This window comes from Sorex fumeus, unplaced genomic scaffold, assembly GCF_029834395.1.
Source record: "Sorex fumeus unplaced genomic scaffold, SorFum_2.1 ptg000007l, whole genome shotgun sequence".
Lineage (NCBI taxonomy): Eukaryota > Metazoa > Chordata > Mammalia > Eulipotyphla > Soricidae > Sorex > Sorex fumeus.
In genome coordinates, this window is record NW_026606064.1 from 37,009,214 (window position 1) to 37,075,386 (window position 66,173).

The 66,173-nt window shown below is 41.5% G+C and overlaps 1 protein-coding gene across 1 annotated transcript; it reads left to right on the plus strand.

Annotated features, from left to right (window-relative positions):
• The first annotated feature begins 10,763 nt into the window (after positions 1 to 10,763).
• LOC130016192 (mas-related G-protein coupled receptor member X1-like) lies at positions 10,764 to 40,285 on the plus strand. The gene is made up of 2 exons (XM_056106869.1): positions 10,764 to 10,991; positions 39,290 to 40,285. The coding sequence occupies exons 1-2, from the start codon at positions 10,764 to 10,766 to the stop codon at positions 40,283 to 40,285; spliced, it is 1,224 nt and encodes a 407-aa protein (XP_055962844.1).
• The last annotated feature ends 25,888 nt before the right edge of the window (positions 40,286 to 66,173 follow it).

The window sequence follows — 66,173 nt, forward strand, 5'->3', positions numbered from 1 at the left end:
CAGCCCTGTTCAAGGCAAATGCCCTGCCCACTGTACTAATGCTCTGGCTTCTTACTTCCAAGTTTTTTCTTGTCATGTTTTATTTGTTTTTTATATATTATGCTAGGATTAGCGTGATTGATTGTAAATTTAAAGAGTATATGGGACTTTTTTTCATGATTTCCTCAGAGTTTTTGTATCATGAGATCTAGACTCTGTCTTTTCTGTTAATAATACGTAAGTCTGTTAATAAGAAGCAAGTCAAAAGTGGCATATTTTAGTGGGTATGATAGTCATTTTAAACTTCAAGAAAAAACTCCAAGGCTTTCTTTGTCCTATTTTAGACAGTTATTAAACTTTGTGTCTTTTGCGTAAGCAAAAATTGCTTATTGCTTTGTTGAGTCACAATTGAGTTGGAAGATTCCTAAATGTCCCGTCCTGCGGGACTAGTCAACGTGGGTAACAGGGAGAGAGTGTGAGAGTGAAAGAAAGAGACAGACAGCAGGATTAGAGTATAGTGAGTAAAAGCTGAAGCTGCTTTATTATAAATTCAACAGCACTTATATACGTTGAGCTTAAGCTTTGTTTCTCATAGCTTTGGGGCAGAGGCAAATAAGGGTAGTCATGGGACAGATGAGGAAGATAACAAGTTATCAAGGGCTTTTCAGAAGGCTACTCATTAAACCATAGACTGACACCAAGAATGTCAATACTGTTTTTTAGTTCCTCTTGGTCAACCATCCTGTTCTCGTAAAATGCCTTTCTTAACCCTGTAAATATTCTATAGGCAATGTCTTGCAAAAGCTATGCACCCAAGAGCCCACTCACTACACCCAAATTGATTAATGGGTCTATGAAGAAGCTAGAGATCTCTATATCTAAAGTTTCTAGTGATAAAATATTAAAGGAACTTTAAGTTAAATAAATAATGTGACTGGATGCTGAAAGGAGGTAAAGTGATATGCATGATACAATAACTGTATTATAAACTACCCCGCTTAATGGGGAGGGGGAGAATGCCTGGCACAAAGGCAGGCTGGGGGACAAGGAGAAAACTGGGGACATTAGTAAAGGGAAACGGATGTTATTGAAATGATGAGTATTGGAATATTGCATACCTGAAACTCAACCATAACTTTATAATTCATGGTGATTTAATAAAAAAAAAAAAAGAAAAGAAAACGAGGATAAAAGAAATAATTTAAGAATCTCATGGTCAGTCAAGTGACTTTTTTAAACCTAAGATAGCACAGCGGGTAGGGCATTTGCCTTGCACACAGCCAATGTGGCCCACCTGAGCGACCCAGTTTTGATTCTTCCGCCCCTCTTGTAGAGCCCGGCAAGCTATCGAGAGTATCTCACTGGCACAGCAAAGCCTGAGAAGCTCCCCATGACGTATTTGATATGCCAAACACAGTAGCAACAAGTCTCACAATGGAGATGTTACTAGGCCCACTCGAGCAAATCAATGAACAACGAATGACTGACTGACTGACTGACTGACTGAAGATCATATGACAACAAATATTTTCACTGTCACTGTTACTGTCCTCCTATTGTTCATCGATTTGCTCGAGCGGGCCCAGTAACATCTCTATTGTGAGACTTGTTACTGTGTTTGGCATATCGAATACACCACGGATAGCTTGCCAGGTTTTGCCATGCAGGCGGGATACTCTCAGTAGCTTGCCCGGCTCTCCAAGGGGGGCGGAGGAATCTATCGTGGTTCGGCTAGGCTGGCTGCGTGCAAAGCCAGTAACAAAGAAATTTTTTGTCATACCAAAGTTACCACTAAGGTTTTAATGACCAATAGCGACTCTCTTGCCTTTCTAAAATGTTTGTATGCTAAATTCAAAAGCATGGACTTAAAGTGAAAAAAAAATAAGAGATGAGCTGATTAGAGTCTATAAACAACAGAAAATAAGCAAGTAGCTAGGACTATTTTAAAACTAAATCAAAAAGAGTTCTTGTGTGTTTATAAACATCGGAAATTCAAATATTTTCTTTAAACCAGTATAGGGATCTGAAATTTTAATGGAAACTAAGAAATTTTTTGTGTGTCTTAATATGTGTTTGAATATTTCTTTCACTTGTTAGAATCTCTGACCTAAAATTCTTATGATCTGAAATTATTTTGGTAAACAAAAACTTTTTTAAGTTTGTCTAGTTTGAAATGTGCACCTCTCTACCATCATAGCACGGTAGCACTGTAACACTGTCCTCCTGTGGTTCATCGATTTACTTGAGCGGGCCCAGTAATATCTTCATTGTAGACTTGTTGTTACTGTGTTTTGGCATATTGAATATGACATGGGGAGCTTGCCAGGCTTTGCCGTGTGGGCAAGATACTCTCGGTAGCTTGACTCTCCAAGAGGGGTGGAGGAATTGAACCTGGGTTGGCTATGTGCGAGGCAAAGGTCCTACCACTGTGCAATCACTCTAGCCCTCTAACATCATAAAAATAAATATAAAATTTTTGCCTAACCTATATTCATAAATTAGAATTATAATTCTAATAGTAATAATGTATTAGTATGTGTATCTAATTCCAATAATAGTGTGTTTCTAATTAGTATGCATATCCCACCTGCACGGCAGAGCCTGGCAAGCTACCCATGGTATATTCGATATGCCAAAAACAGTAACAATAACAGGTCTCATTCTCCTGACCCTGAAAGAGCCTCCAATACTGCAGCGTTGGGAAAGATGAGTAAGGAAAGGCTGCTAAAATCTCAGGGCTGGGACTAATGGAGACATTACTGGCACCTGCTTGAGTAAATCGATAACGAGATGACAGTGGCACAGTGATACAGTGATTTGTATCTAAATAGGTTATCATAAGTCTTTTTTAAAATATTTCCCCCTAAGATCAGTTGTCTCCTACTTTATTTTTATTTATTTATTTTATATTTGCTTTTTAGGTCACACCCAGCGATGCACAGGGGCTACTCCTGGCTTATGCACTCAGGAATGACTCCTGGCAGTGCTCGGGGGACCATATGGGATGCTGGGAATTGAACCCGGGTCAGTCACATGCAAAGCAAACCCCCTATCCGCTGTGCTATCTCTCCAGCCCCATCATAAGTCTTTTTAATAAAATTTACAAGTCAGATATACTAGCTTAAAAGAAAAAAATTAAACCAAGTGGCAGAAATCCCTAGCAGAGATTTTTATTGACTTGAAATTTTAAATCTGTGTTAACAGAGTAAAAAAAGGAGTAATGGAGATATTCTTTTGTTGAGGGAAAATCTGGAATTTAACCTTAAAGTACAAACTGGTGACTGATGAAACGTAGAGAAAGGTATTATACAGAATATGAACATAAAAGAATATGTAAAGGGTTTGTAAGAAATAAATCTTAAGGGAGAAAACTTTGTTGATCATCAAATCTGAGTTTGATAAACAATTCACTGAGTTAAATCTAGTGAATTGTATAAGGATTTCAAAATTAAGTTTTAATGTCTACAACATATTGAATGACATTAGATTTAAACTTTTCTGTGCTAAAAGGACAAAAATATTCCTAAGACTGTGGTCAGCTTTTTCAGACTGTAAAAAGCTGAAGTGGTGGGGCTGACGCATTAGTACAGCAAATAGAACGTTTGCCTTGCACACGACCAACCCATGTTCAATCCCCAGCATCCCATAAAGTCCCCTGAGCACTGCCGGGAGTAATTCCTGAGTGTGAAGCCTTGGAGTAACCCCTGTGCGCTGCAAGGTGTGACCCAAAAAGAAAAAAAAAAAGGTTAAAGTGGTCAGCTAGGAAATGAAAATATATGTTATTTAAAAATAACTTTTTTATCTTTAAATCTAGGCTTGATCTTTATTTGAAGGAGAATGTGATGGTGATTTGGGAGTTGTTTTGGTTTGGGGAATACATTCAATAGGACTCTGGGGCTATTGTCATCTCTTATTTATCAGAAGGGATTGAATCTGGGTTGGCACAATGCAAGGCAAATGTTTTACCCTGTACTATTGCTCCAGTCCCAAATTTCTTACACTGTAAATGCTTTATAAATAGAATGTGTGAAGTTTTTAAATTTTTAAACGCATTTGTAGGTATTTTTGTTGTCATCATTGTTATAACTTTATCATCATTACATTATGCTGAAATGATAATATATTTTAAGCATTGACTTTTGGGAAAGAAAATGAATGTGAGTTGATTTTCTTTTAAACTTGATTTATTTTGCTTCTCTTAAAAAGTCAAGTGCACATGAATGCAAGTACTAATCTCAACATTCATAATCAGTGTTAAGGAAAAATTATATCTGTAAGTTTTAAGTTTCTGATTTTGGTTTTTGAAGGATTGCCAATAAAACTATAACTTTACTGAGATAAAATTCCTAAAACTAAACTCATGAACCAAAGGTAAAGTCACCTTTTCTTATCCAATTAGCTGTACCCCATTAGGAAAGATGTGACTTCATACTTCAAGGTCCTATGTGGCCTCCAGGACACATCAGTATCCAGTCCCAGGTGAGGGAAAAAGACAAAGCCTGAGGAATGAGCGCTTTGCTGTGCTTAGCTTAGATTGACAGGATTCAATTACAAGATACCATCAAACGTCAATTAAAGTTAGATTAACAATAATCTTTTTTTAAACCATAAGAACAATAACTTTTGAGCAAAGAAAAATGGATACTGTGAGGAACTAACATGCCTACAATCTCTGATCTTCCCATCCATTCTTTATTCAATATTTTCAAGACTTCATAGTTCACTCTTGTGCCCCTCACAGATATTAGGCACTGGAAACACACTAAAAACCAAGAGGAATAAACTTGCTGTTCTCAGACACATTGGACCATTTCTAACTAAATAGACATGGCATGCACACAAGTGTCATAACAAAGGTCGTACTCCATTTATGACATAAGTTACGTTTATTTTATCTTCTTACTGGTTGGAAGATGTTCAGTCACTAAGGAGCTATGTGTCCTGTCTGTGGCTTCTGAGTTCCTGACTTTCAGAGTAAATCTCAATACCAGAGCAGAAGAAAGGCTGGAATCTGTATGACTGACCCACAAGCCTTTCCAGACTTCTCTTCTCCAACCTCAGAAAACATGATGTAATCTAGGAAAGTGGGTAGAAATGTCAGGACAATGAAGTAATCTCATTCATAGAAGGTTGTGTTTTGGTACAGAACCCAGGATTTGTTATCAGGAGCAGAATTATGTGATATATGTATAAGACCCCAAATTTGTGATCTTCAAAAAAGCTTTTAATCTCTACAAGTCTTTGTTTCCTTCTTCTGTAATATGGGAACAATTGGCAGCTAATATTGTAACTATGGCAATCAATGATCAGTCTTTTTCATGTTCCCAGGAACTCCCGTGGAGAATTTGTGAACATGGATCCAACTGTCCCAACCCAGGAGACCAATATTACAACAAAAAATGGAAGTTGTCAAATCTTTTATCCAACAATCAACTTGGAGATCTTGATACCAGACTTATTAATAGTCATCTTTGCCCTAGTTGGGTTGGTAGGAAATGGTATTGTGATCTGGCTCCTGTGTTTCCAGATGCAAAGGAATGCTTTCTCAGTCTACATCCTCAACTTGGCAGCCTCTGATTTTCTTTTCCTCTTTGTCCAGTTTATCTATCACCTGGGGAGACTCATCAGTAGCTTTGATGCAATGGCTGCCTCCATCAACAGATTTGTTATCTTCATGAGAAATTCGGCCTACATTACAGGTCTGAGCATTCTTAGTGCCATTAGCACCGAGAGATGCCTGTCAGTCCTGCGACCCATCTGGTACCACAACCAATGCCCAAAACACATCTCAGCTATTTTGTGTGCCATGCTCTGGGCTTTTTCCCTGCTGTTGACCACACTTAATGAGAAATACTGTGGCATCCTATTTGGAAATTATGATAGAAATTTGTGGCGGCAGATTAATATCATCATAGCTGTTTGATTTTTTCATGTGCGCTTCTCTCTGGGTCCAGCCTGGTCTTGTTGATCAAATTGTTGTGTGGTTCTCGGCAGATAAAGCTGACCAGGCTGTATATGACCATTGGACTTACAGTGCTGGTCTTCCTCCTCTGCGGCCTGCCGTGGGGCATCCACTGGTTCCTTTTATACTGGTTTCTAGAAAAGCTTGATATGTTCTCCTACACACTTAATCGAGCTATGTATGTACTAGTCTGGATCAACAGCTGTGCCAACCCTATCATTTACTTCTTTGTTGGCTCTTATAGGCAGAAGCAACTGAAACAAAGATGCTCTCTTAAGTTTATTCTGCAGAGGGCTTTTCAGGATGTCCCTATTGTGGATAAAAATAAAGGTAGCCCTCCTAAAGGAGACCCTGGAGACCTCAGGAAACAGTCACATGTCCTAATTAGGAGTCGCTGACTTGACCATAGTGATGTGATTTTGAGACCAACTTTGTCCCTTCAATTTGGGAGGTTTTCCTTATTTTTCTCAGAATTTGGGATCCTACTCCTAAAACAGTCAAGATAATCCTCCTCCTAAGGATCGTGTGACACAGCTATGACTGTAACATCTGAGGACAGACTCTCAACCTGAATCTTATCATTCACCCCATCTCAAGTGAGTTTTAGTAAACAAATATTTAGTAAGGACTGTCCCACTTTGAAAAATACTCCCACTGCAGAGATTGGAAACAGGGAGAACAATAACTAGATTTATTTATGGTGAGTTTATTTGAGGGGGTAGTCAGAGAATATTAACAGTTTTGACAAAAGTCTTTCATTACATTTCTATAAACTTTAGAGAAAACTAAAAGAAATAAATTCAAGCGAGGATCACAAAGCCTTCCTTGTATCCAGAGGCTTTAGTATATCTCTCTAACTTGATACATGTTGATTGATAAATAACTTGATGAATAATAGAGATTATTTTCTACAAAGAATAAAATAAAATCTTGTGTTAGAGAGATAGTTGCAGATGGCCAACTCGTTTGATCACTGCCATCCCCTAAGGTCCTCCAAGCCCTGCCAGGAGTGATCTCTGACTGAAGAGTCAAGTGTAAGCCCTGAGTACCACCAGTGTGTCCCACACACAAAAAAATAAGTTAAATCATTTACCTTATTTTACTTGAAATAATTTAGCTTGCTACTTTCATCAGTTTCAACTTTTTATGCCTAAAATTAAATTTTATAGCCAGACCAGTAATCTCAAAACATATCAATAATCTTAGGTAGTTGTATTCTTGTGGCCTCTGTTCCCTTGCCTCAAGTTAATTCCAAATTTACCTATTCTGCACCTCTGCCTGCACCCTGATTCTCCCTCTCTAGGTTCTGTAATCCTTCACGACAGGTTTCCAGTGTATTTACTAGACACTATTTTTCTGGAGTAAAATTTTGATTTCGTGTCTGATTTTTTTGGTGTGTTTTACAACACTCAAAACACTCAAAGTGTTTGTCATTAATCTAATTGCATCAAAAGCTTTTGTACCTGTTCACTAAATGATAAATAAATGTAAATACTACATCTTTAATCATAGTTTTTGAAGCATAATTATAAGCATATCTCAATGAATATCAAAACTGTATGTGGTTTGATGTTCATTTCAGCACTATTCACAGTAGCCAGAATTTGGAAACAACCCAAGAGTCTGATGATTGGATAAAGACTAAGGTAAATCTACACAATAGAACACTACACGGCTGTTAAAAAAAAATGAAGTCATGAAATTTGCTTATAAATGGATGGAAATTGAGTCAGGAGAGGGACAGAATGATATCACTCATTTGTGGAGTGTTTAAAAAACAGTATGAGAATAATACCCAAAGAGAGTAGGAGGACTGGTCTATGGTAGTAAGATTATCACTGTTAGGACAGTATCATATCACTTTGACAATGATAGCTAGAAATGATCACTCTAGACAGGAAGAGAGCTGAAAGTAGGTGAAGTGATGTACATAATAAACTTTCAGTAACAGCATTGCAAAGCACAGTGCCTAAATGGAAAAAAAAGAAGAAAGAAGAAAGAAAGAAAGAAAGAAAGAAAGAAAGAAAGAAAGAAAGAAAGAAAGAAAGAAGACAGAGAGAGAAGAATAGTGTCTGTTATAGAGGCAGACTTCAGGGTGGGTAGGAGGGAAACTGAGGACACTGGTGGCAGAATATGTTGAAGACATGGGTATTGGAACATTGTTTTTTTTGGGGGGGAGAGGGCATGTATTGGAGCACTGTATGACTGAAACTCAATCGTAAACAACTTTGTAACTGTGTATCTCACAATGATTCATTAAAAAAGGGACGGGAGACTGCAGCTTGATGTGTTTCGGCAATGACTACACTCAAGTGACTCAAACGCCAACCAAACTGTTCTCAATACCTTTAAGAGATCCTCACCTGTTTGCTTCTTATCATGACCCAGAGTTATTATTGTTCATCTTAATTAGACCAAAAAATTTTGCCTGACATTTCACTTCATATATACTTGTGATCATATTGTTCTTTTTTCTTTCTGCTGCTTCTTTTCACTCAGTAAAATGCTGTGGGGGGTTAACCATGTCATTTAATTTCCTTTATTAGTGTTTTGTCCCTTGTTAAAGCTGAGTCCCATTTTATTGTATGGGGGAAAGTGTATCAGTGAAATAGTTAATTTTCATCTTGAAATGCATAAGGGTAAAATTGCATTTTTCTCTATTGTAAGCAAACCAGTTATGCCATCATATCACATTAAGAATGGATAGTTTTACATTTCAAATTATGTTTGCATTTCTTTTATTTGCCTAGTTGCTCTTATGACATTCAAAATATGTTGAAGAGTTAAAGTGATTGTGTTTCTATCCTGGTTTAGTTCAGGATCTTATGAAATGGCTTACAGTTTTTTTGCTGTTGAATATGATGTTAGCTATGGGTTTGTCAAATATGTCCTTTTTAACATTTGTGCACCATTTGGATCTGTTATGCCAGACGATTTGTTTTGTTTTGCTTTGTAAGTGTAGAACTGGGACTTGGTTCTCAATTTCACACCTCACTTATTTGAAACAATCTACATCTGAACCGCAGCCCTGGCCAATGGTGAAGAGTATACATTTTCCATTAAAAATTTTTAGTTTAGGTAATATGATTACAATAGTGTTTCGTTTCATGATATTTATGTACAGAGTTACAGCAAATCACCACTACCAAAGTACTCATGACCCTCCATGTCACCCCTGGTGCAACCTTGCTTCTCTTTTACCCATCCCCCCATTCTTTGTCAATTGACAGGAATGCTTTTGATGTGTATTGTTCCTTCCCTTAGTATCACCCGTGTCCTCCACTTATGAACTTGTGTACTTCCAGTGAACCTATTTGTTCCTTCCAGCCCCTATTCCCAAATCTACATTTTCAAACTGTATTCCAAGTCTTACTATAAATTGATATTATCAATGCCCTTTATTTGTTTCTTTCTATACCACAGATATTGCAGTGATAAAATCCTGCCTTTGTCCTTCTGTCTCATATCTGGCTTTTATCTCACTCAGCGTATCCTCCAGTTCTATCCAAGTTGCCACAAACTGCATAACAATTTTTTGTGTCACTTCATAGTATTTTCTATTTTGTATGTTGACCACAACTTCCTTCTTCATCAATCCATCCGTTCATTTGTTGTTGGGGACATTTATGTTGCTTCCATATCTTGGGTATTGTACTAAGAGCTGCAATGAAAGTAAGTTGAAAATTTATGTTTCAGTTAACATTTTCTTATTAGTGGTTAGATGCCAAAAAGTGGGCTAGCTGGGTCGAATGTGGAAAATGGGGACTCCATTTCTTTGAAAAATATCCATACAGTTCTCCAAAGAAGCTCGATTAGGCGACATTCCCACAACCAAATGGCAGTGAATAAAGGTTCCTTTTATACTACACCTCTACCAAAACTTGTTTCCAGCTTATTTTGTGTGTGTATGTGTGTTATTTTCACTAGTGTGAGGTGATATCTCATTATCCTTTTTTATTTTTCCCTTAGTATTTTTTGATACTTTGTGATAATGAGCACTTTTTTATGTCTTATTGGCCATCTACTTGTTTTTGTTGAAGTTTCTATTCATCTCTTCTTCTCATTTTTATGGAGTTGCTGGCTTTTTTTTGGTTGTTGATCCTATGGAGTGTTTTATAGATTTTGGATATTAATGCTTTGTCTGAAGTATTATGTAGCATCCAATTCTTTAGTATCATTTTGAGTTTGGGTCCATGGTATGAAATGATGGATCTTTATATCATTCTTTTGCATGTGGCTATCATTTTCCCAATACTTTTTTATTGAAGATACTTCTCAGTTGATAGCACAGTGTTAGGGCACTTGCCTTGCAAGCCGCCAGCCCAGCCAAGCCAGGTTCGATTCCTCCACCCCTCTTGGAGAGCCCGGCAAGTTACCAAGAGTATCTCGCCTGCACGGCAAAGCCTGGGAAGCTACCTATGACATATTCTATATGCCAAACACAGTAACAACAAGTCTCACAATGGAGACATTAATGGGCCTGCTAGAGCAAATCCATGAACAACTGGAAGACAGTGTTTATTTGTCATAAATTATTGAGATTTTGTTTTCTTATCTGGCACTCTGTAGAGTTGACTAGTAAGTTTATGCAATTGATTTTTTTTCCTTTGGGGGAGGCTGAGCCAGGTTGGGCCGCTGGGGTCCAGTTATAACTCCTCCTGATTCAAGCTCACACTAGATGGCATTTCTGCCCAAGGTCACAGCTGGCAGCAAGGACTCCAAAGCAGCAATCATTTGCAGGAAAGAATGGATGGGTGGGGTAGTAAGATTGAGATATGGGGATAAAACTTAACCCAGTACTAAAAGCATACTTTATGATGGCATGCCTCAGAGGATAGCACACTCACAGTTGCCAGCAGATCCTTTGCAGGAAATCAGAAGGGTTGACCAGCATCTTGATAAACCTCTCTCCAGAACCAGGTCTCACCCTCCAATAGAAGGAGGCTCCTCTCTGGGCAAACAACTGTCCTCTGATGCCTGCCAGTTCCAGGAAGTTTTTCTCATCATCACAGGACAACTTGTCACCTGCAGCAAGAAGAATAAAAATCAAGTATGTTTATCAGCTACTTCTTTCTAAGTCTATGATTGGGTTTTCTACTTGAGGATAAAGTGTTCTGGAGTTAAGAAACTCAGATAAAAATAAAGAAGTGAATATAAGCTCCCTATGAGAAACTCTTGAGTGCTTGTATTCCCCAACAGTGGGTTAATGATTCAAGACAGTTCACTTATCACATCCTCTCTTCATTCTTCTTTTCATCACAACCACTCAAAGTGAAATCATGGACAGGCAGGGGCATGGCAGGTGAGTAGCAGGATAACTGGGAACATTGGTGGTGAGAAATGTTACACTGGTTAAGGGATGGGTGTTGGAACATTGAATGACTGAAACCCAACAATGATCAACTTTGTCACTGTGTTTCAGTGATTTAATTAAAGCATAAATTAATTAACCAACAAAAGTGAAATCATGCTCTAGTGTGTTTCTTTAATAATTTAGGGAGAAAAAATAATAAATAATAATAATTTAGGGAGAAAGGTAATTTACATTTAAGTATTCCAAAGCTGAAACACTGTGAATAACCCAGCCTTGTTTTCTTTACTTATTACTTAGGAGCACAGAAGAAAACAGAAGGCCCAAAAAGGGATGACTAGGTACAAGGAGATATACATCACAGCAAAGTTCTCACCTGGGATATGTTAGGTGTTGGGTTTGAAACGAATAACTGCAATTGATTAATTAATTTGATACTGCATTTAACATACAATAGATTTATAAATATCCTTCTGTAATTCTTATATTAGCAATAAGAAAGTTGCATGAGATAGTGACCACTAGCCTCCAAAGAAAGGAATAAGAGTGAGCTTTTATCTCTAAGCCTGAAAGAAAAGGAGAAGGTGAAACTTCTGGAACTCTGGAAGCAGCTGTAGTTGCAGCTGTAGATACAGAAAAGAGTCCTCAAACAAAGGATTTCCAAGACTTGAGTAAGACTGATATAGTCATCTCAATCCTGGCAGGGAGAGCCAGGAAGTTAAAGTCCCTAATGCTCTTCTCTGATCTCCAATTTCCTTTCAGGATCTCCATTTCACTGAATCCCACCAGGAGGAATAGAGAGAGAAAGAAAGAATCCACTTAAGGGGCCATGATCCAGAGACTCATAAATAAATCTCAGAAGAGATCAACAACTTGCATAGATGCCTCTGGACCCCAAAGTCACCATCCATTAAAAATTTAACTCCCTTGGGAGCTGGAGCAATAGCACAGAGGGTAGGGCGTTTGCCTTGCACCCTGGCCGACCCGGGTTCAATTCCTGGCATCCCATGTGGTCCCCTAAGCACTGCCAGGGGTGATTCCTGAGTGCAGAGCCAAGAGTAACCCCTGTGCATCGCCAGGTGTGACCAAAAATTTTTAAAAAATGAACTCCAGCTATATCACCCCATTCAAAATTTTAGAATTCCTGGAGCAATATCTTATACAGTACACTACTGATGTACCGGAAGTAGCACATCACAATGGATGGGATGTAAAGTAGAAGGGAACCAATCTCAATTAAGAAAATAAGCTGGAGCGATAGCACAGCAGGTAGGGCATTTGCCTTGCACTCAGCCGACCGCACCGACCCCTGTTCAATTCCTCCACCCCTCTCAGAGAGCCCGGCAAGCTACCAAGAGTATCTCGCCTGCACGGCAAAGTCTGGCAAGCTACTACCTGTGATGTATTTGATATGCCAAACACAATAACAACAAGTCTCACAATGGAGACATTACTGGGCCTGCTTGAGCAAATCAATGATCAACGGGAGGATTAGCTACAGTGCTAATATTAATTACTACACACAGGTTAACTTGTAACAATGTGCTAGTAATCTCTTATACAAAGGTTTAATAACTCCAGGATGAGATAAAACATTCTGCACACACTTTCTTCTAAGGAAATATTTTTTTATCATTTTTAGCGAATTATTTAAACAGTCCAGAAGGACGTTTGCCTTGCATGTGGCTACCCAGGTTTGATTCTTCTGTTCCTCTTGGAGAGCCCGGCAAGCTACCGAGAATATCTCGCCCACATGGCAGAGCCTGGCAAGCTACCGTGGCATATTCGATATGCCAAAAACAGTAACAATAAGTCTCACAATGGAGATGTTACTGGTGCCACTCGAGCAAATCAATGAACAATGGGACGACAGTTCTACAGTGCTAATTATTGGGGCACACTTGGTGATGGTTGGAAAAATTCAAAATAATAGTGGTGGAAATGTGTAATGGTGGTAGGATTGTTGTTGGAATATTGAATGTAATAAATCATTGTGAACAGCTATAAAAATAAAATTTTTTTTAATTTTTTTCTTTTTGGGTCACACCTGGGGACACACAGGGTTTACTCCTGGCTCTGCACTCAGGAGTTATGCCTGGCGATGCTCAGCGGACCATTTGGGATGCTGGGAATTGAACCCGGGTAGGTACGCCGCATGCAAGGCAAATGCCCCACCAGCTGTGCTATCTCTCCAGCCCCTAAAATAAAATTTTTAAAAATAAATAAATAAAAGCAACTCTGAATCTGGGCGGTTGGTGCACAAGACAGGTAACAAACAGGACTCGAACAAAGACCTGTGGATTCAAAGCAGATTTTTGTGCTTTGATTTTTGTAGCCTGCTTGTTTATTATATAGGTTCACTATTTCTCAGAGGTTTTTTTTTTCCTTTTTTTTGTGTGTGTGTTTTTTTTTAATTTATTTTTTTTTTACAGTTGTAGATTTACAATTTTTTGTGCTTGGGTTTCAATTATACAATGATCAGATACCCATCCCTCCACCAGTGCCCGTTTTTCACCACCATGGATAATATCCCTCCCACCCCCATCCCCCCATCCCCCCCTGTCTCTGTGGCAGGGCAATCCCCTGTGTTCTCTCTCTCCTTTTGGGTGTTGTGGTCTGCAAAAGAGGCATTGAGTGGCAAACATGTTCAGTCCATAGTCTACTTTCGACATGCATCTCCCCTCCTGGGAGGATCCTCCAAACATCCTTTATTTGGTGCTCCCTTCTCTATCTGAACTGCCCTTTCCTCTAGGATACCCGGCTGGCCTCTAAGTTATGGAGTAATCATCCTGGTGCTGATCTCAGCTATTCTTGGGTATTAATCTCATACTTTGTTACTTTATATCCCCCAGATGAATGCAATCTTTCTATGTCTATCCCTCTCTTTCTGACTCATTTCACTTAGCATGATACTTTCCATATTGTACCACTTGTATGTAAATTTCATGACTTCATCTTTTCTAACAGCTACATAGTACTCCATTGTGTAGATGTACCAAAGTTTCTTTAACCAGTCATCTGTTCTTGGGCATTCAGGTTTCTTCCAGTTTCTGGCTATTGTAAAGAGTGCTGCAATGAACAAACAAGTGCAGATGTCACTTCGACTATACATTTTTGCCTCTCTGGGATATATTCCCAGGAGTGGTATTGCTGGGTCAAATGGGAGCTCAATTTCTAATTTTTTGAGAATCGTCCATACTGTTGTCCAGAAGGGCTGAACCAGTGGACATTCCCACCAAAGGTGAAGGAGTGTCCCTTTCTCGCCACATCCACGCCAGCATTGGTTGCTTTTGTTCTTTTGAATGTGGACCAGTCTCTGAGGTGTGAGATGGTATCTCATTGTGGTTTTGATCTGCATCTCTCTGATGATTAATGATGTAGAGCATTTTCTCATGTGCTTTTTTGCCATTTGGATTTCTTCTTTGAGAAAGTTTCTGTTCATTTCATTGCCCCATTTTTGGATGGGGTTGGATGTTTTCTTCTTGTGGAGTTTAACCAGTATTTTGTATATCCTGGATATCAACCCCTTGTCAGATGTGTATTCGGCGAATATCCTTTCCCATTCTGTAGACTGTCTTTGTATTTTGGTCACTGTTTCTTTGGAGGTGCAGAAGCTTCTTAGTTTAAGATAGTCCCATTTATCTATCTCTGTTTTCACTTGCTTGGCCAGTGGCATGGCATCTTTGAAGACACCATTAGCTTCAATATCATGGAGGGTTTTGCCAACTTTATCTTCAATGTACCTTATGGTTTCTGGTCTGATGTTGAGGTCTTTAATCCATTTTGATCTTACTTTTGTACATGGTGTTAGGCAGAGTTCTGAGTCTATTTTTTTGCATGTAGCCGTCCAATGATGCCAACACAATTTATTAAAGAGGCTTTCCTTACACCACTTCACATTACTTGCACCTTTATCAAAGATTAGATGATCATATGATTGAGGGGAGATGTCAGTGTATTCAACCCTGTTCCATTGGTCTGCAGTTCTGCCTTTGTTCCAGTACCATGCTGTTTTAATTATTACTGCTTTGTAGTACAGTTTGAAGTTAGGGAGGTTGATTCCTCACATTTTCTTTTTCCCAAGAATTGCTTTAGCTATTCGTGGGGGCTTATTGTTCCATATAAATTTCAGGAGTGTTTGCTCCATTTCTTTGAAGAATGTCATGGGTATCCTTATAGGGATTGCATTGAATTTATACAATGCTTTTGGTAGTATTGCCATTTTGACAATGTTAAGTCTCCCGACCCATGAGCAGGGAATATCTTTCCATTTCCTCATGTCCTCTTTTATTTCCTGAAGTAGCGTTTTGTAGTTTTCTTTGTACAGGTCCTTTTGTTCCTTAGTTAAGCTGATTCCTAGGTACTTGACTTTCTGGGGCACAATTGTGAACGGGATTGTTTTTTTCATGTTGCTTTCTTCTCTCTCACTGTTTGCGTGTAGGAAAGCCATGTACTTTTGGGTATTGATTTTATAACCTGCAACTTTACTATACTAGTCTATTGTTTCTAGGAGTTTTTTGGTGGAGGTTATTGGGTTCTCTAAGTAGAGTATCATATCATCTGCGAATAGTGAGAGCTTGATTTCTTCCTTTCCTACCTGAATGCCCTTAATATCTTTTTCTTGCCTAATCGCTATTGCAAGTACTTCCAGTACTATATTGAACAGCAGTGGAGAGAGTGGGCATCCCTGTCTCGTCCCTGATCTTAGAGGGAAGGCTCTCAGTTTTTCCCCATTGAGGATGATGCTTGCTGTAGGCTTGTGGTAGATGGCTTTAATTATGTTGAGGAAGGTCCCCTCTATACCCATTTTGGCTAGGGTTTTCATCATAAAGGGGTGCTGGATCTTGTCAAATGCTTTCTCTGCATCTATTGATATAATCATATGCTTTTTATCTTTTCTTTTGTTGATATGATGGATTATGTTGATTGATTTTCGAATGTTAAACCATCCTTGCATCCCTGGGATGAATCCTACTTGGTCATGGTGTATGATCTTTTTGATGAGTAGTTGGATTCTATTTGCTAGTAGTTTGTTGAGGATCTTTGCATCTGTGTTCATCAGGGATATCGGCCTGTAATTCTCTTTCTTTGTGGTATCTCTGTCTGCTTTTGGTATCAGTGTGATATTTGCTTCGTAGAAACTGTTCGGAAGTGTTTTTGATATTTCAATTTCGTGGAAAAGCTTAAAGAGCATTGGGAGTAAGTCCTCTTTAAAGATTTGGAAGAATTCACTAGTGAATCGATCCGGGCCAGGACTTTTGTGCTTGGGGAGACTTTTTATTACCATTTCAATTTCCTTGATGGTGATAGGTCTGTTCAGGTATTCCAGGTCTTCTTGGTTCAGCCTTGGGAGTCTGTAGGAGTCTAGGAATTTATCCATTTCCTCGAGGTTTTGATGTTCCGTGGCATAAAGCTTCTCAAAGTACTCCCTGAGGATCCTCTGAATTTCTGTGATTTCTGTTGTAATGACCCCCTTTTCATTTCTGATTCGGTTTATTAGGGTTTTCTCTCTCCCTTTCTTTGTGAGTTTTGCTAGAGGCTTATCGATCTTGTTAATTTTCTCAAAGAACCAGCTTTTGGTTTCATTGATCTTTCGGATTGTTTTTTGGGTTTCCATCTCGTTAATCTCTGCTCTGAGTTTTATTATTTCCTTTCTCCTGTTCGGGTTATGCTCCTTTTTTTGGTCCTTCTCCAAGCTCTTAAGCTGTGAGGTTAGGTTACTTATGTGTGCTCGTTGCTCCTTCCTGAGGAATGCTTGTAGAGCTATAAACTTTCCTCTTAACACAGCCTTTGCTGTGTCCCATAAGTTTTGGTAACTCGTGTTCTCATTTTCATTCGTTTCTAGGAATCTTTTGATTTCCTCTTTGATTTCCTGTCTAATCCACTCGTTGTTCAATAGTGCACTGTTTAATTTCCAGGTGTTTGATTTAGTTTTCTGCTTTTGTGTGTGATTTACTTCTAATTTCAGCGCATTATGGTCTGAGAAGATTGTTGATACAATCTCTATCTTCTTAATTTTATGGAGGCATGTTTTGTGGCTCAGCATGTGGTCTATCTTGGAGAATGTTCCATGTACGCTTGAGAAGAATGTGTATTCAGCTTTTTGTGGATGAAGTGTCCTGTATATATCTACTAAGTCCCTTTCTTCCATTGTTTCCCTCAAATGAAGTATGTCCTTGCTAAGCTTGAGTCTGGTTGATCTATCAAGAGGTGACAAAGCAGTGTTGAAGTCTCCCACTAGTATTGTGTTGCTATTGATGTCTTTTTCCAAATCTATGAGTAGTTGTTTTAAGTACTTTGCTGGTCTCTCATTAGGTGCATATACATTTATTATAGTAAGTTCTTCCTGTTGTACAGATCCTTTGATCAATAAGAAATGGCCTTCACTGTCTCTTATGACCTTCCTCACTCTGAAATCGATGTGGTCTGATATAAGGATGGCTACCCCAGCTTTTTTATGGGAGCTGTTTGCCTGTAGGATTGTTTTCCAGCCTTTGACTCTGAGTCTGTGTTTGCTTTGACTATTGAGATGCGTTTCTTGCAGGCAGCAGAATGTTGGGTTCAATTTTCTAATCCATCCTGCCATTCTATGTCTTTTAATTGGTGCCCATTCTATGTCTTTTAATTGGTGCCATTAATTTAGCCCATTGACATTGAGAGAGATTATTGTTATGGGATTTTGTCCCATTGTTCTGTTAAACTTTGGTGTATTTGAGGGGCCTTTCTTGCCTTAAAGTAGCCCATTTAGTTGTTCTTGTAACCATGGTTTTGAGTCTATGAAGTTCCTGAGCTGTTGTTTGTCTGTGAAACTGTGTGTTGTTCCTTCTATTATGAATGAGAGTCTCTCAGAGTTTTTTTTATGACATCTTTAGGTATTTCTAAATACTGTACATGACATGTACAATATCACATAATCTCCAACATGATAGTTGAATTTTGCCAGCATTGATACTTTTAATTTCTCTCTCCCTCATATATTTGCTATACCTTCAGTAATGTGTTGAATAATAGTCATCAAAGTGGATATCCTGTTTTCTGTCTGATCTTAGAAAGAGTCTCCAGTTCTCTACCATCAAGGATAATGTTTACTGTGAGTTTATACTTTTCAAAGTGCTGTCATCCTGTCATGTTGAGACTACTTCATGTAGTCTCAACAAGACTATAATGAATATCATCTTGGACATAGGCCTTTTCATAGACAAAAATAGAAAGGACATGATTTGTAGTTTTTCACATATAAATCCTTCCCCTTTTTTGTTGATTCCTATGTCCATGATTCCTTTTGATTCAATTATAATAGGACATTTTTACTTCATTCTCTTCTAGAACATTGTAATTTTAGAAGAAAATTTGAATGTGTGTGGTAGTGGAATTATGTGCATGAGAAGTACTGATTAACAGTATTTCAAACAACAGAAACTCAATTTAAAAATTAATTAAAACAATATATTTGCCTTTACTTTCACATTTCAGTATATTTATTTCAAATAAATATAAATGTATGTTTTTCATATTTGTTACTATGTTAAGAGTTTTTAGAGTGATGATAATGAAAAAGTTAATAATAGTAGTCATCTCTTAAATATACTACTTATTCAAGCAATTGATGTAAATGAAATTGCTAAAACAAAGGGGTGGCAAGAAAGAGAATGTGGGCAATGGGGACATAGAGAGGGTGAATGAAGGAGTTTAGCCAAAGGAAGCAGAGTGGTGAAGCAACAGCTAGGGGAAAAGTAGATCTGGGATGCTATCTTAATTTGGAAGCTATCATGACACATGACACATATCATGGTGCCAGAAATTATTCAGAAGGGAGGAAAACATCGTTGGTGGGAAGAAATTGCTATTATTTGTAAGAGAAAAGTCTGTGAATGTAGGAGGCCACAGGAAGTTGTACAGGAAGAAGGATATTGGGTGGGAACATGTGGAGTTAATTGCCTGAAATGAGAGAAAGAAGAGTAAAATAGGTGAAAGTGGTGTGGCTAGATTCCATGTGGAGAGAGGAAATTTTTCTCTTTTGAATGACACTTTTACTGGGTGCGTTAAGAAGCCAGTTTGTCAGCAGAGAATAATAAGAAAGACACCAGGGAAACTCAAAGAGAGGAATTGTGAAATATTTGCCTGGTTGGAGGAGCAGTGATTTGCAAAGTCATCAGGAAGTACTAATAGCCATTAAGAGGCTTTTGGTCAGAAAATTGAGTGAGCCATTTGTCACAGATGAATGTCATGAGACACATTTAAATGCATAGGTACATCCAAGAAGTAGAGTTAGTTTTATACAGATTAGAGTTTCTTTCCAGTGACAGAAACTGGTAAATAAATATATTGAAAACAAACAAAAAAAATAGCATTTCAGAGAGTCAGCCCTTACTGAATCTCTTTAAATTACTCATACTCTATGATCAAATGGCCAAAGAGACTGTCTCATAACTAAGCTTATAAGCCTCCTGTTATTATTTGTAGTTGTACAAAACTCTTATAGAATTCTAAGGAAATCGATACACTGTCTTGAAGGACAGAAACTGATTGCCACTACAGGAGAAATTCACCAGAGAGAATTTTAAATATGTGTGATAAAAAGCGAACTAACTTCTGTGATAAGAAAGAAGATGGGTGGAAGGAGCAATTCCATCAAAATATAGGAAAAAGAAATGAACAGAAACTTCCTCAGAGAAGAAATACAAATGGCCAAAGGCATATGAAAAAAATGCTCTAAATCACTAATCTTCAGGGAGATGCAAGGAGATATCACCTTACACTTCAGAGACTGGCACACATCAAAAAGAATAAGAATAGCTAGTGCTGGTTCAGATGCAGAGTGAAAAGGACTCTCATTCTGTGTTGGTGGGAATGTCAACTGCTCTAGCCTTTTTGCAAAACAATATGGGCATTTCTCAAAAAAACTAGAAATTGAGCTTCCATATGATCTAGCAATGCCCCTTCTGGAAATATACCCCCAAGGTGCAAAAACACACAGCAGAAGTGACATCTGCACTTGTATGTTCATTGCAGCACTGTTCACAATAGCCAGAATCTGGAAACAACCTAAGTGCCAGAGATCAAACTACTGGTTAAAGAAACTTTGGTGCTTATTCATCAGGTACCCGCCCGGCGGCAGGGCCCCTTCCCAGGCCTGCGTGGCTAACTAGATCCCGTGAGAACGGCCAGTTTTCACCCTTGGTCTGCGAGTGATGGGAATTGAGGCACACGCGCGAAAACAAAGCTGAACCACTCAGGGCACTCTCTCCTCATTCATCAGGTATCCGCCCGGCAACAGGGCCCCTTCCTAGAGCTGTGGCTGCATTAGCCATGTTAGAGTTATTCTCCTACTACATATCCCATCACTTAATCACTTATCACTTAACTTCCCGTTAGTCGTCGATTTGCTCTAGCAGGCACCAGTAACGTGGCCTTCAGGGTCAGGTGAATGAGACCCATTGTAGTTACTGGTTTTGACATATCGAATACACAACAGATAGCTTGCCAGGCTCTTCCGTGCGGGCGGAATACTCTCGGTAGCTTGCCAATCTTTCCGAGAGGAATAGATATCCCATAGGAACCATAAGTTACCCTCTTAGATGGAACTTTCACTAGGTTAGCTTAACCACCAGAAACACATTAGCCAATAATTCATTAAGCCCATCTCAATTCATTCTGCATCTCAAGCAGAATAGTAACAGTAAGTGTGAAGGTCTAAACCACACTGGTCACAATGGTAAAGCAACGCAAAAGGCCACCAAACTTTCTTAGTGAAGAGGCTAGCCCAGAAGACACCAACAATACTGTAGTGTTAGACAACCTCTCTGACAAGGAATTTAGAAGGGAGCTACTGAAGATGCTTAGGGAGCTAAAAGAAACAATGGAAAGCAATGCCAAAAAAAGACAAGAGGATTTGAAGGTAGAAATGAGGAAAATGCAAATAAAATTACAAACAGAAATGTCAGACCTGAAAAACCTGGTAGGCGAATTGAAAAACTCAGTGGAAGGCCTCAGCAGCAGAGTAACAGCTGCTGAGGACAGAATCAGTGAGCTCGAAGATGAAGTCCAGAGACTCTCCAAAAAAGAGCAGAAAATGGAAAAGAGACTCACAATTCGGGAACAGATGGCGAGAAGATCGTGATGAAGCCAAGAGGGCTAACATAAGAATTATTGGAGTCCCAGAGAGACAGGAAGAAAACCCTGATGAAGAAGAAACTGTCAAAGACATCATTGCTACAATGTTTCCAGAGCTGAAGAAAACATGTGACCATATTCAGGAGGCCTGAAGGGTACCAGCTAGAAGAAATCTGAATAAAAATACCTCAAGACACATCCTGATCAAAATGACCAAAACCTTAGATAGAGACAAAATTCTGAAAGTAGCAAGATCAGAGAAAGAAGTTTTCTATAAAGGAGCATCCTTAAGATTCACAGCTGATTTTTCTGATGAAACCCTGATGGCCCAAAAACAGTGGTGGGATATAGTTAAAAAACTGAATGCCTCACCAAAATTACTTTATCCAGCAAGACTCTCATTCGTACCAGAAGGAACAACATATAGTTTCACAGACAAACAACAGCTCAGGAACTTCATAGACTCAAAACCATGGTTACAAGAACAACTAAATGGGCTACTTTAAGACAAGACAGGCTTCTCAAATACACCGAATTTCAACATAAAAACGGGACAAAACTCTATAAAAATCTCACTCCACATCAATGGCCTAAACGCACCAATTAAAAGACACAGAGTGACAGGATGAATTAGAAAATTGAACCCAATATTCTGCTGCCTGCAAGAAACCCATCTCAATAGTCAAAGCAAACACAGGTTCAGAGTCAAAGGCTGGAAAACAATCCTACAGGCAAACAGCTCCCATAAAAAACCTGGGGTAGCCATCCTAATATCAGACCACACTGATTTCAAACTGAAGAAGATCACAAGAGACAGTAAAGGCCATTTCTTATTGATCAAGGGATCTGTACAACAGGCACTGTCTAGCACTGTCCTCCCATTGTTCATGGATTTGCTCCAGCGGGCCCAGTAACATCTCCATTGTGAGACTTGTTGTTACTGTGTTTGGCATATCGAATACGTCACGGGTAGCTTGCCAAGCTGTACCGTGTGAGCAAGATACTCTCAGTAGCTTGCTGGGCTCTCCAAGAGAGGCAGAGGAATCAAACCCAGCTCGGCCGGGCTGGCTGCACACAAGGCAAACGACCTACCGCTGTGCTATCGCTCCAGCCCAAGTAACAACAGGAAGAACTTAAAATACTAAATGTATATGCACCTAATGAGGGACCAGCAAAGTACTTAAAACAACTACTCATTGACTTGGAGAAAGACATTGATAGCAACACAATACTAGTGGGAGACTTCAATACCGTTTTTATCACCTCTTGATATATCAACCGAATTCAAGCTTAGCAAGAACAAACTTCATCTGAGGGGAAAATGGAAGAAAGGGACATAGTAGATATATACAGGACACTTCATCCTCAAAAAGCTGAATACACATTCTTCTCAAGCGTTCATGGAACAATCTCCAAGATTGACCACATGCTGAGTCACAAAACATAACTCCATAAAATTAAAAAGATAGAGACTGTATAAACAATCTTCTCAGACCATAATGCGCTGAAATTAGAAGTAAATCAAGCACACAAACAGAAAACTAAATCAAAACCTGGAAATTAAACAGTTCACTATTGGACAACTAGTGGCTTAGAAAGGAAATCAAAGAGGAAATCAAAAGATTCCTGGAAACGAATGAAAATGAGGACATGAGTTACCAAAACTATGGGACACAGCAAAAGCTGTGTTAACAGGAAAGTTTATAGCTCTACAAGCATTTCTCAGGAAGGAGGAGCTAGCCCACATAAATAACCTAACCTCACAGCTTAAGAGCTTGGAGAAGGACCAACAAAAGGAGCCCAACCAGAACAGGAGGAAGGAAATAATAAAACTCAGAGCAGAGATTAACGAGATGGAAACCCAAAAAACAATCCAAAAGATCAATGAAACCAAGAGCTCAATGGGGAAAAACTGAGAGCCTTCCCTCTAAGATCAGGGACGGGACAGGGATGCCCACTCTCTCCACTGCTGTTCAATACAGTATTGGAAGTATTTGGAATAGCGGTTAGGCAAGAAAAAGATATTAAGGGCATTCAGGTAGGAAAGGAAGAAATCAAGCTCTCACTATTCGCAGATGATATGATACTATACTTAGAGAACCCTATAACCTCTAGCAAGAAACTCCTAGAAACAATAGACTTGTATAGTAAAGTTGCAGGCTATAAAATCAATACCCAAAAGTCCATGGCATTTCTATACGCAAACAGTGAGAGAGAAGAAAGTGACATAAAAAAAACAATCTCTTTCACAATTGTGCCCCAGAAAATCAAGTACCTAGGAATCAGCTTAACTAAGGAAGTAAAGGACCTGTACAAAGAAAACTACAAAATGCTACTTCAGGAAATAAAAGAGGACATGAGAAAATGGAAAGATATCTCCTGCTCATGGATAGGAAGAATTAACATTGTCAAAATGGCAATACTTCCCAAAGCATTGTACAAATTCAATGAGACCCTATAACAATACCCGTGACATTCTTCAAAGAAATGGAACAAACACTCCTGAAATTCATATGGAACAATAAGCCCCCACGAATAGCTAAAGCAATTCTTGGGGAAAAGAAAATGGGAGGAATCAACCTCCCTAACTTCAAACTCTACTACAAAGGAATAATAATTAAAACAGCATGGTACTGGAACAAAGGCAGAGCTGCAGACCAATGGAACAGGGTTGAATATACTGACATCTCCCCTCAAACGTATGATCATCTAATCTTTGATAAAGGAGCAAGTAATGTGAAGTGGAGTTAGGAAAGCCTCTTTAACAAATTCTGCTGGCAAAACTGGATGGCTACATGCAAAAAAAAATGGGCTCAGATCTGTGCCTAACACCATGTACAAAAGTAAGATCAAAATGGATTAAAGGCATCAACATCAGACCGGAATCCATAGAGTATATTGAAAACAAAGTTGGCAAAACCCTCCATAACATTGAAGCTAATGGTATCTTCAAAGATGTCATGCCACTGCCCAAACAAGTGAAAACAGAAATAGACAAATGGGACTATCTTAAACTAAGAAGCTCTGCACCTCAAAAGAAACAGTGACCAAAATACAAAGACAGTCTACAGAATGGGAAAGGATATTCACCCAATACATCCAACAAGGGGTTGATATCAAGGATCTATAAAGTACTGGTTGAACTCCACAAGAAGTAAACATCCAACCCCATAAAAAAGGGGGTGACGAAATGAACAGAAACTTTCTCAAAGAAGAAATCCGAATGGCAAAAAGGCACATGAGAAAATGCTCTACATCATTACTCATCAGGGAGATGCAGATCAAAACCACAATGAGATATCATATCACACCACAGAGGCTGGCCTACATCCAAAAGAACAAAAGCAACTGGTGCTGGAGCAGATGTGGCCAGCACCAGTTGGGGTTGGATGTTTAGTTCTTGTGGAGTTCAACCAGTACTTTATAGATCCTTGGTATCAACCCCTTGTCGGATGTGTATTGGGTGAATATCCTTTCCCATTCTGTAGACTGTCTTTGTATTTTGCTGGCGGGAATGCCAACTGGTTCAGTTCATTCGGAAAACAGTATGAACATTTCTCAAAATATTAGAAACTGAGCTCCCATTTGACCCAGCAATACCATCTCCTGGGAATTTATCCCAAAGAGGCAAAAAAGTATAGTCAAAGTGGCATCTGCACTTGTTTGTTCATTGCAGCACTCTTTACAATAGCCAGAATCTGGAAAAAACCTGAGTGCCCGAGAACAGATGACTGGTTAAAGAAACTTTGGTACATCTACACAATGGAGTACTATGTAGCAGTTAGAAAAGATTAAGTAATAAAATTTACATACAGGTGGTACTACATGGAAAGTATCATGCTAAACGAAATGAGTCAGAAAGAGAGGAACAGACATAGAAAGATTACATTCATCTGGGAAACATGAACTTACAAAAGAGGAGACTAACACCCAAGAATAGCCAAGATAAGTGCCAGGAGGTTTACTCCATGGCTTGGAGGCCAGCCACACATGCTCGGGGAAAAGGTAGCTCAGATAGAGAAGGGAGCACTAAATAAAGGGTGTTGGGAGGATCCTCCCAGAATGGGAGAAGCATGCTGAAAGTAGACCATAGACCTAACATGCTTGCCACTCGATGCTTCTTTTGCAACCCACAGCACCCAAAAGGAGAGAGAGAACAAAAGGGAATGCCCTGCCACAAAGTCATGGTGGGATGCGGGAATTGGGAGTGGGAAGGATACTAGGATCCGTGGTGGTGGAAAATGGGCACTGGTGGAGTGATGGGTACTTGATCATTGTATAATTGAAACCCAACCACAAAAATTTATAAGTCTACAATTGTACCTCATGGTGTTTCACTAATAAAAATTAAAAAAAATAAAAGAAAAAGAAACTTTGGTGTATCTACACAATGGAATACTATGTAGCTGTTAGAAAAGATGAAGTCATGAAATTTGCATGTAAGTGGATCAACATGGAGAGTATCATGCTAAGTGAAATGAGAGACAGAGAGAGACAGACATAGAATGACTGCACTCATTTGTGAAATATAACTTGATCACTTTCACTTGACATCCTGTTACTCATCGATTTGCTCGAGCAGGTGCCAATAACGTCTCCATATGTCTCTATCGCGTGCTAGTGTAGCCCAGTGGTGTCTGTTCATTCTAGGAACACGAAGAACCTTAAACCTATTGTTCAGGGTCTTGACAAAGAGTCTGACCATCTCATAGGTGGGTGGTCATGCGATCTTTTAATGTCCCGTGGAATACAGTCGGTAATAGCTCTAGTCCAGCGGTCGTCTCCAAATCACATTAGGTGTCCAGCCCATCTGATTTTCGACACTTTGGCAAACGAAAGAGCATCCTTGATTCTTGAACGTTAATGGAGGTTGTAACTCTGGATTCATTTTCATTTGAGTGAAGCATTATACTCCAAGCATAGCTCTTTCGATTTCTCTTTGGGAGACCCAAATAGCATTCTCATCCTGTTTTCTTAGGGCCCAGGTCTCTGAGGCATATGTTAATGCAGGAAGAACAGTGGAATCCAAGAGACATTCCCGGAGCAGGAGTTTCTTTGTTCTCTTAGCTATTTCTTCGATGCTCTTGAAGGCATTCCAAGCCACTCTCTTCCTCCTGAGCAACTCAGGTGCCAGGCCATTCGTCGTGTTGACTTCTTTACCTAGGTACACATAACTGTGGCATTCGGAGATGTTTGTTCTGTTGAGAGCAAATGGAACATCAGGAACGAGACTGTTTCTCATAAACATTGTCTTCATGAGATTCAGCTGAAGTCCGACCTTTCCACACTCACAGTCAAAGTCGGACAGCATTTGTGCCACTTGGCTAATGTTTGGTGTTATTAGAACAATGTCATCAGCAAAGCAGAGATGGTGTAGTTGCCCACCATCTATCTTCACTCCCATTCCTTCCCATTCCAGTCATCACATGACGTTCTCGAGGGTGGCACTAAAGAGTTTCAGTGAAATGATATCACCCTGCTGAACCCCTCTCTTGACATGGATGATCACTTCTTTGTAGAATGATAAGATCCTGGTAGTGAATCCATAATACATCTCATGGAGGATCCTGATGTATTGAGTTTTAATGCCCTGTTTAGCTAGGGCTTCGATGACTGCTTCCATCTCAACAAAATCAAAGGCCTTCTTTAAATCAATGAACGTTAGACAGAGCAGCATCTTGAATTCCCGAGAAACCTCGATGAGTTTGGTTATCGTGTGGATATAGTCGATGATGCTGAATCCTTTGTGGAACCCAGCTTGCTTGCATGGTTGTCCTTCATCTAGTGTTCTGCCAATCCTATTCAGGATGACTCGAGTGAACAGCTTGTAGATGACAGACAATAGGCAGATCGGTCGATAGTTCCAGTGTCATGGATGTCTCTCTTCTTGTACAGTAGTACAGTCCTGCTGGTTTTCCACTGGAATGGAACCTTGCATTCAGACAGGCATGTGAAGAGTTGAGCCAGTGTATTGCTGAGTACCAAGGGCAGATTCTTCAGGTGTTTGGGTCTGACCTTGTCAGGATCAGGTGCTGTTCACTTCTTTACTGATGAAATTGCTTGTCGGATTTTGGAAGGGAAAACATTGGGAATGACATATACATCCTGTGGAATTTGATATGTGGGCAGGTCGACGTGGCTATCGAAGAGATCTGAGTAGAAGTCATGGATAATTTTCTCCATTGCCCTTCTGAAAGATGTGATAGATCCATCAGGACATCAGAGGGCAGTCATCTTGGTCTTGTAGTTGGCAAAGGACAGGCGGGCATTGCAAATGGTTTTCCCAGCCTCTGCCGCATCTGCCAGCACTGCTGCTTTTCTCTCTTTGAGGTCTTCCTTTATCGCTTCTCTGCACTGCTTTGCGAGCTCAGATGTGCGCTTGCGCTTGCCTGAGGCTTGCACCAAGCCACGTTAGCGAATAAACTCAAGAGTTTTCGAAAACTGTCATTTTTTTTTTTGTGTGGCTATCTCTCTCAGCGTTCCTCACACAATCATGGAGTGCTGAAAGAGTCTATCTTATTCCTCATCAATGTTGTCAATGATGGCATCTTCCCATGTTGCAGCAATAGTGCCAAAGAGCTCCCAGTTGGTAGTCGTTCTGGGAGTTCTCAAACTTTGCAGCCCTTTCTCCCCACTCTGTGAAGTAGAATTTTGCATGAAGGAGACAGTGGTCCGATCCCATTTGGAATTTTGGGACAAAATGACATCAGTCATGCAAAACCATCGGTTGAATATGATGTGGTCAATTTCATTGTGGAACCGTCCACCAGGAGACTCCCATGTCCAACATTTAGATTTGGCCTTCTGGAACTCTGAGTTACCATGGATGGTCTTGGTCGGCATGATGAACTCATACAGTCTCTCACCCTGTTTGTTCCATTCTAGGCTATGGGTCCCAATGTGGAGTTCTTTGGCTGATCTTCTCAGTCTTATCTTCCATTTGTGGAATATGAAGTAACAAAATGGGAGACTAACACCCAAGGATAATAGAAATAAGGGCCCGGAAGATCGCTCCATGGCTTGGATGCTGGCCTCACATGCTGGGGGAGAAGGCAGCTGGGTTAGAGAAGGGACCACTAAGTAAACGATACTTGGAGGGCTTGCTCGGGATGAGAGATGCGTGCTGAAAGTAGACTGTAGACCAAACATGATGGGTGCTTACTACCTGTACTACAAACACCCAAAAGGAGAGAGAGAAAGAGAGAGAGAGAGAGAGAGAGAGAGAGAGAGAGAGAGAGAGAAGAGGAATGTGCCTGCCGCAGAGGCAGGGGAAGAGGGGAGGAGGTATGGGGTTGGTGTGGCAGGAGGGATACTGCAAACATTGGTGGTTGAGAATGGGCACTGGTGGAGGGACTGGTACTCAATCATTGTATGACTAAAATGTAATCATAAAATTTTGTAAGTCTGTAACTGTATCTCATGGTGATTCTTTAATAAATTAATAAATAAATAAATAAATAAAAGGGGAGACAGATATTGGTACTTTGACAGAGGTTATGGTACAGTTACAGATATATGAAGTATGAAACTGCATTCCTAACACATAAGTATGTGTGATCTAATTTTACCTTGATAAAATATGCAATGAAACATATATTAATGTACTTTATTAAATAAATAATAAAATTCAATACAAAAATTGTAGGAGATTAAAGTATTTTCATGCCTTCATACACAAGACACACATACAATCTATGGATTAAGGGCATTCATTGACTTTCAAGTTTTATAATTTAAGAAATATATTTTTTTAATGGGATCGAGATTATCAAGTAGAGGAAATCAATTAAACACCCCACTCTTCAAGGCAGAAGTCAATAGTAAAAACTTAGTTAAATGCAGAGTTCTGCCTAAATTTTAGTAGAAAAAGTCACTGAATTAATCCAGCCATAACCCTCAGAAGAAGAAATCCATATGAAATCACAAGCAGCAGTAGCAGAGAAACAGAACAACAGCCCAACTAGGTTTGAACCCTGACAGTTTGAGATGTGTTTTCTTTGCAAGATTCTAAACTACTGGGATATACAGTAAAGTTATAATTAATAGCCAAACTTCCCAGATAACCAACTTTATTTTCACATCTATTGAATAAGGAAAAACTAACTGAGAAATGAATATTTGGGTTGAAGTCAGCGCTGGAATTATATACGTATGTGTGTGTATGTTTATATATGTATGTGTGTGTTTATGTGTGTGTGCGCACACGCGCGAGAGTACCGTTAGCCATTAGAATAGATGAAATCTCTCTTTTCAGAAAACCCAACTTGGAAGTCACAGGCATGAGTTATGGGCAATCTCAGTGAGATTTGATATGAGAGAATTACCCACCATGGAGGGGAAAAAATCATAATTTATTGTTATGGTGCCTAGAAATAAACTTAAATGAGGTGCAACATGTACACATCAAAAACTGTAAATCGCTTTTAAAAGTAAGAGAAGACACAGAAAATAAAATAATATTTTAGGCTCATAGAATGGAAGAATAAACATTGCAATTACTGTCCTACTGAAAGCATTATACAGACTCAATGCAATTCCTATCAAATTTCAGTGGTATTCACCATGAACACATAATAAAACCACTACTAGTAATACTTGTATAGAATGATAAAATGTCCTGATTAACAACAAAAGTAAAAAACAGAAAAAAATGGAGAGAAATTTCATTCCCTGATTTTAATTATACTACAGAGCTACAAAAATCAAACAATATAATACTATACTAAAAGAAGACTTTCAGACCAATGTAATAGAATGAAGATCCTAGAAATAAACTCTTAATATATGGACCATGAATTTCTGACAAAGGAGTTTAGTACATAAAATGGAAAAAGAAATCATTTTCAGTATTGGTGCTGGGAAGTCTGGCTAAACACATGCAAAACAAAATTGAAATTAGATCACTACTTCACACCATATATAGAAGTTCATTTAAAATTAGGTAAAAAACGTTGATGTCAGACTGAATCCATAAACACCATTGAGGAAAATGTTGGCAAAAATTCTCATGATAATGACTTTGCTGATGGCGTAAATCTTCAGTGACGTTACAATTTTAGTATCATTCCACAGCTCTTAAAAATAAAATTCCAGGACTGTAGCAATAGCACAGTGGGTAGGGTGTTTGCCCTGCACTCAACCAACTTTTGTTCGATTCCCAGCATCCCATATGGTCCCTTGAACACTGCCTGGAGTAATTCCTGAGTGGAGCCAGGAGTAACCCCTGTCCAATGCTGGGTGTGACCCAAAAAGCATAAATAAATAAGTAAAATTCCATTTTCTTTAGTTTTTTTCTCCTCTTTCTAAATTGCAAAGAAGATCACCAATTCACTTTGTGACCAGTCTAAGGAACTTATAAAATATTTTATGCAATTATTTTATTACACTACTTCTTTTATTTGTATCCATTGTATGTGCATTTAGCCTAATGTGTTTTTCCATAATGTTCACTGGTATTGGAAAATGTATACTGGTGGAGGGATGGGTGTTCGGTCATCGTATGACTTAAACTCAATCATGAATCACTGTATCTCATGGTGATTCAATAAAAAAAATAATAAAATAATGAATAATAAAAACAGATATTTTAATTTCTAAAAATGATGATTCTATTTTATCTCCCATATCCAAGTTTTTTATTTAACTTTACAGACTCAAGCAATAGTACAGCAGATAAAACTTTGGTCTTGCACATAGTGGAGCTTCAATCATCTAGCACCACATAGGGTCATCAAAGTCCCACCAAGAGTAATTCCTGAGTACAGAGCTAGGGGAAAGTTCTGAGAAACATTGGGTATGTCACCAAACACCAAAACATTAATAATTTTAGGCACTGTGGTTTACAAAACTGCAAATGGTAGGGTTTTATGCATTAAAACATTCCAGGATCACACCATCCACCAGTGTCTGCTTCCCTCCACCACAGAACTAGTATCCACCTCCCAGTCCCCTCCCACATGGTAAGCTTCCTATAACATGGACCAGTTCTCAATTTATGTTGCCTTTGGGCATTTGTTATTTCTCTGCTCTTTCTGTATACCCCACATATAAAAGAGATGATTCTGTATCTGCCCCTCTCCTTCTTACTAATTTCAATCAGCAAGATACTCTCCAAATCCATCCACGTAATAGCAAATTGTATGATTTCTCTTTTCTTAAGGCTGAGTAGTGTACATGTACATGTATATGTACATACATATTCCACTGAGTATACATGCTACAGATTCTTTATCCAGTTGTCTGTTTGTAGACACTTTGTTTCCAGATTTTAGCTATTGTCATATCCTAGACCCTTAATGTCTTTTATGGGAAGTCACTGTCACTGTCGCTGTCCTCCCATTGTTTATCGATTTGCTCGAGCGGGCACCAGTAATGTCTGACAACAAATTGTGAGACTTGTTGTTACTGTTTTCGGCATATTGAATACATCATGGGGAGCTTGTCAGGCTTTGCCATGCAGGTGAGACACTCTCGGTATCTTACTGGGCTCTCTGAGAGGGGTGGAGGACTCGAACCTGAGTTGGCCACTTGCAAGGCAGATGCCCTACCCGCTGTGCTATTGCTCCAGCCCTTATGGGAAGTATACTATATTAATAATGATAAATCTATATCTTTAAAACTCATGATCATAACTAAACAAAGAATTTATAAAAATTGAAGCAAGCAGTTGCTTTAGGAGAATCACTTAACTTCCCGTTAGTCATCGATTTGCTCGAGCGGGCGCCAGTAACGTCTCCATTTGTCCCTGTCGCGTGCTAGTGTAGCCCAATGGCATCTGTTCGCTCCGGGAACATGAAGGGCCTCAAACCAATCGTTCATGATCTTGACGAAGAAGTCTGACCATCTGGTAGGTGGGCGGCCACGCGGTCTCTTGACATCCCGTGGAATCCAATCAGTAACAGCTCTAGTCCAACGGTCGTCTTTAAATCTCATTACGTGACCAGCCCATCTGATTTTCGACACCTTGGCAAATGAGACAGCGTCCCTGATCCTTGATCGTCGAAGGTTGTCAGAACTCCGGATTCGTTCTCTCATTTGAGTGAAACGTGATATTCCAAGCATAGCTCTTTCTATTCTTCTTTGGGAGACCTGAATGGCATTCTCATCTTGTTTGCGTAGGGCCCAGGTCTCTGAGGCATATGTTAATGCAGGAAGAACAGTGGAATCAAAGAGATGTGCCTGGAGCCGGAGGTTCTTCCTCCTCTTAGCTATTTCTTCGACGTTCTTGAAGGCGTTCCAAGCCGCTCTCTTCCTCCTGCACAGCTCGGGTGCCAGGTCATTTGTCATGTTGACCTCTCGACCTAGGTAGACATAGCTGTTGCATTAAGAGATGGTCGTTCCATTGAGAGCGAATGGGGCGTCAGGAACAAGGCTGTTTCTCATAAACATTGTCTTCATAAGATTCAGCTGTAGTCCTACCTTTCCACACTCACGGTCAAAGTCAGCCAGCTTTTGTGCCGCTTGGCTGATGTTTGGTGTTATTAAAACAATGTCATCAGCAAAGCGGAGGTGGTGTAGTTGCCGACCATCTATCTTCACTCCCATTCCTTCCCATTCCAGTCGTCACATGATGTTCTCGAGGGTGGCACTGAAGAGTTTCGGTGAAATAGTATCACCCTGCCGTACCCCTCTCTTGACATCAACGATCACTTCTTTGTAGAATGGTGAGATCCTGGTAGTGAATCCGCAATACAGCTCACGGAGGATCCTGATGTATTGGGCTTGAATGCCCTGATTGGCTAGGGCTTCAATGACCGCTTCCGTCTCAACAGAATCAAAGGCCTTCTTTAAATCAATGAACGTTAAGCAGAGCGGCATCTTGAACTCCCGAGAAACCTCAATGAGCTTGGTTATCGTGTGGATATGGTCAATGGTGCTGAATCCTTTGCGGAACCCTGCTTGCTCGCATGGTTGTCCTTCATCTAATGTTCTGCCAATCCTATTCAGGATGACTCGAGTGAACAACTTGTAGATGACAGACAATAGGCAGATCGGGCGATAGTTGCCAATGTCATGGATGTCTCCCTTCTTGAACAGTAGTACGGTCCTGCTGGTTTTCCATTGGGACGGAACCTTGCATTCAGACAGGTAGCGAGTGAATAGCCGAGCCATTGTATTGATGAGTACTGACGGCAGGTTCTTCAGGTGTTCAGGTCTGACCTTGTCTGGGCCAGGTGCTGTTTGTTTCTTTACCGACGAAATGGCGTGTCGGATTTCGGTGGGGAGAACGTTGGGAACAACATACCCATCCTGTGGAATTTGGTATGTTGGCAAGTGGACATGGCTATCGAAGAGATTTGAGTAGAAGTCTTGGATAATCTTCTCCATTGCCGTTCTGGAGGATGTGATGGATCCATCAGGACGTCGGAGGGCAGTCATCTTGGTCTTATAGTTGGCGAAGGACAGGCGGGCCTTACGAATACTTTTCCCGGCTTCTGCCGCATCTACCAGTACTTCTGCTCTTCTCTCTTTGAGGTCTTCCTTGATCGCATCTCTGCACTGCTTTGCAAGCTCGGATGTTAGCTTGCGGTTGCCTGAGGCATGTGCCAAACCACGCTGGCGAATTAGCTCAAGAGTTTTCGAAGATAGGCGACTTTTTGTGGCTATCTCTCTCTTGGCGTTCCTCGCACATTCATGGAGGTGCTGAACCAGTCAATCGTATTCCTCGTCAATGTTGTCAACAATGGCATCTTCCCATGTTGCCGCAATAGTACCAAAGAGTTCCCAGTTGGTGGTCATTCTGGGAGTTCTCTTTTTGAACTTTGTAGCCCTTTCTCCCCGCTCTGTGAAGTAGAATTTTGCACGAAGGAGACAGTGGTCCGATCCCGTTCGAAATTTTGGGAGAACAGCGACATCAGTCAGGCAAAACCGTCGATTGAATATGATGTGGTCTATTTCGTTGTGATCAAGTACGACATCATTGGTCTGACCGAGACAAGAAGGCACGAACCTCACCATGCCATTTTCGACACTGGAGAAGAATTGTTCCTCGGAACATGCGATAAAAGAGGTGTTGGAGGCGTCGGTGTCCTTGTCAACACAAACTTGGCCAAGAGCATTGATTCATTCGAATGCCTAACAACCCGAATCGGACGTTTACATTTGAATAGATGTGGCTCACTGCCTGCAGTTTCTATCTTCGTTGTCTACGCACCAACATCTCATTATGATGAAAGAGAAATCGAGAAGTTCTACATGGAGCTAGAGAAGTTCTATAAAGAAGACCACACCTTCTACAAGATCATTGTGGGTGATTTTAATGCCAAGATAGGACCGAGAAGATCAGCTGAAGAACTTCACATCGGGACCCATGGCCTAGAATGGAACGAACAGGGTAAGAGACTGTCTGAGTTCATCATGTCGACCAAGACCATCCATGGTAACTCACAGTTCCAGAAGACAGAATCTAAACGATGGACATGGGAGTCTCCTGGTGGACGATTCCACAACGAAATAGACCTTTAGGAGAATAGTATTTTTTAATTGAAAAACCATACAGTTAGCAAGTTTTCTGTCATACAATGTTCCAGCACCCATCCCTCCACTAGTGTACATTTCCCACCACCAATGTTCCTAGTTTCCCACACTACCCTCAACCTGTCTCTATGGCAGACACATTTCTCTCCTCTCTCTCTCTCTCTCTCTCTCTCTCTCTCTCTCTCTCTCTCTCTTTCTCTCTCTCTCTTTTTCTCCCTCCTCCCCCCCTGCCTTCTCTCATTTTGGAAGACTTCTACCACTTCATTGTTACATGAAAATGTAAGTCTATATGAGTTACATTTAACTTCTTTTACTGAAACCAAGAAACCAAGAAAAAGAGTGGTTCAAGCCACAGAGGGTCTGGACAAGTAAAGATGATGTGGAAAAGGGTGGTATTCTTACTTAAAATACTTCCTAGCACTGTTTTCTAAATTACAGTGCCTCCCACTACAGGTTCATATTGGCTTTGATGGATACCCAGGCATAGCATAGGAAGAATCCCCAACAATAATTCATGACCAGAAGGGATCTGGGTGGACAGAGATTGAGAGATAAGAGCAGAATCAGATTAAATCTTGAGAAACATCTCATGACAGTTCACTGCCCAATTGATTGCATGCTCCCATTTGCCAGCAGAGAAACACAGTACAGGAAATGACAGTGGATTGACAGCTTGATAAGCCTCACTTCTGCAACCCTCCCTTTCCTGCAGGTTCATCCCTAGAGTAGAGAAGTATTCTTTAAAAGCTACAAATCCCAGGAGGCTCTCCCCATCATCAGGGATCAAGTGGTTGCCTACATCAGGAAGAAGAAAGGTATGTTTATAATCAATTATTTATTTCCAAAGCTACTATTGTACTTTTCCTCTTAATAAACATGCACATAAGTCCAGCATTATATTGGGGAACTGAGGTTCCAGAGTAACTTCAATAGAAAAGAAAAGGGGGTTAAAAAAACAATTTTTCTACCTTACAATTCAGGGTGCTCACAAATCCAACTGTAAGAAATGTGAATTAGATGATGTTTCCTTTATGGAACTCTTCCATTCTTCCTTCCACATCAAACATTCAGTTTTATTTAATGATGAGAAATGAATTCCTTCCTTAATTTATGGAACAGGCTAGAACAATTTTATGACAAATTAGAAGTGCTTTATTTTTCAGCTTTTTGATACTTTATCACTCAGAGGTCCAGTTGAAAACAGCTGATCTAAAATGGAATGACTATTGCTTATTTAAGGATAATTTACCTGTATGGGCATGTTCAAAGAAGATACATGGGATGGTGACCACAATGCTCTAAATTAAAGTGGCATATGGGAGGGTTAATTAATTTGGATATAGGCACAAAAGGCAAAGTCAAGTACCAGAATTTAAAGAAGTCTGTGGGTGCATCTGTTGGTGAGGCTGTAGATAATAAAGAGCCAATCAAAGTAGGATTATACCCTCAGGTAGAGTAACTCAGTCATTGCAAACTCAAGAAAGAAGGGGTTCTTGGTAAATTGATGGGGGCAACCAAGCACTTTAGTAGTGGGTGTGGTGTTAAGACAACACATGCATGAAGCTATCATTAACAATATTGTAAGTCATGGGACCTCAATGAATATGGGAATTCAATAGAGATGATATCCGATGGTAAATGGAGAGCTCCCATAGTTATTTCCTGTCATATTCTCTCCAGGTAATTGGTTCAATTTCTCATTCTTTATCTCCTGTTGGTTTGCTTGCACCTCTGTAGTATCAACTCTTTAATATAATCTCTCACACTTATCACAAATGCCTTGAAAACTAAAAAGAATTTTGTAGTGGGCTATATAAATATTTTAATTGTACACGTTTGTACAATTTTGTCAGCTTGAAAAATAAATCTATTAGAACAACAAATTGAATAATAAATTATAAGAACAAATCAGGATACCCAAGTCATTTTATATAGACTCACTCAATTTACTGCTCCCCTTTCCCACAGACGTGACTTATTCTACAAGACTCCCAGATACAGGAGTACTTATTTCCTGGGGACTGAAAAGAAAGCAGAGGCAATAGGAGTTAGTGCCCCACTTCTTACTCCCACCATCAGAATCTAGTTCATGGTACCAATCCATCATCAAGAGAGATTGGAAAAATGGAACCCATTTCTAATCCAAGACTGTAAAAATTATGGTAGTGATAAGAATAGACATTTGGGTATCAAGGGGAAACTAGCCATCTCATTACCCAGGTTCTCCCATGTACTCACATGGAAATTTTCTAGTAAATTAACACAATCATGAATGATATGATAGCAAAAAGCAAGGAAGCCTCACATGGGACAATGTGAAGGCAAAACGGAATTTAGCGGTGCTGATATAATCTAACAAAAATTTTGTTGTTCTTGAAACCTCAAGTCATCCTATGTTAAATCAAGATATTGCAAAAGATTGTAGGCTAGATGTTAAGGATATCAGAGTAAATTTCTTTTAAAAAAAAAAACAGGTGGAACGGAAATAGAATTTGTTGAAAGCATGCCACTCAGAATGTGTGGCTGGAAGTCAGGACAGGGAGTGGGCTACAACTATGATGAGGGAAGTTTCAACTAGGAAGAGCAGGGCTGAAAAGTAGAAAAGTGTTATATATGACCTCTCAGTAACAATACTGTAAACCACAGAGTCAAAAGTTGATTTTTTAAATGGCTCTCTTAGAAGCAGACTGGTGAATAGGAGGCAAACAGAGAAGGATGAGGGACATTGGTGGGGGCAAGTAGACAGGGGTGATGGGATTAGTATTGAAATATTGTATGCCTGGGTTTTATAGTCTCTGAGTCTTGGCCGTTGACGGGCGCCGGGGGCCAGTTGGTGGGTGTGACCCCCGCCTACTCCTCTCAGGGACCTTATCATCTTATCATCTCATTCCTACTTTGGACAAACTGGCAGGCTACCGAATCTAACCTGCCCACACGGCAGAGTCTGGCAAACTCCCCGTAGCATACCCAATATGCCAAATACCAGTAACAATGAAGGGTCTCGTTCTCCTAACTCTGAAAGAGCCTAGAATATGGCACTTTTTTAAAAAAAAATCTCAGGGCTAGGACAAAGGAGACGTTACTGGGGCCTGCTCGAGGCAATCGACGAATAACAGGATGTTTGTGATTGTTGATTGTGATTGTATGCCTGAAACCCAGTCTTTATTTAAATTGAATCACCATGAATTACAAAGTTACTTTTGATTGAATTTCTAGTACACAATATTCCAACACCAGTGTCTCCTTCTCTCCACCAATGTTCCCCTTTTCCCTCCTTCCCTCCAGCCTGCCTCTATGGCAGGCACTTTTTTACCTACTTTCAGCACTCTGTCCTCCTCTAGAGTGACCACTTCCCTCCACCATTTTCACAGTGGTTCTTTTCCTGTATGCTTCTTTCTAGAGACCAGTTCTCATGCTCTCTGTTTCTATTACCTTTGGCATTTGTAATTTCCTTACTATACATCTTTATAACCCGCATGAGTGAGATCATTCTGTGTCTGTCCCTCTCCCTCCAAATAATTTCACTCAGCATGGTACTCTCCAGAGCCATCCATATAGCAGCAAATTGTATGACTTTAACTTTTTGTGGCTAAGTAGTGTTCCACTGTATATATGTATCATATAATTTGCTTGGAGGCCACACCCAGTCACGCTCAGAACTTAATCCTGATACTGTGCTCAGAGATCACTCCTTGCAGGGCTCTGTCATATGGGGTAGTGGGAATCGAATCCTGATTAGCCACATCCAAGGCAAGAGATTTACCTACTGTACTATCTCTCCAATCCCCTAGATGAATTTTTCTTAATTAAATATTTCTTGCTTTCCCAGTGAGTCTATCTCACAGAGCTAATCATTCAAACTCACCAATACACAGAAGAGAAGAATTTTCTGACATGAAACTGCCATTTGGGTTATTTCTATCTGATAACTCAGGTCAATCTGTTAGAGCAAGAATTCAGAGTATCTTTGTGACTGTAATCATGATGTTCTATCTCCCTACAGAGTAGTCAACACTCAGTCACTAAGATTGTCCATAAGTCATGCCTGAAACTGCCAATTTCCTGCCCCTGTCAAAACCACAGTCCTCAAGCAAGAAAAATACTGGATACAATGCCTTGTCATTATGTCACACAGCCTACCAGAGCCTTTTCTCCATCTGACCCTTAGGACATGACATGATCTACATCAGTGAACAAGAATATTGATGCCATAGAATATTCCTATGTGAAGAATTCTTGTAGTACAGGCGGCGCATGCTATAAAGACTGAGAGAATTGAATCTGAATCTAGGTTCCAGGGCACAAAAGTTGTGTGCTCTTTTGGTATCTTAATTCCTACAATCCTATGTCTTTCCTTTATTATACACGGAGAGTAATTGCAGGTAACTGGGTGGCTATGGGAATCAGTGACCATATACCAGGTGCTCAGGTTTGTCTTTTGTTTCTAGGGGACCTACAGAGGGTTTCTGGGCATGGATCCAACCGCTGCAACCTTGAGAACTGATCCCACACCCATGAATGGAACTGGAGAAGATCTCTCTTCATCTGACATAGGGATCGTGATTCTGAGCATTTTTATCCTTGTAATTGCCCTGATTGGTCTGGCAGGAAACTCCGTGGTGCTCTGGCTCCTGGCCTTCCACATGCATAAGAAAACATCTTTCCACATCTATCTCTCCAACCTGGCTACCGCCGATTTCTTCTCCCTTTGCTTCAGTATTATATTTTCCCTGGAAATCTTCTATACCTTCTCCATCTTCAGATATTTTGAGTTTCTGTTGAACTTCACATACATTACAGAACTGAGCATCCTCAGTGCCATCAGCACAGAGAGGTATCTCTCTGTGCAATTTCCCATCTGGTACCACTGCCGCCGCCCAAGAACTATATCGGCTGTCATCTGTGCCCTGCTCTGGACCCTCTCCCTGGTGCTGAATATCCTGGAAGGGAACTTCTGTGGCCTCTTTAGCAAAGATTTTGAGAATTTTTGGTACTATCCGTGTCGAGTAGTTGATTTCGTCTTTGTCTCATGGCTGATTTTCTCATTTTTGCTTCTGTCTGGGTCCAGTCTGGCCCTTCTGGTCAGGTTGTTCAGTGGCTCCCAGCGGATGAAGCTGACCAGGTTGTACATGACCATCGGACTCACAGTGCTGGTCTTCCTCCTCTGTGGCCTGCCCTTTGGTGTGCAATGTTTCCTCTTAGTCTGGATCCAGGATGATTTCTTGGCATTGCCTTATTATACTTTCTGGGTTGTCACTTTCCTGTCCAGTGTCAACAGCTCTGCCAACCCTTTTGTTTATTTCTTTGTTGGTTCCTTTAGACAGAGGCAGCAGCAGAGCCTCAAGCTGGTTCTGCTGAGGGCTCTGGAGGACAATCATGTGGGAGAGAGTGAAGGCAGCGCTCCTCAGGAGACCCTGCAGATGGAAGTCAGCCGGGTGTGCTGATATCGAGTCTCTGAAAATTTTCAAATGCTGAGTCTCTGTTTCCATCTCTATCTAAAGCTTTGTCAGTCTTAGGCCTCAAGAGTTTGGGTAATTTTTCTGAACTTTTATCATCATAAGAGCCCCTAATATTATTAACACAATAGTTCTCCTCCTGATAATGAATTGAGAACATTTATCAGCCAAAACTGAATCTCAGAATGTGTATAAGTAGTCTAACACATGCTTACCAATTGTGCATCCCAATTGTGCAATGAAAAAATAGAATTTTTTGTTACAAAAATTATAAATACTGGGAACCAGAGAGATAGTATAGGAGGTAGAGCACTTGTCTTGCATGCAAATGATCTTGGTTCAATCTCCAGCATCCCATATGGTCCCCCAGGCCCCACCAGGCCAAAAGTGATTCCTGAGCGTAGTGCCAGAAGTATGCTCTGAGCACTGACAGGCATGCACCCCCACAAAATAAATTAAAGACTGGGTATCTTCTATATTGTAAATCATAATGCTCCAAAGCAGGGAGAAAGAAGGAAACTGCCCGCTATAGAGGCAGGAAGTGGGGTGAAGTGGGGGTGGTGGGAGGGATACTGGGAACATTGGTGATGGGAAAGCTCCACTGGTGGAGGGATGGGTGTTCGATCATTGTATGACTTAAACTCAATTACTAAAACTTTTTAACTGAATCTCATGGGGATTCAATAAAAATTTTTAATAAATAAAATTTTTAAATATTCAATAAAATGAAAATTGAACGGGAAATAAAGACTGAGGATCTGGCTCAACCATAAGCTGCGTGCCTTGCAAGCCTGAGAGTGTAGACCCAGCCACCTGCACTGCTAATAATGCTGGTGATGATTTCTAAAATACTGCAGCAGAATCCCAAGTACAGCCTGAAGCAGGAACCATATACCCTTTATCACCAGAGGATCTGTTCAAATACGACATGAAGACTCTTTCCATTCCTTAAGATTCTCCTTCAGCAAAGGCAATAAGTATTACAAGGTAACTAAATTTCTGTGCTCACTGTACTTGATAGACTAAAAGCACATTGCATTTTTGACAAATTTTGTCTTTTCAGTCTGTCTCATAAAATAAAGGACTTAAAGTTCAATCTAACCCCAAGAAAAGTCTTCCTTCCAATCTGAAAATTTTTAAATGCTGTTGAAATTGCATAATAAAGTACCTGAATAGACAAAGCAATCCTAGGAGAAAAAGAAGGTGAGAGGCATCTCTTTCCCCAACTTTTTGTATTTGTTGGGTTTGGGTTTGGGTTTGAATTTGCGGGACTCATCTGGCAGTACTTGGGGTTTACCCCTGGCTCTATGCTTCGGCAGGGTACAGGGGACCATATGGGTGCCAAGGATTTAAACCTGGGTGGAGCACATATAAAGTAAGTAAGTGCTTTATCTCTCTACTATCTGTCAAGCCCACTAAATCATTTGTTACAGTGACAAGAAGAAACTATTTTCATAGAGAAAAAAATACAATACTTTGAATGTTTTTCAATTTTTATTAAGATACCATGATTTACAAGGTTCTTTATAGTTGAGTTTTAGGCATGCAATGTTCCAGGACCATTCCCATAACTAATGTCAACTTCCCTCCACCAGTGTCCTCAGGTGCCCTCCCACCCCCAGCCTGCCTCCTCCTTGAAGTAACACCTTTAAATCCGTTAGCAGCTGTAGTTTGGATCTCCCGCTTTCATTGTATCACTGGCTCCATGGTTTATATGTATAGCTGTACCTCACCTCTACACCACCAATGTACCCAAGGCCCTTGACACCCGCTCTCCATTACTTCCCATCCCCCTTCTTCTGATTCCCTCCTTGATTTCTTTTCTTCCCTGTCCTTCTACAACCTATACTGTGGGGTCAGGATTGATGTAAGCCTCCCCCCTTTAATGCCTTACATTTTCTCATCCAGTTATCCATATAGTACATGTAAGTGAGATCATTCTGTTTCTGTCCTTCTTCTGACTTACTTCACATATCATGATATCCTCCACAACTATCCAAATTGCAGCAAATTGGATAATTTCATCCTTCCTTGTAGATACAAAGTATTCCATCATATATATGTACAACACCTTCAGGATCCACTCATTTGTTTTTGGACACCTAGGTTTATTTCATATCTTAGCTATTATACTAAGTGCTGCATTAAATAATAGTGGGAATTTTTTTTTTGCTTTTTGGGTCACACCTGGCAATGTACCTCATGGTGTTTTACTAATAAAAATTAAAAAAATATTATCCCATAATTTCCTATGTCTCAATTTTCCCATTCATTTCTCTTTTTCTATTTTTTTAATTAGTGTTCCCTGTCTCTTGCTCCTTGTCTCTTTCTTGACTCATTCCTTGCCTCCTGTTATCTGCTGCTGAGTCTATGCAGCAATTTATTTTAGTTTCATATACCGTTCTTTTCAGTTCAGTTTCTTTAATTTTTATTAGTAAAACACCATGAGGTACAGTTGTAGACTTACAAGTTTTTGTGCTTGGGTTTTAGTTATACAATGAGTACCCATCCCTCCACCAGTGACCACTCGCCACCACCAGTGGTCCCAGTATCCCTCCTACCCTCCCATCCCCCCCCCCATCTCATCCTGCCTCTGTGGCAGGGCATTCCCTTTTGTTCTCTATCTCCTATTGGGTATGTAGGATAATATTAAGAGAAACCATATCTGAACTATGAGCCCCTGAGGAAAGGGGAAGAACCACTGATCAAAGAAATTATCGCTAAAATGTTTCCCATTCTGAAGATTAAGTTATAAACATAAATCCAAATATCTTAGAGTTCCAAACAAAATAAATTTAAATAGAAGAATTCCAGTACAAAATAATTAAAATGTCAAAAGAGAGAATAACAGCAAAATTTAAGAAGAAACTAATATGTTAAGAAATTCCCATAATGCTCACAGCACATCTACCAAACCTAGCTCTACAGCCAGAAGAGAGTAGCTGGACAATGCAAACACGCTGAATAAAATTAAAATCTCAACAAGATGCTACATCAAAATAGCTTGGGTTTCATTGCCTCTTTTGCAAACCATAACACCCAAAAAGAGATAGAGAACAAAAGGGAATGCCCTGCCACAGAGGCAGGGTGGGATGGGGAGGATGTGGGGATGGGAGGGATACTGGGACCATTGGTGGAGAATGGGCACTGGTGGAGGGATGGGTACTCGATCATTGTATAATTGAAACCCAAGCACAAGAATTTGTAAGTCTACAACTGTACCTCATGATGTCTCGCTAATAAAAAAAAAAAAGCTTGGAAAGGGGTTAGAGTGATAGCACAGCCTGTAAGGCGTTTGCCTTGCACGTGGCCAACCCAGGTTCAATTCCCAGCGTCCCATATGGTCCCTTGAGCATCATCAGAGGTAGTTCCTGAGTGCAGAGCCAGGAGTAACCCCTGTGCATCACTGGGTGTGACCCAAAAAAGAAAAAAAAATAGGTTGGGTTAAGATGCATTGCATGGCTGGGTCTTTGAGGGTAAAAGGTAGTTTACATTGGAAGTGACACTTTTCCCACATGGAGTCAGACAGATATGCACTAAGGAAAAAGGCAAGAGTGTTTTCAGAAATAGTCGATGAAATGTACCATTCATCCATTTGTGTGAGTGAGGTGACATGTTAATGTAATGAAGAGTGTATCTTGCTGCGTCTGACAGTAACTAGTGGAACTTCTTGGCTTTGGAGAGGAACCTACAAGAATAAAGAAATGGATGCCAGTGCTGGAGAGAAGCTTAGAAAGATGCTAGTACAGGAACTTTCTGGCAAATGGCTGTGCACAATCATGCGAGTCGTAAATCCCCCAGTGATGTTTCTCAACATAGTTCTAACTCTACTCCCATCTCTCAGCCTAAGCCAGCCCCCACCCCAGATGGTCCCCTTCCTGCAAGTGGTTGTCATGGTGGAGAATTTTACTGTCAGCTATGTACCTTCTGGGCAGCAAAATGCTATTAAGCAATGTGAGCCTGCACTGGGAGGATTTATAACTATAACTAAGAATAAATCACATGCTCCTTTCTCACCATCCAAATGCCTCCATTACCTGTTCTACCATTTTGCTTTATCATAATTTTAAGTTTATAATTTTAATACCAACAGAACTTACACTGACATCAAATAAACAGCAAAGGTTTACTGAAACTTATTATCTAGAGAAGAAAATCTGTTTTAGTTTTTCTATATACTTTTTAAGTTATTATAGTTTGGAGTAGTAAATCTATAATTCTATTTGCTAATGTATTAGTATTAACAGCAGAATCAATTTTTTTCCACAGAAAAATCAAGAATTTAGGGAATGGCAGAGCATTAGGAGTGACCAGATTGAAAATTAATTCGTTATTAAAGTAACTAATTATTATGCTTGGAAACTATTGGAGAAGGTGAATAACATACAAGAACAGATGGATAATATAAGCAAAAAAATGAAAACTCCAATATAATAAACTGGACAAAAATACTTGCAATAGCAGTGAAGAATTTCTTTGATGGGCTTATTTGATTTAACACAGGTTTTTTTGGGAGGGGTGTTTTGTTTTGTTTTGTTTTTTGCTTTTTGAGTCATATCCAGCGATGCTCAGGGGTTAAGTCCTGGCTCTGCACTCAGGAATTACTCCTGGTAGTGCTCCAGGGACCACATGGGATGCCAGGGATCAATCCTAGGTTGGCCACATGTAAGGCAAATGCCCTATCAGCTGTAGTATAGCTCCGGCCCCTTAATACAGTTTTTTTTTTTAGCCTCTTTTTTTAAATTAGTGAGACATCATGAGGTACAGTTGTAGACTTACAAATTTTTGTGCTTGGGTTTCAATTGTACAATGATCAAATACCCATCCCTCCACCAGTGCCCATTTCCCACCACCACGGATCCCAATATCCCTCCCACCTCCTATCTCCCCCATTCCACCCTGCCTCATTTGTGGAAGCTCCAAATAGAAACAAAGAGAAAAAAAGATGAACAATAAATAATCATAGACTGTATGGTTCAAAAAATTGAATGATAAAATTCAAGAGTTATGAGGTGATTAATAAAGGTATAGCATATATGTAATGTAGATAGTGGGGATAAAAATAAAATAAAATTAGAAATTGAGCTCCCATTTGACCCAGCAATACCACTCCTGGGAATATATCCCAGAGAGGCAAAAAAGTATAGTCGAAGTGACATCTACACTTGTTTGTTCACTGCAGCATTCTTTACAATAGCCAGAATCTGGAAAAAAAAAAACCTGAGTGCCCAAGAACAGATGACTGGTTAAAGAAACTTTGGTACATTTACACAATGGAGTACTATGTAGCAGTTAGAAAAGATTAAGTAATAAAATTTACATACAGGTGGTACTACGTGGAAAGTATCATGTTAAGCGAAATGAGTCAGAAAGAGAGGAACAGACATAGAAAGATTACATTCATCTGGGGAACATAAAGTAACAAAATAGGAGACTAACACCCAAGAATGGCCAAGATAAGTACCAGGAATTTTGCCCCATGGCTTGGAGCCCAGCCACACATGCTAGGGAAAAAGGCAGCTCAGATAGAGAAGGGAGCACCAAATAAAGGGTGTTGGGAGGATCCTCCCAGGATGGGAGAAGCATGCTTACAGTAGACTATAGACCAAACATGATTGCCACCCAATGCCTCTTTTGCAAACCACAACATCCAAAAGGAGAGAGAGAGAGAGAGAGAGAGAGAGAGAGAGAAAGAGAGAGAACAAAAGGGAATGCCCTGCAAATGAGGCAGGGTGGGAAGGGGGGGTTGGGGGTGAGAGGGATACTGGGACCCATGGTGATGGAAAATGGGCACTGGTGGAGGGATGGGTACTTTATCATTGTATAACTGAAACCCAAGCACAAAAATTTGTAAATCTACAACTGTACCTCATGATGTCTCACTAATAATAAAAAAAAGGCCCTGCCATTGATCATCGATTTGCTCGAGCGGGCCCAGTAACGTCTCCATTGGAGACTTTGTTGTTACTGTGTCTGGCATATCGAATACTCTCGGTAGCTTGCCGGGCTCTCCGAGAGGGGCGGAGGAATCGAACTCGGGTCAGCCATGTTGACTGCGTGCAAGGCAGATGCCCTACCCGCTGTGCTATCGCTCCAGCCAGCGAGTAGGGCGTTCACCAATAAAAAAAAGAGGCTAAAAAAAAAACTACAACTGTACCTCATGGTGTTTCACTAATAAAAAATTTTAATTAATTAATTAATCTAATTAAATAAAACATGGCCAGAGAGATAGTATAGAGAGTAAGGCGCTTGCCTTACATGCAGCTGACTCAAGTTTGATCCCGGACATTCCATATGATCCCCTGAACACCATCAGGAGTGATTTGTGAATGCAGATCCAGGAGTAATTCCTGAGCATCTTCAGGTGTTTGCTTTTGTTACCAAAACAAACAAAAATAAACAAATGAAGTGGAACATAAATAGAAGACATATTTGTAAAAAGAATGGCTTAGAATTATTGAGTTCTAATTTGGAGAGGGATTTGTGTCATTCCCGGCTAAGGGCTTACTCTTGGCTCTGCACTCAGGAATCACTCCTGGTGGTGCTTGGGGGGACCACATGTGATGACAAGGACCAAACCTGGGTAGAATGGGGCAAAGCAAGTGCCCAGCATGGTGTGTTTTCTCTCTATTCCTGGCCTTTTTGTGTGGAGCAGAGGATTTAATTTTTCCTCCCACATGCATGGCAAAAGTTGCACAGCTGGGACAGATCATGGAGAGCAGAGCTCACCACCAAGGTACGACCTTGCCACAGCCTGGTTTGCCTGAGAAGACATGCATCTGGAGATCTGACGGTATCTGATCCCTGCATGGAACAGAGCAGAAGGACAGGATCAATTCTTGAAAAAGATTCCCTAAAGGGTATGGTGTACTCCAGTTGCCATAGCTGAGGGCAGATCTGATCTAGTGGGAGGAAGGGAGTCCTTTCAGTAAGAGGTGACAGGCTGGCAGAAATCAAGCCCAATAAACATCCCTATCCCTTCCACCTGTGCTAGGCTAGAGGCAACTGGACTGGCATCATCCTGGTGACCCTCCATCAGGAACTAGAGCAGAATCCAGTTGCAGCACAGAGGCAGCTACCATGAAGGGGACAGTTAGCAGGATTTTGGAACTGGAAGGATCAAAGAGGCTGAAAGGGAATCCAGGGCTCTTGCCCTGACCCATTACCTTCTAGTACCTCCCTACTGGAAACACTGTGATCGATGAGGTTTTCATGACCTCTCTTTCTCCTGCTTTTCACTTTGTCCCCTGGATATGCTTTTAGTCCAAGATCGAAATCTTGCTAGCAACACAAATTGCGTTGGTCATAACTTTGTGTAAAAGTTACCTGGAACAAAGAAATAGTCCCCATAACCTTAATCTCAGAGATAGACCATTCTCCCATATGAAAAATTTTCCACTGGGACAGGGGTGGGGGGAGCTGGTGGGAGGGCAACTGGGGACATTGGTGGTGGGAAATGTACACTGACCAAGGGATGGGTAATGTACATGTGTCATATACACAAAAAACCCTGTAACAGTGTCTCGCTGTGATTCAATTAGAAAAAAAAAAAAGAAAGAAAGAAAATTTCCTTTCCTTGCCACCTCCAATTAGAAATGGATCTCAGTAGATGGTGTCATTGGTCCAGGATGAGTCACCTCCTGAACCAATTACCTCCTGGACCAATCCTAGAGACAGGGTGTGGAGAACTCTGAGTGCCTCCAATTTATTCAAATCCATTATTCCTTCTCAGGGAAAAGGGATTGCTACCAGCAACAGAGAAATAAGTGTATTACAAATCTGAACACTAAAAGATTTGTGAGTCAGTTACATAAATTCATTTCTAACGCATGATGTTTTGTTCGGACGTCTGCTCCCTTGCCCCCAAGTTAGTCATAGCCTGCTCAGAATTTGTACTGATGTCACAGTATATGTTCAACAGAATGAACGGATATCGCGTGTCCAGTCATAAGCTGATTGATTAGTATCAGGTACAAGTACTACAAGCACTGGAAAAGAACTCTGGTCCTGTGTAATGTGTAGAAATGGAGTACATTGAACAACAAGATTCTCTTAGGAGTGCAGGGATATTATCTATGAAGAAAGAACATGATGAGGTGCTTTGGGCCTCAGTGGGATGAGGCTGCAAACATGAGGCAGTTGCAAGGAAGGGATGAAATTTGAGAATTAAAACTTTCAGCCAAAGTAACAGTATAGTGAATAAGACACTTGCCTTTTATGTGCCAGGTTCATTCCTCTGAACCCCCTATGGTTTCTTGAGCCCCACCAGGAGTGATCCCTGAGTGCAAAGCCAGGAGTAAGCCCTGAGAACTTCCAGATGGCCCAAAAAAGATCTTTTAAGGACATAATATGAAAGACCCAAAATACCTGCTTTGGGTGTAAATCATCCACAGATCAAGCTACCTAAGCCAGCAGAAGTGCTAGCAGAGATGAAGGGAAGCTATGCTGGATGGCAGAAAAGGCAGGAGAGAAGAGTATCCATTGTAGTTTTACGGTCAGCGGTCAGCAGCTGCAGGAATGGGAGTCATCTCTCTCTGATCTTCTCTTGTCGTTCTCACCCAAAACTCTGCCTATCCCAAACCCTAGAGAAGCTGTGACAAGACATGAAATCAACATGAGAAACACGAGGCAACTTGAAAGATGAGAGAAGTGAATTAGAGCAAATGCTGTTGGTGCTCTGAGATCCCTTTTTCAGTTTAGTGCTCTTCCTCTAAACGGCTAATTAAATTCCGGCCAAGAGCTCCCACTGACCGTTTCTCCAGCAGATGGCGCTGAAGTGATTGGAGCCCCTTCTCTGTTGTGTGGCTCCAAACTTAGTTGCTTACTGTCAATGACTGATGGCCGAAGCAGGGTGGGGGTGCTGTACGATTTGCAATCTGCACAGAAGAGGTCGTGAAAATGAACGAGAAAAAGTGTGTACTGTGCTTGCGTACACAAACCCAAACACATTCCGCCACTACTGTTGAATTTTGCTCTATTTCCTTGGGTTTATCAAAAGAGTTCTTTTGATAATAATGACAATTTAAATACTGCAAAAAGAGCATTTGTTTTTATTTTACGAGTAAGCATTCTCATTATAGAATTTGTTCTTGCTGTTTTGGGTCACACATAGTTGAGCTCAGGAATTATTCCTGGCTTTGTGTTAAGAAATCACCTCGACAGTGCTCAGGGGACCATATGTGGTGCAGGGAATTTGATCCAAGGTCAGCTTCAGGCAAGGCAAACGATTTACCTCCTGTGCTGACAGTCCAGCCCTCGCTGTTGAATATGGTTTGGTTTTTGTTTTCACTGTAGAAAATGTTTCAATGGAACATTGTATACCAAAAAAATTTTTAAATGCAACATATCATTTTACCTCTAAAAGATGACACTAACAATTTCAACCAAAATTAGGTTTATTCTATTTATATTCATTTAGTAGAATGTTTGTTATTCTTGATATACATTTCTTAATTACAATTTGCTAACAATCACTGATTTCACACATATTACTTCTGAAATACAGGTATACTCTGTCTCTAAAATAAGAATATTGGCGGGCTGAAGAGATAGTACAGCAGGTAGAGCATTTGCCTTGCACACAGCCAGCCCGGGTTGATTCCCTGGCATCCCATATGCTCCCCCAAGCACTGCCAGGAGTAATTCCTGAATGCAGTTTCAGGAGTAGCCCCTGAGCACCCCCTGCATGGCCCAAAACCGAAAAGTAAAAAAAGAATGTAAAAAGTGAGCGCCAAAATGCCTTCCTGCCCTGGCAGGTTTGTGGGTTCATACAGTTCCTGATGCATGCATGTGCTTCTCTCTCACCCCCAGACTACCTCCAGGACTCACTGTAGCTCTGCGAACGGAGTCCTTAAACTGGCCTCCCTCTGATTCTCCTTTCAGGATCCAGAGCAGGTCCCAGGACAAGCGTCTCTGCCTGGCAGGATGTCCAGAGGCATCACTTGCTTCCACTCTGAAATCTTCTTAGGGCTAAAATCATTATTCAAACTGTTATTATACCAGATTGTCATTAATGTTTGATCATCACCATTTATTATCATAAATGGTGATCTATTCATCATTAATTGATGAACCTTTGAATCTCTAAATTAGAAAAAGAACTGGGGGTGGTTTCCATGAATAAAATGTAAATTAACCAAATAAGAAATGTGCTTTGTTCAATTTGCATATCCTGTCACTTAGGAAGTTTCTAGGACTTTCTGGATTCTTAATAAATACTTGACCATTTAAATAAGTCACTCTGGGGCTGGAGTCATAATACAGAGGGTAGGGCGTTTGCCTTGCACGCAGCCGACCCATGTTCGATTCCCAGCATCCCATATGCTCCCCTGAGCACCACCAGGAGTAATTCCTGAGTGCAGAGCCAGGAGTAACACCCGTGCCACCACCAGGAGTAATTCCTGAGTGCAGAGCCAGGAGTAACACCCGTGCATTGCCGGTGTTACCCAAAAAGAAAAAAAAGATCAATAAGTCGCTCTAACCTTATATCTAAACCTCATTGCTAAAACAAGAAATGAAGACAAGGCCAGGGAGACAGTAGAGAGAGTAAAGCACTCACCTTGCATGCACCTTATCCTGTCCTCAGTGGATCCCCAGCACCACCAGGAGTAAGCCCTAAGCACAGAGCCAGGAAGAAGAGATGAGCACAGTCAGGTGTAATAATAATAATAATAATAATAATTTTTAAAAGAAGTAAAATGGTAAAGAGCATGCACCTAAATGAGAAAGCATGGAATAAGAGAATAGAGGTACACATTTCAGAAACAGTAACCTTACCATTTGTAGGTAAGGTCATTGTTTATTATTTTGGGGGTCAACGTGATGGAGCTCTGGACTTCCTCCTGACTCTGCTCAGACTATGCATTGGACTCCATATGCAGTGCCCTGGATCAAACTAGGTTCATCTGCGTTCCAGGTAAACGTCTTAACCCCTGTATTGTCTCTCTGACCCAAGTTGCATTTACTTGGCAGGAGTGTTAGGCAGAGGTGGATTTAAATTCAGTTAATTTGCTGAATGACAACTCCCTGTAATATTTATATAGGTCGCCAGAGGGCGCGCTTGTATCTCATATGTCTCCATCATCCTTGCTGCGGTCAGAGACCTGCAGGATGTTAAGTGGGCTTGAAAAAATAAGCAGAGCCTTTTAGATCCGTTCGTTACTTCTTTTTAGGACAAAGGAATAATGCTGAAAGCAAGATTACCTAGCAAGACACTTATTTGGGGCATGTCACATAGCCACGGAGAAGAGTGGACGGAAATCCCTCCTTTGCAGCTGGTTGAATAGCCAGAGGACAGTCGAAACAGACAACTCAAAGAACTAGGACTTCCTGATGAGGGAAAGGGTTCATCCGCCACGCTACCTTGTTCTCAGTCTTGAACAGTTTCCTAAAATATTTGGGTGATAAAAAAAAAAAAAACTACAGACATGTCCAGACATTCCTCCGCCGTACTATTTTACAGATGGGAAAATAGACCCTTCTTATTTCCCGAGGTCAAATAACTAATGGGAGAGTCAGAACCAAAACCTGGGTGATTTCACTATTTCATTGTGTGAGTGAGTAGGTGGGTGGGAATTCTTTAGAAATAACCCTCTGGATCCAGGGAAACCTCAACTTTATTGATAATTAAGATTGAACTTGAAATAAAAGGAAAAACCAAGATTACAGATCACAGAGATCAGAGCAGATGGTTGCTAGAGGTGGGACTTGTGAGGCAAAATGGATGAAAGGCATCAAAAGTACAACAGGGCTCTAAAGTTCTGCATCGAGACCCTGGTGAATAACATTGTGGTATTATTTGAAAAAAATTGAATTTTTTAAAAAAATATTTGAAAAATTCTGCCGGGTTGTGTCTTGAAAGTCCTTATCAGAAGGAAAAAAATATTTACTATATTATGGTGATGGATATTACTTGGTCTCTGATCATTTCACGATATATAAAACATTGAATTCTTATGTTATACACCTGACACTAGTATGTTATAGGACAGCTATTCTCTCTCTCTCTCTCTCTCTCTCTCTCTCTCTGTGTGAAACAAGGTAAACAAGATAGTCTTTACTGAAACTTGTTTAGAAAGATATGAGGAGAGAGAGAGGGAGACATACATGTTCGAGAGAGAGAAAATGGGCCTCTCTAGAGTGCAAATAGGCCAGCAAAGAAACAGGGTGATGAGCAAGCAAGAGATGAGTTCAAGGAAGAATCCAGGCTTGAAGAGCAATTCTTGTTTTTCAGTTTTTGAATGGGATTTTTAAGAAGGATTATTGATTATCATGTCCTTGTTCAAAGTGTAAACAGATAAAAAAAAAAAAGGGAGAGAGGAAAGAAGGAGAAAGAGGGAAAAAGGACTAAAGGAAGGGAGAGAGGGAGGAAGGGAGGGGGGGTGAGCAGATAAGAGGGAGGGGAGTGGAGAGAGAGAATTTGCTGATGACCCTGTATCTAGGCAGCCTCTGCTGCTCTTCCTAGCAACTGCAGCTATGAGGCATTGTTTGAAGTACTCATGTTTTTTTCAAATTCAAAAGATGAAGGATAAGCTATTAAAACAAAAGGCTTAGATAAATCATAATTCAAGGATAAAAGAGTCACGATCCCTCAGAAATGCATCTGCAAAATAATTATGCATTGTCAACGACACAATTCCTTTCCCAGGGCAGATTTGGAGAGCCTGGAAACACCCGCCCCCCCCCCACCCCCCAGAAGGAACCTTGGACTCAGATATTCAAATATCTCTCTTTACAAATGGGGGATGTGCAATTCCCAGAAGGGGAAAGATAGGATCGTACCCAGAAGCTTATGGAAGCCAGGAAAAAAAACAAAAAAAAGAACCAGACTAGGGTCAGATAAGAGATATTTTATCTGTGTTACAGGAAATATGTGACTGTTCTGTTTCGGAACATCAACAGAGGGCAGGGCACGGCTCAGCGGCAAGCAGCTGCCTTGCAAGCATTCGAACCACAAGCTCAATCCCCGCACGGCCCCATCTGCTCCCAGTGTGATCCCAGAAGCACTTCCCTTTGTCATTCTGAGCACCTCAATGAAAGTGTGCAGTCTCTGGCACCCCACAACTGTGTGGACCAGCATCACAGCCAGTGTGGGAACTCAGAGTGCACAATAGCCGAGGAAGCCAGCACCACACCCAGGTTTGCAAGAACACAGCTGACAGGTGTATGAATCCTGGTGACCACAACAGGGAGGGAAGGGGAGAGAAATTTTTTTTAAATCTTTTTTTAATGAATCCCTGTGAGATATAGTTACAGACTCACAACTTTCATGACTGTGTTTCAGTCAAACAATGTTTGAGTACCCATTCTCCACCACCAATGTTCCCAGTATCACTCCTGCCATTCTCACCCTATCCTGCCTCTGTGGCAGGCACATTCCCTTTTTCTCTCTCTCTCCTTTTGGGTGTTATGGTTTGCAAATCAGGTAGTAAGTAGCCATCATGTTTGGTCTGTAGCCTACTTTCAGCACGCATCTCCCATCCCGAGCAAGCCTTCGAAGTATCACTCACTTAGAGGTCCCTTCTCTATTCCAGATGCCTTTTCCCCCAGCATGTGATGCGGGCTTCCAAGCAGTGGAGCCATCCTCCTGACTCTTATCTCTAGTATCCTTGGGTGTTAATCTCCCATTTGGTTACTTTATATTCCACAAATGAGTGCAGTCATTCTATGTCTGTCTCTCTCTAGGAAGAAAAAAAAAACTTGAGAAAAAAAAAAAGACTGGAGAAGAATGCTGATAAATAATCACACATTCCCTTTGTAATGGGGACCAGCAGGATCACGAGGGAAAACACATCTTTCCTGCCTCAAGGACAACAGCCACCCAGTTCCATCGGCCACTGTTGAGTTGAAATACAGACCTGAAGTTGCCAATTTTTCTCTAACAATTCTTCATATGGATTTGAGCTTGAAATGTCATTGTCTTTTAGTGATGATAACTAATTTGAGTTTGTTGCTGATCAATAGGAACCCTCAGGAGTCTGCATCCAGCTGCAAGTTCCTGGTGTTGCCTCTGGACTGGGAGGTGTAGGGAAGGGGAGTCTGGGGACCCGGGGGTGGCTGGTCAAGCTCAGCCATCCACTGGTGTTGGGACCTTCCAGGAACCACTTTCCTCTGGCCTGTTTCCTCATCTCAAGTGTGAGAGTGTCCCTAAGGTTCAGTCTGACAGGTTCTGACTTTCTGAATGGTTCTTACAGACGGAGCTTCTAAATTCACAAAGTATGGGGCCAGATTGTGGGGTTTGAAGGCAAAAATCCCCAAACTCCTTTCTCTTCATGTCCACAACTCATGGGAACTTCTGACTCCAATGTCCAAAACTGACCTCATCATCCCGACAGTGCGCTCCCCATTGTGCCTCACCTGACAATCCTTAACTCCTCCCCCTCACTCCAGCCACATCCAACCAGCAAATTCTTTTGACTTTCCTCATTTTCCTTGGACCCTTTGTACTTCTTGCATTGCCAGTACCATCTCCTAAATAGGCAACCACAATTTTTCATTTGAATCACTGCATTAGCCTCTAGCTGTCTATCTTCTTTCTTCCCCTACAATCCATTCCTTGATGCTGAGATCAGAGTTGTCTTTAAGGTTGGAAATAGTACTCGCAGCGGTAGAGCACTTGCCTTGCAAGTGTGAGGTCCTGGGTTCAGTTCCCAGTGCATGTGCGCGCGCGCACACACACACATACACACACACACACACACAGGATTGTCTTCATACAACATAAGTTTCTAGCTTAAAATTCTTCAGTCACTGCCCTCAACATGAAATCCAACTCAATACCAAGCCCTTAGATATTTGTTTTGTTTTGTTTTGTTTTGTTTTATTTTTCTGGCCCAGGCTCATGCTCCAATCTTTTCTCTTGCTACTGTCCTGTCTGTCCTAGAGTTGTCAAATTCCTAAAGGGAAAAACACTAGCGTGTTAACCAGTGAGAGCCCAGGATTTAGTACAGTGCCAATCCCCTGTCGACACTTGTTATAAATGAATGTATGCATGTGAATGAATAAATGAACTATGGACCCAAGGAATCTTGTGCCTACCAGCACTCTGTACATTCATACTTTCTCTATCTGGAAATATATATCCTTGTTATGAAGAGAAAACTGGACAAAATAAATGAGCTTTGGAATCTATAAAAGCACAGTCAAGATGTCAGGTGTTACATACTCTCCTCCCTTACTTCCTAGCTGAGAACCTCCCTCCCTTATTGTTTCATAGCCCCAAGCATGACTTAAATTCCTTGATAAAGCAACATGCTTCAAACAGTACCTGGAACATTTTAATCATTTGTTAAATAAATAGCATTTCCTCTCCTGATGGTAACAATCATAAGGATCTTTATGGCTCTCTGCTTGGTGGATGCATTGAAGATTTGGGGATGCTCCTTGGACAATAATCCAGCTTCCCTTTGAATAAATATGTGTTTGAGGTTGGGGGAAGATGGTCAATTAGGGTATATGTTCCATAAGCAGTGGGGTGAGCCCACACTAGAACACAGCAAGTTGGACGTCACATTCCCAGGACTTTTGAAAGTTCGGAGGAAGGCGGGAAGGTAGGAAGGCAGGCGGGAAGGCAGGGAGGAAGGGAAGGAGGGAGGGAGGGAGGGAGGGAGGGAGGGAGGTGATCATGGACTCTTATGATGACACTGGAAGCAACTGTGGAAATATTCCCCACCCTGCAAACTTCAGGGGATTCATAAACCCCATATTTCCAAGCAAGGTTCTCCACCTTCCCTTCCATTCATGAACACCCTGGTGGCCTTCCAGTAATGCCCCCCTTTGCCTAGTTAGCCAACGATCACTCCTGGCCGAAGTTGACAGAGTCCCCAGCAATACTCTGGGCTCCAGAGACTGAGCAGCCATTAATTCACTGTGTGATCTCCAGGGAAAACATTTCTCCTCTTTACCCCACAGTAAGTTCATCATGAAGTGGGGTGCCTTGCTCAAGAGCTGACCATTGGCAGAATTGTCTGGGGAAGTTACTTAATATTGAGACTCATCCTGATTTTACTGAATCAGACTTTCCATGAAGAGTAATCCAGATATTTTAAATAGCATCTCCAAGTGATTTGGAAACACACTCATTTAGCTTGGGAGCAGCCTTGGAGGGTCTTTGGAGCACAGAGGCACTGTGATGTTCTATGCTTCTATGGCTCCCCAGCTCTTTAGGTAGGATAGCTGAGGCTGAAAACCAGAATCCATCTCACATGCACTCATGCTCTGCGAGAAAACTCCCTGAGCTTCCCAGAGCATTAGACTAAAATCTAAGCTCTTCCCATCCTTGAAGGCCCCTATAGTCTGATTTCTTCTCTCCTCTTCCATCTACACCCTGACTTCCCATTATGCCTAAAACAGAGGATTATACCTGGGTGGCTCTTGCCCTGATCTCCCTGACTGGTTCCTTCTTGTAATTCACATCCCCATGAAAATGTCATCTCCTCTGAGACGCTTCTTTGAGCACCCCATGAAAGTGGATCCACCAATAAGCATAGGAAAAAGTGTTTATTGTCATTTATTCTCAGGGAAATGCAAATCAAAACAACAATGAGATATCATCTCACAATCAGTGAGAATGGCTTATATCATGGGAACAATATGGGTTAGTGGGGTATGGGGAAAGGGGGGATTAAAAAAGGAGCCAGAATTAACTATTGGTGGGAATGTGGTCTTGTTCAGCCTCTGTGCAAGCAACATGGAGAATTCTCAGAAAAAGTAAGAGTAGAGCTTCCATACAAGTCACCAATGCTGTTTTTTGGCATCTGCCCCTACACACACACACACACACACACACACACACACACACACACACACCACTAATTCAAAAAGATATGAACACATCCATATTCATATTCAGAGCACTCAGTATAATAGCCAGAATATGGAAACAACCCGAATGTCCTATGACAGATAAATGGATGAAAGAAGTTGTGGCATATATACCCAATGGAATACTATGCAACCATAAATTATGTGGTTTACTGCCACTTGGATGGAACGGGAAGGTATCATATCAAGTAAGTCAGAGGGAGGATAAATACTAGATGATTTCACTCATCTGGGTATGTAGAGTAACAATACAAAGGAATGAGAGGTATCAAATGATGGCAAACCGTGAATTATAGAATTGAGAATACCAAGCCATTGGGATGGGGAGCAGGTGGAAAGGACTGACAGAACATAAGTGAACTGTATAGACTAGAAGTAGAATGGTAGGTTGTCTTGGGTGCTTTGGTGGTGGTGAAATGAGGCAATTATGTCACAGAAAATACATAAGTATTAATATTACTGTGAACATTGAGCCAAAGAATAGCAACTAATTTTTTAATGAGTTTGCCAAGGAAATCTTGAGGCATTGGTGAAGAGATGCTGAACTGGGGCTGGGAATGGAGTTGGACCACTTTAAATCTAAAACTGTTTTTTAATAAGGTTGTGAATCAATGTGTCCCAACAGAAATGGTGGCAGGGTGAGAGGGAGTAGGCCTTCTCTGACTTCACACTCTTCATCAGCCTGTCTTTTGCCACTGTCAGAAACAAGCCTTTGACCCAGACTAAGCCCTGAGCATTGCTGGGTGTGGCCCAATGTCAAAAAGTAAATAAATGATCCCTTTATTCATGGTTTTAACCTGCTTCATTGACAATGTGCCCCACTAAAATGCAAATGTCATGAGTACGGGAAAGCTGTTTTGTCATCTAACCTGTGATCAGTTCATGGAACATTGGTCATTCAGAACAGGTCCTCAATAAAATATGTGCTGAGGGGGCTACAGTGCAGATGATGGGGCACTTGACTTACATGTGGCTGACCTAGGCTTGATCTCCAGCACCCTGTATTGTCCTCTAAGCCCTACTAGGGGAGATTCCTGAGTATAAAACCAGAAATAGCACCAGGTGTGACCCAAACTTCCCCCTCTCCCTAAAAAAAAAAAATGTGCTGAATGTGCTGAATGGATCTGCTTTGTAGGAGCCCAAAGCAGTGACCACATGAAAGACAAAGTTCCAACTCCTTTTTTTTTTAATGAATCACCATGAGATAGTTACAGACTTAAAAACTTTCATTTCAGTCATACAATGATCAAGTACCCATCCCTCCACCAGTGCCCATTCTCCACCACCAATGTTCCCAGTATCCCTCCTGCTACCCCCACCCTATCCACCACCCCCTGCCTCTGTGGCAGGCACATTTCCTTTTACTCTCTCTCTCTCATCTTTTGGATGTTATGATTTGCAATATAGGTACTAAGTGGCCATCATATTCTGTATATAGTCTACTTTCAGCACGAGCTCCCCAAGCATCCTTTACTTGGTGGTCCCTTCTCTGTCTGAGCTGCCATTTCCCCCAGCATGTGAGGCCAGCTTCCAAGCCGTGGAGCTCCTGGTCCTTATCTTTACTATCCTTGGGCCCAACTCCTCCTTCTGAGACTCATGTGTCTAATGTTTCTGCCCAGGATCTAACCCTGATGTCCTTTCCCTCCAACCTGAGATAACAGGCTGGAGCCTGCTGCTCTCAGAGGCTGCACCAGGCCACAAGGAGCTCCCACAGGAAGGTCACATTGCCCCTGCAGCAGACACCCCAGCAGTCTGTCTCCTCTCAGAGTCTCCTTGGCTTATGTCCTTGGCTTAGCACTCTTCTATCTCGCAGCCAGGAGACACAACTGCAGAGTGATACTCAGGAACACAAGAATGCCTTCTTCCTTCAGATCAAACTGTTTATACAAAAGCTGTCCTTTTGATTTTCCCATCTCCATCCCCTTAGCCCCTGTCCAAAATGTCAAATCCTTGGGATGGTACTTGGCCCTTATGTAGTCAAGTAGACAGGGAAGGGCCCTTATGTCAAGGGAATTGCTAGGAAGTAATAAAAACCAATAGCGCCAAGGCTGCCAACACAGGAACTACGGCCTGATGAGACCCTCACCTGGTGCCAACAACAGACCCAGAGAAGGCTGGACCCCACTTCGAGAGAAGCTCCAGCAGGAACAAAAGGTCAGGAAAGGAATTTCAGAGAAGGTCATCAACATGTGCCACTCAATCCCCTTGGAAACCACCCTAGCAACAGACTATTACCTAGCTAGAAAAGCCCCTTGTGGGGCACCTTGGGAAAAACTGTATAAAGCCACATAGAACAAAGGAAGCATGCATCTATGCAGCCTGAGCCCATGTGCTGCTTGTGCCCATGTGGCCAAGAACATGTGTCACCCACATTTCCCTCTTGAGACGTGTACTTTCATGCTTCCATGTCTAGTGCTGGAAATGAGTATAGGGGCTCCTTCCCACCCTGGAGAACTCCGCATTCTCCCTTGAACTCATTACTCTTTCACTTTCTCCTTCTCCTTCCCCTTCTTAAGCCTCCAAACAAAACCTGTTTTACGTCACTGCTAGTCTACTCCTAAAATTCCTTTCTGCAAAAAAGACAAAGGACTATAAACCTGACTTTCCAGACTTTATCAGTCCCAACCTTCCCAAATGATGTAAGGTGGCAGAGGCAGATCAGAAGTGACCTTCTCCTCTCCTTTCTGTCTCACATAAGCCACCCTTGAGGGCCCCACCGACTTCAACCCTATTCTTCAATCCCCACACAAAGTTTTCTTGGTTGATTGAGAAATATGAGGACAATGTTCAGCTTTCATTGAGAGATTCCATATGATTTAGCTCAAGAATTTAAGTATCTTCTTGCGAGAATCTCATCTAAGTTACTGGCCATGGAGACACTTGGAGTTTCCCATCAGGAAAATCCTCTTGAGAGCAAAATGCTGGAGATGCCTCAGGTTCTTCCTAGATATCAACAGAGCAAAAGATAAATTAAAGGAAAAGAGAAAGGAAGATAAGAGCAAAGATAAAGAGCAAAGGAGACCTACAGGGCCACCTTCAACACATTGGCCTGTTTCTTTCCCTCTGAAAAAATTGTTCAAGTGTTCAACAAAAATGTAGTGATGAGGCAGAGAGATAGTATTGGGTACTGTGTTTGCTTTGCATTCAGTGGACCCTGGTTCAATTTCTGGCACTGCACATGGATCCCCGAGCACCCCCAGGAGTGGTCCTGAAGCACAGAGCCAGGAATAAGCCCTGAGCCCTACCCACCCATAATAATAGCAATAGCAACAAAAATTAAAAGGTATGAGTTCCAGTGTCAAGCTAAATTCTAACTGACTCTATGACTTATTGTTTAGATAACTTTGAGCAACAATTTCTATCACTCTGAGTTTTAATTCCCTATGCCTAAAAAAGCAGTTATCTTTGAGGGTTCTTTTAAGGATTAGATGAAATTGTCAAACAAATTTCTTTGACACAGGAAGAACTCAGTAAAAATAAGCTATAATTTAAGTTTTGGTCTTTGCTTTCAAAGTCTATTTACATTTTCCTTGGCCCTGATTCTCTCTTTATTGATATTCTAACATCATTTTATGCTTTTATGTCCCGTGGTAAGCAACCTCAAATCCTTTGTGGATTGGATGGGTGATAATAAGGAGATAAATAGATATATGGATAACAAAATATTTTTACCAGCAAAACATTTCATTTCCTACATAGTGAACTGCAAGAGAGACCAAATGCAAGAAAGGTGGACTCAAATATCTAACAGTTCATCAAAATCCACCATCAAAACACATTCTGATTACTCAGACCATCTTACCCACATCCTCCTCCTCTTCTTCCCAAATCATTTTTTTATCTTCCTTCTGTCAAGAGAGGGTAAAATGAGTCATGCAAAATTGTCCCATACACCTGATTCCTCAGAACTTCACAACTACCTCATTGCTGTGGACTCAGAAAACTCTTGATTCTTGTGGAGAAGAGAAAGGAAGCCAGTGGGTCATTTTCCACAGGATTGTGCTTAAAGAGAGCAGTGACAGTTGAGTACTCAGAGTCAGGCATTGGTTAGGGGCTCACTGGAGAGCATGAGGGCATTAGTAACTGCTGTGGTTAGTAAGTGATGCTTTTGGAGTGATGCTCTATAGGTCTTCATTTTCTCATGGGAAATAGCAGAACTTCCCTCCTTAAAAGCCTGTGCTAATGGAATCTGAAACTCTTCAACAAGAGGGTACATCAGCAGAAACACAGTGAAAAGACCAGTTTATCCTTATGTGGCAAAAACTCCCTATAAACAATAGGAGAAAGAGTATTTTTGGGGAACTCCTTCCTATTTCCTTGGTATATTCCACACTTTCCCTCTTCTCAATCCTAAGAGATGAGGTTTGATGTGTCTGGGGGCAGATGTGTCTGGGCTTGGAACCCCAGCACAATTCAAGGATGTTTAAAAGGCAGCCCTGCCCCTCTGCATTTGACTTTATAAAGTGCAACAGTTTCCCTCTGAAAATCTTTTGATAAAAAGTACAAGGGTTTTCTCCCACTCTAAACACACAGCCTTGAGCCTGAAAGAGATTATATGGCTGGTGGCATGCATGGAAGCCCAGAATGGGACTGAGGCCTTGATTTGTGGAAAAACAGTGGGGCCTTGAAGACAGGGACCCTGGTTGTGGGTATCAGACCAGTTAAGTCCTTGAGCACTTGCAAATGTGACTGTTAGGGCTGGAGCGATAGTACAGCGGGTAGAGCATTTGCCTTGCATGCAGCCAACCCGGGTTCAATTCCCAGCATCCCATATGGTCCCCTGAGCACCGCCAGGAGTAATTCCTGAGTGCAGAGCCAGGAGTAACCCCTGCGAATCGCCGGGTGTGACCCAAAAAGAAAAAAACAATTAAAAAAAAGAAAGAAAGAAAATGTGACTGTAGAGCATTTGTAGGGAAAGAGGCTTTGATGCAGAGCAGCATTTGTCCTGCTGTTTTCCTATATAAGAGTGTTCCAGAGGGAGCAAGCGTATACAGAGGGTAGGATGCTTGCCTTGCACGTGACCTGATTGTCACCAGCACCACATACGGTTCCCCCAAGCACTGCCAGGAGTGATCCCTGAGCACAGAGCCAGGAGAAAAGAAAGTAAGAAAGAGGAGGAAGAGAGAGAGAGAGAGAGAGAGAGAGAGAGAGAGAGAGAGAGAAAGAAAGAAAGAAAGAAAGAAAGAAGAAAGAAAGAAAGAGGGAGAGAGAATGGGAGAGAGGGAGGGAGGGAAGCAGGGAGGAAGGAAGGAAGGGTGGGAGGGAGGGAGGGAGGGAGGGAGGGAGGGAGGGAAAGAGAGGGAGAAAGGGAGGAGGGAAGGAGGAAGGAAGGAGGAAGGAAGAAGGAAGGAAGGAAGGAAGGAAGGAAGGAAGGAAGGAAGGGAGGGAGGGAGGGAGGGAGGGAGGGAGGGAAGAGAGGGAGAAAGGGAGGAGGGAAGGAGGAAGGAAGGAGGAAGGAAGAAGGAAGGAAGGAAGGAAGGAAGGAAGGAAGGAAGGAAGGAAGGAAGGAAATTCCTCAAGACTATAGAGGCCCCCCCCCCCCGCCCAAATGAGTAAGCTAGAGATACTCCTGAGTAAGCAAGTTAGGGAAGCCTCCTTGAGAGAACAGACACTGTGGGGTGCAGTTAGTTAGTGGGCTGCTGGTAGAAGCTGCTGCTCACCAGAGATAATCCTGGAGAATCCAGGTAGGGTAGAGGAAGTGGCGGTTGCCTGGCCCCCTGAGAGAGAGAGAGAGAGAGAGAGAGACAGACAGACAGAGAGACAGACAGAGACAGAGACAGAGAGACAGAGAGAGACAGAGAGAGAACACATAGAGCTTCTGAAGCCATCCCCTCTATCCATCCCTCCCCACCACCACCACCATCCCTGAAAGCCAAGCAGCAGAGCTTCAACCAGGAGAGAGCAGCGAGCTGCCAAGGCTGCTCTGGGGAGAGCTGCCGGTGCAGGGATGGCAGAATGGGTGCAGCTCTGATGAAGATACTCAATGCCTCCTTACGCTTCATCTCCCCCTTTGCCTGGTTAGACTCAGGGGCAGAGACCCACCCCATCCACTGAAGCACCAGGCGCTCCTAACAGGTAAAGAACCCTTGAACCCAGGATGGGACCCCCACAGACAAGGGGTTAGAGAGGGGCACCAACACTCCACAGCCTTCCCATAGGCTCTCAGGGTAACCATGACAGAAACCTGGCATGCCCAGCCTCTGTGACCCCAAGCTCCACTCCCCAAGAACTTTGGCGGCTCCCTGCACTGCCATCCTCCCAGTTCCCAATGTTCCAGGACGTTCCCTTTTCCCAGTACCCACAGTTCTAGACCATCTCAATCCTTTCCTGCCTGGACTCGGAACTAGCTGGGAATTTAAAGCCCACACCCCTCAGGTGTCAACCACAGGACCTTAAACCAGTCACTGACAGGTCCCACTTCTGAAAATGGGGATCTCACAAAACAAGGGAAGAAAGTCCCGAATACTTGATCTTAAATACAAAACTTACCAAGCAACAGCAGGAGGAATGGAGGGGGGAGGTAGGGGGATACAGGGTGGGAGGGAGATGAGGTGGGTTAGAAGTGACAGAGGGACAGTGGGGAGGATCTGAGGTGCTTTGGTGGTGGTAGGCTACAGTAACTATATCAAAATCATAAATGGCAACACTATTAAAATCATGTTGCCTAAGCTATATATACTTTTTAATTCTTTTTTTTTTCCTTTTGGGGCACACCCAGCAATGCACAGAGGTTACTCCTGGCTCATGCACTCAGGAATTACTCCCAGTGGTGCTCGGGGGACCATTTTGGGGTGCCAAAATGAACCCGGGGTCAGCTGCATGCAAGGCAAATGCCCTACCTGCTGTGCTATTGCTCCAGCCCCTATTTTTCAATTCTTTATGTTTGTTTTTGGGGGATTTCTCCTGGCTCTGTGCCCAGGGATTGGGGACTGTATGTGGTACTGGAGTTATACCAGGGTTGGCCCCAAAGCAAGGCAAGTGCCTTGCCCACTGTCCTATCTCTCCAGCTTCCAAATTAAAAAAAAATATTTTATTAAGTCAGAGATTAGTAGATTTTTCACAAGATCTATGAGAGAGAGAGAGAGAGAGAGAGAGAGAGAGAGAGAGAGAGAGGATCCCAAGATGGCTACTCCCCAAAGTTGCCATGAAGAGTCAATAGAGCAATGAATAGAAAACTGAAGTAGAGCGGTGCCTATTAAAAAGAGCAGTGCCCAATGCCTCTTTTGCAAACCACAACACCCAAAAGGAGAGAGAGAACAAAAGGGAATGCCCTGCCACAGAGGCAAGATGGGATGGGGGGAATGAGGGGTGGGAGAGATACTGGGACCCGTGGTGGTAGAAAATGAGCACTGGTGGAGCGATGGGTATTTGATCATTGTATAATTGAAATCCAAGCACAAAAATTTGTAATTCTACAACTGTACCTCATGGTGTTTCACTAATACAAATTTTTAATAAATAAATACATAAAAAGAGCAATGCCTGGCACATATGAGGCACTCATTTACAGTACCTGCACAGTCGCAGGCAACTGTGCACCTTGTTGGGTAAGTCGGCCTCATGACAAATGAGGAGATGAGGCTCTTGGGCGTGGAGCGGGAGAGTCTCTCCCTGAGCCGGACTGGCATTTGTTCCCCGACTCTGCCATGTAGACTGAACAGCATGACCTGCTTGGTTAGCTGATGTTTGATCTCTCCCCTCAGTCCATGGGACACACATGAGGGTACAAGGAGGCTTAAGTGGGCTCTGTGCCCCCAAATGGGCAGGGAAGTGGCAGGGTAAGAGAATGGACCACTCATCCAGGCCCAACCCTGGGCTTCCCAATCACTATCCTCATTCACGTGCTGGAAACTGAAGACAGAGAAGAGAACCAGCCACATCCCAGGAATCCATCACATGTGAAGGGATAGGCCCACTAGGCTGCACCAGGGAGAATGAGGCTGAGAGTCCCTGGAAATATCAGGGAAGGACCTGGGGAGCAGGAGATCTGTGAACTGAAATTTAAATTGAGATTGGAGGTGGGAGATTGGGGGAAGGGCTTGCCTGGCGGTCCAGGCTGAAAGTAGGCCTGAGCAGAGGCTCAGCAAGCACATTCAAGAGGAAGGCTGCCCCATGAGGACAGAAGTGAGAGGTAGCAGAGAACACAAAATAAGTCATGGCTGCCATGGAAATAAAGGGGGGCAGCTGACTTGCCATTTAAAGGAATATAGACAAAGGGTAAAGGATCTGCCCCAGGAATCTGCCTGCCTTGTATGTGTGAGGGCCCTGGGTTCCACCTTGGTGCGGCAGGATATATTTATACGCGTATATAACATGTTTAAAGTAAAAGACTTTGTTTTTGTTTGGGGGCCACAGCTGTGGGTTCTTAAAGGCTCCATGCTCTGGAGTGACTCCCCCCTGCCATACTCATGGGATAATATCCTTGCTAGGAGGTTGAACCAGGACTTCAGCTGCATGCAAATGCCTTACCTCCGGTACCGTGTACCCAGCCCCAAGCAGCCTCTTTGAGGCACATCTAAGAGGTAAAGAAGCACCAGAGGTAACTTCCTTATTTCAAGCGGAGAAAAGAGCAATGTTGAAGGTCTTGGGAACTCGAGGAGGCTGCCAAGTGGGTGATGTTCATCAGAAAGGCCTGTGGGTCCTGCCGCAGCCGGATGTGTGGTTGGACCTTTGCTAGGAGCGCAGGGAACCCTGTGGTCGGGGAGGGGGTCAAGGCGAGCCCTGCAGATTCTGCAGGGCCCTTAGCTCTCCATTAGATGAAATGGAGCGCCACAATCGGATTTCCCTGAGAGGAAAAAAACGGGATCTGACGTTTTAAAAGGATCCCTCTCGCTGCTGTGTGGCGGAATCAACTGCAGGGGGCCAAGGATGGAAGCCCGGAGACCCCCGTAAGGCGGCTAATGCAGAAATCCAGGAGAAAGAGGGCGGTGGCTGGAACCAAAGTGGTAAGGGAAGAGGTGTGCTTGCCCCCCCCCAAAAAAAATTAGAAAATAAAATGGGGGAGGGGGGATCGGAGCGTTAATACACTGGGTAAGGCGTTTGCCTTGCACCCACC

Bases quoted from the DNA above. Each gene is read 5' to 3' on its own strand.
- LOC130016192 (XM_056106869.1), top strand. From the start codon at position 10,764: ATGCCTCAGAGGATAGCACACTCACAGTTGCCAGCAGATCCTTTGCAG. The intron at 10,992-39,289 runs GTATGTTTATCA...TTTTGTTTCTAG, and splicing joins GCAAGAAGAATAAAAATCAA to GGGACCTACAGAGGGTTTCT.